Source organism: Rhamphochromis sp. 'chilingali' (genome assembly GCF_963969265.1).
Source record: "Rhamphochromis sp. 'chilingali' genome assembly, chromosome: 12".
NCBI lineage: Eukaryota > Metazoa > Chordata > Actinopteri > Cichliformes > Cichlidae > Rhamphochromis > Rhamphochromis sp. 'chilingali'.
Genome location: NC_137939.1, coordinates 10,291,710 through 10,363,798, shown reverse-complemented (window position 1 = coordinate 10,363,798; position 72,089 = coordinate 10,291,710). Strand labels below are relative to the sequence as shown.

At 38.9% G+C, this 72,089-nt stretch overlaps 3 protein-coding genes and 1 long non-coding RNA gene across 6 annotated transcripts; 2 read left to right on the top strand and 2 right to left on the bottom strand.

Annotated features, from left to right (window-relative positions):
* The first annotated feature begins 2,437 nt into the window (after positions 1–2,437).
* LOC308407292 lies at positions 2,438–4,037 on the top strand. The gene is made up of 2 exons (XR_013973653.1): positions 2,438–2,936; positions 3,773–4,037. It is a non-coding gene; the product is annotated as an uncharacterized lncRNA (long non-coding RNA).
* A 144-nt stretch (positions 4,038–4,181) lies between these two features.
* Positions 4,182–5,872, bottom strand: LOC308407291 (uncharacterized protein). The gene is made up of 2 exons (XM_080898864.1): positions 5,533–5,872; positions 4,182–4,644 (listed from the first exon to the last, which is right to left on the bottom strand). The coding sequence occupies exons 1-2, from the start codon at positions 5,790–5,792 to the stop codon at positions 4,374–4,376; spliced, it is 531 nt and encodes a 176-aa protein (XP_080754990.1). The 5' UTR covers positions 5,793–5,872; the 3' UTR covers positions 4,182–4,373.
* A 14,072-nt stretch (positions 5,873–19,944) lies between these two features.
* Positions 19,945–32,552, top strand: LOC308406997 (uncharacterized protein). 2 transcript variants are annotated; one of them, XM_080898355.1, is made up of 5 exons: positions 19,945–19,997; positions 29,153–30,195; positions 31,084–31,239; positions 31,478–31,573; positions 31,707–32,552. In XM_080898355.1, exons 2-5 carry the CDS (start codon positions 29,161–29,163, stop codon positions 32,022–32,024), a joined length of 1,605 nt encoding a protein of 534 aa, XP_080754481.1. In that variant the 5' UTR covers positions 19,945–19,997; positions 29,153–29,160; the 3' UTR covers positions 32,025–32,552. The 2 variants fall into 2 exon arrangements, with proteins under 2 accessions (XP_080754481.1, XP_080754482.1); XM_080898356.1 differs by lacking the exons at positions 19,945–19,997; positions 29,153–30,195 and having other exon boundaries at positions 30,692–31,239.
* LOC308407611 (uncharacterized protein) lies at positions 22,789–27,777 on the bottom strand. 2 transcript variants are annotated; one of them, XM_080899401.1, is made up of 4 exons: positions 27,447–27,777; positions 25,872–25,926; positions 25,520–25,616; positions 22,789–23,769 (listed from the first exon to the last, which is right to left on the bottom strand). In XM_080899401.1, exons 2-4 carry the CDS (start codon positions 25,922–25,924, stop codon positions 23,452–23,454), a joined length of 468 nt encoding a protein of 155 aa, XP_080755527.1. In that variant the 5' UTR covers positions 25,925–25,926; positions 27,447–27,777; the 3' UTR covers positions 22,789–23,451. The 2 variants fall into 2 exon arrangements, with proteins under 2 accessions (XP_080755527.1, XP_080755526.1); XM_080899400.1 differs by having other exon boundaries at positions 22,790–23,769; positions 27,082–27,777.
* Positions 32,553–72,089: the final 39,537 nt, after the last annotated feature.

Sequence of the window (72,089 nt, the reverse complement as noted above, 5' to 3'; positions counted from 1 at the left end):
CTTATTTTTTACATGGTCATAGATTGTTTGAACAATCACATCAGCACATTCCCTGGCAGGAAAGTTGTATATTCCTGAACTTACTGCTGGAATTGCAATAGAACACATTTTGTGCTCCTCGGCCTTTTGCAAAACACTGATTATGGCCTGTCGCAACATTGGTTTTGCTTGTGTGACATCTTTGGCTGATGGTTTGCTTTGCAGACATGGTCCCACTACGTGAATAATTTTTTGGCAAGACAGGTTCCCAGCACTTGTTACAATAGCTTCTCCAGTCCGCAGAGGTCCGTTTTCTGCTATGTAATTATTGCTCTCTTTCTGTATTTTTGTCCCACCACATTCTGAGATCGCCAATGCCAGCCCACCACAATGTTGTAACATGGTATTTGCTGCATTGACAACAGCGTCCACTTGAAACTTGCAGAGATCAGCAATCCACACTGAAATGTTTACATCTTGCGTGAGATGTGCTGACATTATCCTTTTTTGTGTTGCTGCTTGTTCTTCTTCATCCTTGTGAGAAAATTTTCAAAATGAAAAACAAAAAAATTTAAATAACAAAGTAAATATAGAATTCATAACATTATAAAAAATTTAAGTAAGATGAATACAGAGATTGTAATAAACATATTATTCAAGGCCAAGTATAGCTCAACAACAATGTATTTCAAAATTAGATTAGGCAAAACTACTATAGATGCCAGCCATCCTTTCTTTGTATTACCTGCTGTATTAGAAAGCATGAACTAGTGCTATTAGATCCAAATTTTCATTGTTCTCACATAATAACATTAAAATTTAAAAACACACACTCACATATTTATCTCTCTCTCTCTCTCTCTCTCTCTCTCTCTCATTCTCTATGTATATCTATCTATCGATCGATAGATAGATATTAAAATGTCTTGCTTTTTTTTTTTTAAACAGTATTGAGCAATCAATCCAACAGTTTAAATGCCTTTCATGACCGGACTTTTTCAATCATTTTTACGCGAATACTACTGACTGACATTATTCTTAGAAAAAGAAGTGACTTCTTGACGACCCAATTAACTCGATCTTTTAAGTTGCTCGAAGAACAAAGGAACCAACGAACATAAGTCATGATATGAATCAGTATTATGGCTGGCCTTCAAGATTATCGGATCAAAAATATGAACGATTGTCAACAAGTAATAATCAATGAAGCAAAATATGGATCACTGACTGTGATATGAAAAATTAAAAACATCAGCGGCCACATTTTTTAATGGGTGATGAATTGTAAAATTAAATTTTTTTCATTCATATCGTCATCTGTAGGTTATGAGAATATGAGTACAGAGATACAATATTTATATCTATAGCCAATGATTAAAAACAAAAATATATTGTCACTGTTCAGGGATGTAATTTGGCCATTGGTGTTGTTGTTTTCAAGGCTTCTTCGAGGAGCATCCGGGAGAACTACTTTCAAAGTATTTAAATGAAAAGCAAGCTTGCTTTTCTTTTAGAAGGTTCCCTTAATAAATATTTACTAGCAACATCTTTAAAATGATAATTAAGTGTTAGTGTTTACAAAAAAAATAAAATAAAGTAAAGTAAAATCAGTAATTATAATAATAGTTTCTTTGATACAATTAAATAATTTATATAAATACATATATATATGGTAACGAATGGTAACAAAGAGAGGGAAGGTAGTCAGAACTGAGGGGATTGAACTACCAGAAGGCAACATTGCAGACATAGGGGACAGTTACAAGTACCTGGGGATCCCGCAGGCAAATGGGAACCATGAAGAGGCCGCTAGAAAAGCTGCAACCACCAAGTACCTGCAGAGGGTCAGGCAAGTCCTGAGGAGTCAGCTGAATGGTAAGAACAAGATCCGGGCCATCAACACGTACGCCCTGCCCGTGATCAGGTACCCTGCTGGGGTAATAGGCTGGCCAAAGGAGGAGATAGAAGCCACTGACATAAAGACAAGAAAGCTCCTTACCATGCATGGAGGGTTTCACCCCAAGTCCAGTACCCTGAGGCTGTACGCTAAGCGGAAGGAAGGGGGCCGGGGACTGGTGAGTGTCAGCACCACAGTCCAGGATGAGACAACGAACATCCAAGAATACATTGGGAAGATGGCCCCAACTGACCGAGTGCTCAGTGAATACCTCAGGCAGCAGAAACCCAAGAAAGAGGAGGGAGACGAGGAACCATCATGGAAGCACAGGCCCCTGCACGGTATGTACCACCGGCAGATAGAGGAGGTGGCTGATATCCAGAAATCCTACCAGTGGCTGGACAAAGCTGGACTGAAAGACAGCACAGAGGCACTAATCATGGCAGCACAAGAACAAGCTCTGAGTACAAGATCCATAGAGGCTGGGGTCTATTACACCAGGCAAGACCCCAGGTGCAGGCTGTGTAAAGATGCCCCAGAGACAATCCAGCACATAACGGTGTGTTCACACCGAACGCGATGGACGCGAATAGAGCGTCAGGTTTACATGTAAAGTCAATGGAAAGGCGCGATGACGCGCGATTGCGGGTCCCGCGAAAATTCGGAAGCAGATTTGCGTCGCGAAAACGCCAAAACGCGTGAAACGCGCGTCAGTGTAGCGCGTCTGGCGCGTTTGACTCGCGAATAAAACCACGCGCGTGAGTTTTTGTGTTGCATTTTGTGCATACGCGCGTTTCGCGTCTACCGCTCGAGTTGGAAAAATCTGAACTCCAGCGTCAAATCGCGCCGCGACAACCAATCAGGAGCCTGGTGACGTGGCTGTTACCTAGGTCAAAGGGGCAGATCCAGCCAAAGCCTTTCATACTTCAATGGAGGGGAAGGCTAATCAATGCGGTAGCAAACAACTCGGAGCTGTACAACACCAGCTGCTTTCAGTACCGAGACAGGAATAAAAAGGACCGAGCTTGGAGGAAGATATGTGAAGAGATCGGGCAACCTGGTAAGTTCATTCATTTCTCTTTTGAAAGTTTTCACTGACCCGGGGAAGCTGCACAAAAGCTAGCAAGCCACCGCTATTTTCCCACTGACGTACAAATACCGTTCTGCTTTTATGCATGTTGTCATTTAGGAATATATTTTATTGTTTATTAATAAACAGCACACAGTGGTCCCGCTGATCATCCGTCACTGCTTTGCTTTTTCGCTGATTTTTTATTGCACAGTACAGCATTGCATTCTGCAGCCTGATTGACAAATCTCCTGCGCTTGCCAAATTTATCACGTTTGGTTTTGATAACCATCGCGTCCAATAGAAAAAACAGCACAAAAACACCCATAACTATGAGCCTCATTCGGAAATAGACACCTGCACCGTGAGGGAAAAAGGCGCACGAAAGTGGCGGGCAGATGAAGACAAACCGCGGCATAATAATACTTTTACGTTTTGCAATCTACAAAGGTTTGCACTTTGAGAATCAATTGTGAGAACTGTGACCAGGGGCTAGTTATTCTGAGAACCCCTGCAATAAATGAGGGACCACTGTCTACTCTACGATTATTATATCCAACCTGTTAACATTTAATACTGTATTGATAGAACCAACTGATTCTGCAGCAGAGCATCCCCAGTCCCTGAGCTCCTGCTGCTGCACCCACAGATATGTACAGCAAGCACTGATACCTTTTTAGTCGGTGGGATTCCCTTGTGATCACCTTTACTAAATATCTACAACCAATCTGATTATATCCTGTTATTGTTTTTTTTTTTTTTTCAATGTTGAAATTAAAATCTAGTAGCAGCCTTCTCATTTCTTTGTGTTTTGTGCTGTTTTACAGGCCCACAGAGGAGGACGGCTCCGAGGCAGATGAGGGACGGGTCCCAGGACGGTCCATCGGCGGTGGAGCTGGCCACCCTGGAGTCCCTGAAGAGGCCACACCAGTCTCCAATGGAGCATTTCCTCCTCAGCCTTGTTCCTGCTCTGGAGAGCAGCTGGTCCTTTTTATTCCTGTCTCTCTGTAAATTCTTATATTTTATATATTTATGTTTAATGTTTTTCTGTTTGAGACTTTTAATATTATTTCAAATAAATGTTTATAATGACTAATGTCTCAGTTCTACTACACAGCAAATGTTGGCACACAACTTGACACATGTAGAATTTATTTCATATTATACTAATGACAAAATATACTGATACAGTGGGATGCAGAAGTTTGGGCAACCTTGTTAATAGACATTTTCCTGTATAAATTGTTGGTTGTTACAATAAAAAATGTCAGTTAAATATCATACAGGAGACACACACAGTGATATTTGAGAAGTGAAAAGAAGTTTACTGGATTTACAGAAAGTGTGCAATAATTGTTTAAACAAAATCAAGCAGGTGCATCAATTTGGGCACCACAAAAAAGAAATGAAATGAATATTTAGTGTATATCAATGTGTGTGTCTCCTATATGATATATGGGGTGCCTTTGTCTGGATGTGCTTCCCATCCAGAGCTGCACAGCACAGAGGAAAGTTCCAGCGCTCCTGGAATCCCTCTGTGATGGAGCGCCAGTCTCCAGGTGAAGGCACAGCCATGAAGTCGTCCACTAGACAGTCCCAGATGGACGTCGCTGCCTGGGGGGTGATCTGGCTCACCGTGGACACACCGACTCTGAAACTGAACGCGATGGTCCTGAAGGAGTCCCCGGTGACAAGGAACCTGGACAAAATTGTTCAAAATCAGTATTATGTGTACTGCAGTTACAAAATACATTATTCAAATTCCAAAATACTTTTGTGATGTCAGATATAAATCACAAAACTTAAATCTTACATAAAACATTTTGTAATTATAAGGATAATTACAAAATGTATATTAGATAATATCTAAAACAGTTGTGTTTTGTTTTAACTTTAACATATCATAATTTGATTGGTAGCAACTTTCACAACTACAGTGAGCCAATCACTCATAATTCCTAAACATGTCAATCAGGTAGGAATGAAGTAAGACATTAATAGAAATAAAGAGTTGTGTGTTGACATGTAGCCCTTTCCTTGCTTAAATCATTAATATTTTTGAAAAATTAATCTGTGATAAGACAGCTTATCAAGATAGAACCATGTAACTAGAGATGAACCAAACTGTTCACAGTTTTATCTAACTCTGTTTTAATAAAGGCTGTGACCCCTGCTATAGAGTCTGACAGCTGCAGGGATTATATACAAATATTCAACTATCCCAGAATCAAACCAGGTCTAAATAAAAAGGAGTGAGTATCACTACAAAGGTTAACTCAGTGGTCCTAATGCTACAGTTTGATATCAGCAAACACCGAGCGCATACATTGATGTGACACCACAGCCATGCTATCATGCAAACACTGATAACAGCATAAATCGAATTAAATCGGGACTTGATGAGAGCTTCTGAGTATCACTAGAAATATTATAAAGAGTCGTCTCTGTACCACAGTTTGCTTTCAGTAAACACCGACAGCATTCACTGTTAGCATAGCACATCCATGTTAGCAGTGTATAACTGGATGGATTAGCATATTAGCACAGATATCAATAAAGGACTACCGTATTAAATAGTTTTACTAACCTCAGGCAGACGGACAGGCGCTCTGCAGGTGGGATTGAGCGTCTGTAGTTGGTGTCTAGGCGGGCGATGCTGGGACCGACGAGGGAAAGCAGGTCCTCAAACTGGCCGACGGTGATAGCGCTGGAATCGGCCGTCATCCAGGCGCAGCTCCTGGAGCAAGTGGTGAAACTCACCAAACTGCTCATGCCTCTGGAGGACCTGATGGACCCAGGTACGGCGAGGACGTCTTTTACGCTGCTGCTCTGCTCTCCACAGTACATAGAGAAGGGAGACTCTCTCTTCAAGCGCTAGCTCGATAGCTGCCATCTTGCAAAGATACCGGTCTGGCACAACTCCCTCCCACATTCCTCCCACATTTCCGGTTCACGCGCGTCAAAAAATTTTGACGCGCGATGGATCTTTCTTGGACACGCGTTGAGACGCGAATGTACACGCGTCAAATTAGGGGCGTTTGGGGCGTTTTATTCGCGTCCATCGCGTTCGGTGTGAACACACCGTAACTGCAGGGTGCAAGATGCTAGCAGGTAAGACATACATGGAACGCCATAACCAAGTGGCCGGCATAGTGTACAGGAACATCTGTGCCGAGTATAACCTGGAAGTCCCGAGGTCAAAATGGGAGATGCCCCCAAGGGTGGTGGAGAATGACCGAGCTAAGATCCTGTGGGACTTCCAGATACAGACGGACAAAATGGTGGTGGCTAACCAACCGGACATAGTGGTGGTAGACAAACAGAAGAAGATGGCCGTAGTGATTGATGTAGCGGTTCCGAATGACAGCAATATCAGGAAGAAGGACCACGAGAAGCTGGAGAAATACCAAGGGCTCAGAGAAGAGCTCGAGAGGATGTGGAGGGTGAAGGTAACGGTGGTCCCCGTGGTAATCGGAGCACTAGGTGCGGTGACTCCCAAGCTAGGCGAGTGGCTCCAGCAGATCCCGGGAACAACATCGGAGATCTCTGTCCAGAAGAGCGCAGTCCTGGGAACAGCTAAGATACTGCGCAGGACCCTCAAGCTCCCAGGCCTCTGGTAGAGGACCCGAGCTTGAAGGATACAAAAAATAAATAAATAAATAACCGCCCGCAGGGGCGTGCTGGGTGTTGTGTATGTATATATCAAACCTGTTTAGTGACAGCTTCAGTCTGCTCTGTGGGCACATCTGAGTGTGGTGGTTCTTCTTGATGATCCTTATAAAAATAATATAATTACTACTTTACATGGAAGAACACAGATTAATTACAGAACACACATGACAATGTATGTCTTTAGCAGAACTTAAATTATTCTTGATCTCTAATACATACATAGGTTTAGACAATATACAGTCTTTGTCTGTGTTTATATGTTACTGCATTTTCCAAACAAAATTTTAAGTGATATAAATGGTCTTCTACAACAGCAATAACTAACAATAATGATAATTATTTCACTAACATCAAGTATTTTATGGGTAGCTGTTGCCATGTGTGGAGTGTACAATATCAAGATTTTCATTAACAAAGTTTTCCTAAAAGCTGTGAAAGACTAATGATGTTTTTAATTAGAAAATGTATTATGGGACTTAACATGGTTATTTGATGTATACAAAACATTTTTAACACATAGATGAGTTATAATTACTGTACATTTATGTATAGTTAACATCGTTATTTACTTTCATAAATATGCATAAAATGAATTAAATCACAGGAGCATAAAGAGAATTACAGTAAGATTACAGTATTTTTTACATAACTAATTGAACAATTGTAAAAAAAAGAAAAGCAAAGTACACATTTAAATTTGATTAGAACACACAACCTTTCTAATAGAAAATGTTTTAGTGACATGCATAGATGATAGAAAAAATGATGATACCTTACCTGTTTGACTCGTTTTCCCATCAGAGGAGTTACATAGAAGCCTTTTCGTTTTCGACTTTTTTTCTTCCACTTCTCGGTCTCCACTCGGTAAGACTGAAAAGTATAATTTTTAAATAATTAACAATACTTTTTAGATCTGATCTTCATGTTTAAAAGATTACAAACATGCAAACCGTCAAGGACATTTACTGTAATCCCAAATTTAGTTACCGTAAAATGCTTAATGCTTCCTGTCTTTTGTTTAATTACAGTTGTTAGTCTAATAAGCTCCTATATTTATCACGTCTGAAATGTCATTCTAACCACATGTAATGCATTTGAGAAAATGTTTGTTAATAACACAAAGTCACAATGACAGTACCAAAGACATTTTAGACTAAAGAATGCACAAAAAGAAAAAAACATTTCTAATGTGAATGTGAATATACATTACAGATTTGATAAATTCAAAAACAGCAGTGCGAATGACTGTTGTTGTGTAAAAACTGCACAAAATCTGTCCCAAAATTTAAATTATCCTATTTAAACCTCACCTTCATCCTTTTTTTGCCTACATCGCCATATTCTCGGAGAAGAGCATCATGTTTCCTTTGATATATTTGCACAAAGTCATTTAGTCTAGTGAGACGCCTTCGTTCAAAGCGAATCCTTTTCAGGTCCCATTGACTTTTTTCCATTATCCCTTGCGTTCGATTGTCTTCAGTGTAGTTCTGAAAATGTTAATTACATCATTTACACTTTGGCCGAATTCAGCATAATGTTTCTTTTACTGTATTAACTTATTCTACCTGCTTCTTAAACTTCGACACATGATTGTACCGTTTACTGAGAAAGCGATACGCTGAGCCTTTCCCATGCCGTCCAAGGTCTCCTAAAGAAAAGACAGAATTTTTAATCAATAAAGCACATAAATAACAACATATAAGTGTTGATTGACCAAAACAAGACATACCAAGCAGCATTCCTGACCACAAGGTAGCATGTGGTAGAAAGTACTTTGAAATACTTGAAATGAATGCTGGTGCATAGTACACATTCAGTGGTCCAGTCACATCAAGGTGGGCACTGGCAATTACTTCGACAAAGTGCTTTTTAAGTGATGAATGAACAATATCTGTCTGAAATAAAAATTGAAATATCATATGATTACAATGTCTTTTGAGTTTTAAAGAAAGTCTTAATCGTTTTTAAAAACACATAAATATACTACAAAACGATGTTATTGGTGTCACACTACATCATGAACACAATTAATATCTGAAACATTGAAATCCAAGATGAATTTTAAAATTACCTTATAATCCTCTGGAATGATGTCTGTTTCTTCAGCATCCCCATTCCCCGTCTGATCGATCAGCATTTTGAGGTTCTGCAGGTGTTTTTTCACTTCTGGTCCACTGCATGGACTTTTGAAAACAACTGTTGCACTTATAATGATGCCATCCATGTCTTTCAAGTTTGAAGAACAGGCCAGTAATCCAAAAACGTGCATGCCAAATTTGTAGTGTTTCTGTAGTCTATAGTGAAAAAAAGCATATAAACAATATGCATACTAAACACAAAGTCTAATCATTAGCAGAAAAAACAATTGCAAAATATAATTATAATAGACATGAATTAGAAAGTCAACAATAACTACAAGGGCAAGTACACTAACACCGGAGAAATACTTAAAACAGAAAAATAACAATCGTACTCACAGACTCGAGCACAAATACCTCTTTTTGCAAAGATCCTTTGCGTTCTTCATGATGTGACTCAAACACCGGTGGAGAATGGGTATGTTGAAGTTATCCGTGTCTAACTGTCCTGTGATAACCTGGAAGTATTGCTCCAAAAGGTCTTCCAAACTTGCTCTGCAGAATGTTACAGCAATGGACTGGAGAAGCACCAGTGAGCCATCACATATGATCATTACTGGCCTTTTGTTTGCCCTGCTTCCATACATTCGTGTAAGCTCTGTTTGAAATGCTTGTAGAAAATATGTAACAGAGGCAGTGGTATGGTCACATGTTACAAAAGTTGCTGTTGGTAGAGGTGATGATCCCTTGAAGGGATTTCTAACTATCACTTCATACACATAGTACGGATTAGCAGAAGCATTGTCTTTAGAGATAATGCTTCCTGTTGCATCAAAATATACTATGTCGTCTTTGCACCGCTGGTAAAACACTGAAAGTGTTTTTGTGGACCACAGCATTATACCTTTTGGATGCAGGAGCACTCTCTGAAGGACTTCGTTTGGAAGTCCTTGCTGTCTGTCTATTAACATTTGCAGACTGGTCATCTCATTTAAATGAGGTCTCTGTTTTTTTCTGTGGGACAAGGCAATATTTTTCAAGACATCTTTAGATGGAGCCTCATCCCGACACCCTGCTTGGAAAGCTTTTTCTGGTATTAGATTTAGAGAATCCAGATAAAGACTTCTTGGCAATTTGGTTTCAAGTTTTTCTGCTAAAACATCTCTGGACTGTCCACGCACAGGTCTTGTTTTTATTTCCTTTGTGTTGTGGCACACCTCACCTCCTTGGAAAAGCACATCAGCCTTCAGGGTTTTTTCATCTTTAACCTCCACTTTCACAGTCACTGGACAATCCTTAAAACGGCAGTATCCCGTACATGAGAATACAGCCGTCTTAGAATGTGACTGACTGGTCTTGATGGTATGCCTCTTAAATCCAAAACTGCAAAATGGGTGTACTGACTTAATGCCAGTGGCTACAACATTAGTCCACTGCATACTTTTGAAAAGCCTCCCTTTCTGTGTTTTTTTATGTCTTGCCAGTCTTTCTGATCAATGAAAAAAAAGCATGGCTGCTGTGGCAAAGAGCATTTGTAGAATTCCTCTTCAGCATTACTACTGTCACTTGTGTTTGATGAATTTCTACTCCAGTCCTATAATGCATCAGAAAGACTTTATTAAAAATAGGTGATGTAATTTCATGACAGAAATGTTATGTGGAAAATACTTTACCTTTTCGAGGGATGTAGACGATTGTGATGGAGACACACCGGGTTGTTTCAATTCAGGAGAAATGTTTTGGACAATGCCATTGTCATCACTCTCCTCCACAACATCCTTTGAATATCATTTTATTTGTCAAACAAAGAAATAACTTTTAAATAGAGACATTGTTTTCATAGAGTAAAAGTAGTTATAATTAATGTAATAAATAATTCCAACCTGTTTGAGCAAATGGAGAGATTCATTTCCTTCCATTGCAGATGGACACATCTCCAATGTTTCGTCGCCAGTGTTTCCTTCATCCTGAGTGTGAAATAATTATTAACTCATGAGTATAGTAAGGTAAAACAAGAACTACATGTTTTATTTTAAAAGGTTTAGCATAGAGCTTACTCTATATTACAAATTTAATAGATGTTTATATAACCTATGCAAAAAGGCATGGAAACTGTATAATAGAAATGTGAAATCAACTACTCTGTATTGCATGTTGTCACAGCAAGTTCTTTAGTAGAGTAAAGAAGCAATGTTTGTTGAACACCACAGTGTTGTGAAGCCTTATATATATTTATATGGCTTTTATATGAAAATATTGTATTCTGCAGTGTGGACATAATACAAGTAATTTACTTCCTTTATGTTAATGAGAGTGTGGGGGGTGAGTTGGAGGGCAGGGTGGGCTGCTTTTAACCATGTAAAGCACTTTGTGCTACATCTTTGTATGAAAAGTGCTTTATAAATAAAGATTGATTGATTGATACACACACACACACACACACACACACACATATAGATGATAAATGGACTGATTTATATATATTGCTTTTCTGCTCAACCAGAGTACTCAAAGCTCTCTGAGTCAGTGTCGTGTCGTCCCTCAAGCTGTGTGTTTCCTTGTGTGCCTCTCTGCAAAGTGTGAGTTTATATTTTCCAAGTTTAGTTTAGTATGCTCATTTTCTGTGACCAACAAATAAAGCTGTGATTTTGATTTGCCCTTCAAAAAACAACGGTTTATGTTTTTTGTGCCTCCATCCATTAATGCAATATGTCTCATGTTAGGTGTTATTATTAACCACTAATAATAATGGATTGGATTTATATAGCGCTTTTCAAGGCACCCAAAGCGCTTTACAATGCCACTATTCATTCACTCTCACATTCACACACTGGTGGAGGCAAGCTACGGTTGTAGCCACAGCTGCCCTGGGGCAGACTGACAGAAGTGAGGCTGCCATATCGCGCCATCGGCCCCTCTGGCCAACACCAGTAGGCGGTAGGGTAAAGTGTCTTGCCCAAGGACACAACGACCAGGACAGAGAGCCCGGGGATTGAACCGGCGACCTTCCGGTTACAGATACGCTTCCCAACCCCCTGAGCCACGGTGTCTGTAAATGCAAGTAAAAAACAATTAAATAAAATAGAGAGAACTATACAACTATAAAATTATATTTCAATTTTTTTACACAATATAACTTCTAAATATTGTTTAAGGATAAAACTTGCCTTTCCAAAGGATGAAAATGTGGAGGTTCTGTAACACAAATAAGAAATTAAAAAACAAAGGCTTCAATGTATTTGCCAAACAATAACATTTTCAGTTTTTGTCATGCACTTGTTATATTTACATATTTCCTGTATTACTCGAAATGACCTATTTAAAACCACTGGGGTGAGCGAAATGGTCTCGGATGGAAACAGACTAATCATATTATTGTTAACGCACCATTACAGTCAAAGATATGGACAAAGCAACAGTCTTATGATTTGTGTTTCGGGTTCAAGGAAATAAGCCTACATAGGAAAAGTTATTAAATTATGTATTAATATCAAATTTATTTCTAACAAAGTTGTTTAAAAGTGGTTGTTTGTTTATAGGAGCTACCGAGAGCATCACGTGGTCATACCACATCTATTACGTAATGTGTCCCTACCTAAATACATAGTACTTAAAAACACGTTAAAACCAAATTTAACTTAGAAAACAGTAATAGGAAGCAAATAACATATGAAGCAAAAAGCCATAAGGAAAACTTCATAAAATTTTTTGTCAATAAGGCAAACGTAATGACTTGTGGCTTAAGCTAATTGCATGCTTACCTTATCTGTCGTTTTGCGTAGCTCATTATTGTCTGTTGCAGAACCACGGGAACTCGTAACTTTTCCAAGTTTACAAACGTAGTGTATTTAAGACTGTCAAGTAAAATTGTAATTCCGTAGTTCCTACAGTTGTTGAAGCATGTGCACGCATCACACCGCCACCGCAAGTACTTGACTCATTGGGCTATAGGCTACTATCACCTTCACCCTTAATCAGTGTCCCGGATCAATAGTCACCGGATATCCTCGGACGCATTTCAGAAAAGTAAAATAATGCGCGATTTAGAAATGTTAATACTTGCCTGTTCAATTTTAATCATTTGGATAATTGATATTAGTTACACATAAATAGTGTTTACAGATGACCTTTGACTTTCGATGTTCAATTAAGCAACGCAAAAATGTATTACAGGCACATAAAAAACGAACCCATTGATGCATCAATTGTACTTAAACCCAAAAATACCCATGAAAGGTTTTTAAAATGGACATTTCAGTAGATAAACGGTTGAAACTTGTAAAAGTACTTAGTGTCACATTGAAAAAATATTTTTGACACTTAAAAAAATAATTAAATACATTGCATTTAAAGATATTTGAAATAAAATAATAAAAGGGTGGAGTGCCCACTCCGGGTCGGGGATGAGTTCCTGCCCCAAGTGGAGGAGTTCAAGTATCTCGGGGTCTTGTTCGCGAGTGATGGGAGAAGGGAGCCGGAGATCGACAGACGGATTGGGGCTGCGGCTGCAGTAATGCAGACGCTGCACCGGCCCGTCGTGGTGAAGAGAGAGCTGAGTGTAAAAGCGAAGCTCTCAATTTACCGGTCGATCTACGTCCCTACCCTCACCTATGGCCACGAGCTGTGGGTAGTGACCGAAAGAACGAGATCGCGGATACAAGCGGCAGAAATGAGCTTCCTCCGAAGGGTGGCTGGCCTCTCTCTTAGAGATAGGGTGAGAAGTTCGGCCATCCGGGAGGGGCTCAGAGTAGAGCCGCTGCTGCTCCACATCGAAAGGAGCCAGCTGAGGTGGTTCGGGCATCTGACAAGGCTGCCTCCTGGGCGCCTCCTGGGTGAGGTGTTCCAGGCATGTCCCACCGGGAGGAGGCCCCGGGGCAGACCCAGGACACGCTGGAGAGATTATATCTCTCGGCTGGCCTGGGAACGCCTTGGTATTCCCCCGGACAAGCTGGAGGAGGTGGCTGGGGAGAGGGAGGTCTGGGCCTCTTTGCTTAGGCTGCTGCCCCCGCGACCCGGCCTCGGATAAAGCGGATGAGGATGGATGGATGGATGGATATTTTAAATGAATTAGACAAAATAATTAATGTCTTTTTTTGGTAAAGTTCCATTATGGTATAATAACCTTCATACTTCACTGATGGGTGAATACTCTTGAGCAACTGTTTTGTGATTTTGTTAATTGGTGTTATGGAAAAATTATACAGGTTTGTTGAAGTATTTTTGGAAGATGATAACACATTGGTTGAGTATAGGAAAGTGTGTGTAGGACTTTTGAAAAACATTGACAACTGGTCCTCACTATTATTGTGAAAATAAATTTTAAAAGAAAGTCTCCTAGAAAGCTAAATGTTGAAAAATGTGAGTAAAACTAAAATATTTTGATACTCAGCAATGCTGTACATTTTAGTATTACAGTGTAAAATCAACCAACATTAAAAACAGAAAACAATGAGAAAAAAGAGATAAGATATGATAACCTTTATTATTCCAACACGTGGGAAAATTGTTTTGTCACAGCAGGAAGTGGACAGTGCAAAAGTTATATACCAAAATTGGAATACAATAAGAATAAAATACTGTACAGAAATATACAAAGTAGAATAGAATAAAATACTACATATATTAGAAAAAATAGAATAAAATATACAATAGGATAAAAAATAGAATGCAAATGAGAAGACCAAGTCAAATTTTTAATCACTTCAGAATTTTAACGATTCTGATAATTGCCACTGTGATAATCAATTCTTAAGTAATTAAGTAAAGTGTATCATTTTTGTCATAATGTACCAACTACATTGAAACATCCATCTATTCACTTGCGTTTGTCCTCTAAAGGCTTGCGTGAGGTCGCTGTCATAGGGCGAGAGGCGAGGTACACCCTGGACAGGTCAAGTCTGGCGCAGGGCAAACACACAGGGACAGAAAACCATTAGCACTCACACCTATAACTTAGATTAATCAATTCCACACATATCTTTGGACAGTGGGAGGAAGCCAGAGTACCCAGAGAGAACACATGCAAACATGTGGAGAATATGCAAACTCCAGACAGAAAGAAAACAGCATGATGGTGGAATTGAACTGACAACATTCTTGCTATGGGGCAACAGTGCTAAACACCATGCCACTGTGCAACTCAGATTAAAGGATCTGACATTAAAATGAGTAATTAAAGACTATCAAAATTAGCTTTTGGAAAGCTATTCTGCACCTCAATGTAATTTTATTTATGCCCAAAATATACATATTCTACAGAAAAATCAGAACCAGAGAAGCTTTATTAATTTGACGGTGAAATTTAATACAAGTACCCTTTAATATCTGAGGAATTCTACAGTAAATCTGGCTGAAACTTGGCACACAGGTACAGGAGGTGTCCCAGAGGAGGGATGTGTTGAAAGTTGTACATCAACTACTCAGGATGATTTTTAATGAATTTTTGAAAATTGACATAATTGTAGTTTATTGGCCGACTGCATTGGATACAAGTACCCTTTAATTTCTGAGGAATTCTACAGTAAATCTGGCTGAAACTTGGCACAAAGGTACAGTAGGTGTCCCAGAGGAGGGATGTGTTGAAAGTTGTACATCAACTACTCAGGATGATTTTTAATGAATTTTTGAAAATTGACATAATTCTATTGTATTGACTGTATTGAATTGAATAAAGTACCCTTTAATATCTGAGGAATTCTACAGTAAATCTGGCTGAAACTTGGCACACAGGTACAGTAGGTGTCCCAGAGGAGGGATGTGTTGAAAGTTGTACATCAACTACTCAGGATGATTTTTAATGAATTTTTGAAAATTGACATAATTCTATTGTATTGACTGTATTGAATTGAATAAAGTACCCTTTAATTTCTGAGGAATTCTACAGTAAATTTGGATGAAACTTGGCACACAGGTACAGTAGGTGTCCCAGAGGGGGGATGTGTTGAAAGTTGTACATCAACTACTCAGGATGATTTTTAATGAATTTTTGAAAATTGACACAATTGTAGTGTATTGGCTGTATTAGATTGAATAAATGTTTCCATTAATTTCTGAGGAATTCTACAGTAAATTTCGATGAAACTTGGCACACAGGTACAGTAGGTGTCCCAGAGGGGGGATGTGTTGAAAGTTGGACATCAACTACTCAGGATGATTTTTAATGAATTTCTGAAAATTGACATAATTCTATTGTATTGACTGTATTGAATTGAATATAAGTTTCCTTTAATTTCTGAGGAATTCTACAGTAAATTTGGATGAAACGTGGCACACAGGTACAGTAGGTGTCCCAGAGGGGAGATGTGTTGAAAGTTGGACATCAACTACCCAGGATGATTTTTAATGAATTTTTGAAAATTGACATAATTCTACTGTATTGGCCGACTGCATTGGATACAAGTACCCTTTAATTTCTGAGGAATTCTACAGTAAATTTGGATGAAACGTGGCACACAGGTACAGGAGGTGTCCCAGAGGGGGGATGTGTTGAAAGTTGTACATCAACTACTCAGGATGATTTTTAATGAATTTTTGAAAATTGACACAATTGTAGTGTATTGGCTGTATTAGATTGAATAAATGTTTCCATTAATTTCTGAGGAATTCTACAGTAAATTTGGATGAAACTTGGCACACAGGTACAGTAGGTGTCCCAGAGGGGGGATGTGTTGAAAGTTGTACATCAACTACTCAGGATGATTTTTAATGAATTTTTGAAAATTGACATAATTGTAGTTTATTGGCCGACTGCATTGGATACAAGTACCCTTTAATTTCTGAGGAATTCTACAGTAAATCGGGCTGAAACCTGGCACACAGGTACAGTAGGTGTCCCAGAGGGGGGATGTGTTGAAAGTTGTACATCAACTACTCAGGATGATTTTTAATAAATTTCTGAAAATTGACATAATTCTACTGTATTGGCCGACTGCATTGGATACAAGTACCCATTAATTTCTGAGGAATTCTACAGTAAATCTGGATGAAACTTGGCACACAGGTACAGTAGGTGTCCCAGAGGGGGGATGTGTTGAAAGTTGTACATCAACTACTCAGGATGATTTTTAATGAATTTTTGAAAATTGACATAATTCTACTGTATTGGCCGACTGCATTGGATACAAGTACCCATTAATTTCTGAGGAATTCTACAGTAAATCTGGCTGAAACCTGGCACACAGGTACAGTAGGTGTCCTAGAGGAGGGATGTGTTGAAAGTTGTACATCAACTACTCAGGATGATTTTTAATGAATTTTGGAAAATTGACATAATTCTATTGTATTGACTGTATTGAATTGAATATAAGTTTCCTTTAATTTCTGAGGAATTCTACAGTAAATCTGGCTGAAACCTGGCACACAGGTACAGTAGGTGTCCTAGAGGAGGGATGTGTTGAAAGTTGTACATCAACTACTCAGGATGATTTTTAATGAATTTTGGAAAATTGACATAATTCTATTGTATTGACTGTATTGAATTGAATATAAGTTTCCTTTAATTTCTGAGGAATTCTACAGTAAATCTGGATGAAAATTCGCACACAGGTACAGTAGGTGTCCCAGAGGAGGGATGTGTTGAAAGTTGTACATCAACTACTCAGGATGATTTTTAATGAATTTTTGAAAATTGACACAATTGTAGTGCATTGGCTGTATTAGATTGAATAAATGTTTCCATTAATTTCTGAGGAATTCTACAGTAAATCTGGATGAAACTTGGCACACAGGTACAGTAGGTGTCCCAGAGGGGGGATGTGTTGAAAGTTGGACATCAACTACTCAGGAGGATTTTTAATGAATTTCTGAAAATTGACATAATTCTATTGTATTGACTGTATTGCATTGAATACAAGTACCCTTTAATTTCTGAGGAATTCTACAGTAAATCTGGATGAAAATTGGCACACAGGTACAGTAGGTGTCCCAGAGGGGGGATGTGTTGAAAGTTGGACCTCAACTATTCAGGATGACTTTTAATGAATTTTTGAAATAAACATAATTGTAGTGCATTGACTGTATTGCACTGAATATGAGTTTACTGTGATTTCTGAGTAATATTACAGTAAATCTGGGTAAAAACTGGCCCAGAGGTAAAGTAGGTGTCCGAGAAGAGGATTGTGTTGAAAGCTTGGCATCAACTTTTAAGAATGATTTTTTAATGAATTTTTGAATATGCAACCAGACTGTCACGATGGCTGTATTGGGCTGTTCCATTGTAATTTGTGTGCGCGCGTGCGTGTGATTGTTCACGCGCGTGCATGTGTGCGTGAGTCTAGGCTTTCAATCAGGATATAAAGCGAAAAGGCGCTACCGTAAAGACTGGTGTAAAAGCGCAAGGAAATTTATGCGGCGGATAGGAGGCGGCTGGCTTGACCGCGGCTCACAAATGACGGCTCACTTTACCGCAGTTGCACAGTCAGGGGTGCAGTAGGAAATAAATAAGTAGGATTGGCGTTGCACAACGTCTTTTGTGCAGAAACAAATAATGGTTGAAAACTGTGGAGGAGAATAACTCCGTGGTTGCCGATAATGTGAGCTCAAAAGGCACTGAGAGTGAGGTTTGTCAGGACTGAAATTAACTCAGAAAAGAAGTTGCTTCACTTGATAGCGCTGTTGAGTGCAAGACCTGTCAGCGGTCTGGTTTAGCATTTGAAACATCGCTACGTGTTTCCAAACCGCTGCATTTAATCTCAGAGAAAACTAACACAGAGAAGTAAAGCAAGTGTGTAAGTTAATCTCTGTATGTTTGCATAGTATTTCCATGCTGAGCTTAACAACCGATGTATGGAGCCACAGCTGGACTGGCTGTCGGAGTTTTGTATTGAGGGGGAAAGGAAGCGATTTGTTTTGTACTTCAGCTAGAATGAAAAAAGACACAAAGCTAGAGTTATTCGGTGTCTTCATGCTGAACAGCTAAAACTTCTTCCCTCATTCTCCCCCCTCCCTCTCCTGTTGCTACTTCAATCATGAAACTGATCGATTATCAGCTGATGGCTTTTCTGTCGCTAGTCCTGCCTCTCTTGTTTGTTAATCGCCCAGTTTGCGCTAGAAAGTGGAAAACGGCAGATAAACAACAGCAGCACGTTTAAGCTTGATAAGCTGTTGCTAGAATTTTTTAATATTACTTTCTAGTATCCGCTTGTGTTTTCTGAAGGCACAGCCGTAATAGCTGCTGGTCATGATATCAGTTTGTATATGTGGTGAGAAGGAAACATGAAGGTGAAACCAGGAGATGTTTTTACTGAATCATTAGAGCTGAACAGGTAATGAAGAAACAGGTTTACCTTTTAGGTGATATGGATGAGTTGAAGTTATGAACTGTTTCTGAGAGACAAATAACACCAGGATCCTTTTCTAAGTAGCTGACAGCTGGTAACTGTGCAGGGGCGGATCTAGCAAAGTGTTGTCAGGGGGCCAGGTAGGGCATTAACAAGGAAAGGGGGGCATAAATAATTTTCTTTCTTATTCTCATTTAAAATGTCTAGCTTTTAATAAATAATTATCTAAATCTTACAAGCAAAGTGGTGATCTGGTTAAATGTATAGAAATCCATTACTGTATGTAGTAAATATTAAGTCTAATATATACCCTAGTAATAGTAGTACATATAGCACTTTTTCCTTTGGGAAGGTACCATCTGTGCTGTCTGCAACTGTATTGAAGAAAAATGTTGAATCTAATTATTGTAGGAAAATAATTGTTTCTGTGCATTAAAGTCGATTACGTCAGTTAAGCATTATGAGGCAGAGGGTGGGGGGTGGTTTCCTAATATTTTTGCTGGGAGTTGGCAGCCCTATTAGTTAGGTTGTTTAATATTTCTATGTGCTGTTTAGAATACCTGAGTAAGGAGGATGGTGTAAGTTTTTTAGGTTGATCAGTATTGCTGAAGTATAAAATATTTTGGGTGCAGTGTATTTTTTGCATACAGGTATAACAGAATAGTTTTAATGTTTTTTTTTAAACTGAGTATGAACTTATACAAAATGTAGCAAAATATTTATTTAAAAACCCAGTTTTATTATAAAATACACTATATCGGATTCACATCGGCATCGGCAGATAATCAAAGTTATGATATCGGTATCGGACATAAAAAAAAAGTGGTATCGTGCCATCTGTAGTTTTTACAGAGGCACAAGTAAGATTTGTTTTGTTACAAGGGAGTATCATGAAGTGGCTTGGAAATGGTAATTGTTTGTCTTTCTAAAGTCCTCATTTTAATTTTTTGTATTTGTGTTCCTTTTCTGGCAGATTTTCTTCCCCTTGTGTGTTATTGTTTATTCAAGGAAACTGTGTTATTTTGGTAAGTACATGCAAATTCCTTACATATTTATCACGACAGTATTGCATTGACAAGTTTATCTATCTCATCTTAAGGGTTCTTGTGATTATTAATATTGATATTAATTAATATCAATTATTACATATGATTAATATAGTTTAAGAAAAGATGCCTCTATATTTTGTACAGTTTTTTTTTTTTTTTTTTTTTTTTTAAAGACTAGGGCGTAGAACACTGATTCCATGTGTTGCCAACAGTTCCCATCCTTTAGAGAAAATTATTTAAAGTTGAACATGAAAGTTGCTGGCTGTAACATATTAGTTTTTATTTTTTCCTTTTATTTGATTGTTCAATTGGCACTGTTATGGTATTGCTTTCTAACCTGATCAGATTTTAGGTGCACTCTAGATCAGTGTTTCCCAACCCTGTTCCTCAAAGACCTCTGTTCTGCATTTTTTTAGATGCCTCCTTGCATCGCCACACTGATTTGAACTAATGTTTAGCCTAATTTCTTCAAGTTGTGCACAAGTCTGTCACTGACACAGTTAATATGCCAGGGTGCACTGAAGCAGAGAAACATCAAAAATATGCAGGATGGGCATCCTCAAGCAACAGAGTTGGGAAAAGAATGCTCTAGATAATACAGCCTACAAGCATACTTCTAAGATGCATCCATTCTTGTAGGTTAACCACAGCTAAAGTTTTCTTTGTGTAAAGTACTAAGTGTGTTTTTTGTTTTTGTTTCAAATTTTCTCTCTTTGTTGTATGTCCAGTTTATGTGGAAGTGTAAAGACTGCAGTGCAGAAGTTTCTAGACGATCAGAACTTCTTAAGCACTATAGACTGAAACATAGTCATTTTGGGCGTGGCCATCACATTAAGTGCCTATATCCTCAGTGTCCATGTCTTTTAAAGACTTGGAATTCACTTCTGACACACTTGTCAAGGAATCATAGCAATACCCCAGAGCACTCTGACAAATTTACAACTTTTTCCTGTCAGTTATGTTGTTGTAGTGAATTAGGAACAGAGCGTGAATATTTTGTGCACATTAGCCGTCATTTAAAAAACAATGAGACAGTAACATGTATGTTTAAAGGTTGTGACTACAAATCAAATATTTACAGTACCTTTAAGTCACACAAAAGTCGCAAGCACAGTTTACACTCGCTGGTAGACTTCAAAGAGGATATTGTCAGAGGATCTTTTGCAACTGAAACTGCAGAGCATGTTGCTTCAAATGCTGAGGAATTGTGGGGTGACGAACAGCCTGTTGATTTAGAGACATCAAATTATCATGAAGACGTAGTTCAGCTAAAGCTTGCGGCAGTGTTATTAAAACTAGAAAATATTTTTCACGTTCCAAGTGCTGCAGTTGATGAACTTTTGGAGGAATTTCAGTATTTGTTGGGCACAGCATCTTTGTGTACGGCAGCAAAAGTTATCCAAGACACATTGAACAGTCACAGCTTGCAAATAGACCAGTCAGTCATTGAAGAACTTGCATCTGCACTGTGTACATCTAATCCTGTGTATAAATCAGTAGGTAAAGGTTGTCCCCTGGCAACATCCTTTAAGCGCAAAAATTTCTACAAGGAAAATTTTAAAGTTGTAGAGCCTGTAGAGTATGTGTTGGATGAAAAAAATAAAAGAACATTTCAGTATGTTCCAGTTTTAAAGGTTTTACAGCAGCTTTTCAGTGATTGCCACCTTCTTGCTAAGGTTTTGGATGGTAGTCGCATAACAGAACAAAGTGGGGAAGAAGTGATTTACAGGTCTTATAGGGAGGGGTTGTTTTTCAAAGAAAACAGTTTTTTATCAGCAGGTGAATTGCGAGTTTTACTGAATTTGTATATTGACGATTTTGAGATTTGCAATCCACTTGGCACTTCCCGTAAAAAGCACAAAATATGTGCCATATATTGGACTCTTAGCAATTTACCACCTGCTTGCCATTCATCACTGACTTCCATTTATCTGGCTTTACTCTGCAAGTCTGAAGATGTAAAGACATATGGATATGAAAAGATTCTAGAGCCGTTGTTGAGTGATCTTGTTACTTTGGAAAGTCAAGGGATTTTTATTGCACATCTTGGAGAATTTGTCAGGGGCACAATACAGTGTGTCATAGCAGATAATTTAGGAGCACACAGTATTTCTGGATTTATTGAGAGTTTTTCAGGTGAATACTTTTGCAGATGTTGTGAGGCCAAAAGATCTGATATTCAAGAAACAGAGGTTAGTTCAGGTGTGTTTACTCTGAGAAGCAAAGAGACACATGAAATGCATGTAAGTTCTGCACAGAGTAATGCAAAACCATGTCACGGTGTTAAAAGACGGTGTGTTTTCTCTGCACATCTCTCCCATTTCAGTGTTTGCAGTGGATATCCTCCAGATATTGCACATGACATATTTGAGGGCATATTACCAGTTGAGTTGGCATACTGCCTGAATATCTTAATTTTGAAAAAATATTTTACACTTGACAGCCTCAATGAGTCCATTCTGACATTTCCCTACAAATGGGCAGACAAGAGTAATCGCCCTCATGCTATTCCCACACTGTAAAACCTAATAAGTTCACAGAACTCAAAAATTGTTGTGTAACAGATTACACAACAATTTTTTAGTGATGTTTTTAAAAGTTTTAAGTTTAACTAAAATAAAAATTATAGTTGCAGTTGCCTTAAATTACCTCAATGTTAACTCATAAATGTTGATATTCCTCAACTTATAATTAGGGAGTAATAAACTCAAAATGTTCAATATTTTTCAACTTAATTAAGGTGGGAAATACACTTAAAATATTTTACATATTGCAACTCATACGATGTGGGAAATAAACTCAAACTTTTTCATATTTTCTAACTTATAATATGGGAAATAACACTTAATCTTCAATATTTTTAAAATACTGTGGGAAATACACTTACAAATAATTCTAAACTGTTTGCCCAGTAAATTATAATCAGCTAAAAGTGTTAGAAAACATGAAAGTAACAACACTAACAATTTAACAACTTTTTATTAAACACAATGTGCTTTTAAAAAGGCACAAACAACAGAGCTCACTCATAAAAAAGTGCTTCATAAATAAAACAAGAGAAAAAGACTCCAAGGGTCTCCATCTCAATTCTAAAATTCAATAACATTTTCAGTATTAACAGCAATTGCAGCTATTAGAACATTGAGGCATTTAACACTTACTGTACCTTGACAGCTGCAGCTCACTTTCTTTTTTAAAAATACATTAAAAAAAAAAAAAAAACAGTACTGGTTTCCACTGCTGTACTTATAGGGAACAAACATCAAGGCAGTGCATTTACGTATTAGGCAACAGAACATTAAACATGAATAGTGAACTGAACAGTCATTCATCTTAAATGTGAGGTAGAAGAGGCAAATGATTAGGAAAAACAAACAAACAAAAAAACTTCCTCAATACTCAGCTCAACAAGTAGTCCATTGTGAGTGATTCACTCATTGAACAAATCATTCTTCAGCATCAGTAGACGCCCTTTCAGTGGTTTGTTGTCCTCAAGGCACATCACAACCTTCTGGATAAATGTGAATGTAAGCTCAAGTTTCTTTGGGTATTGTAGGTCTAGTGCATAGATGTACCCAAAGAGCAGGAGAAATGACTCAGCCAGATTTGTGGGACCATTCACAAGTATTTCATCCTCAACGACGATGCAGATGCTTTCGGGACTGAAGAGGGCCGAATCAGTAGTGTCATCCGTGACAACTGTCAGCAGAGCCACAGGAGTGTCAGTGAGGTCTGGACCATCTGCTGACTGCAAAACAAAAATAATACAAGAACGAGTTCAGCCCCACAAGGACACAAATCATGCTATTGATTAGAGGTGTGAATCTTCATAAGTCACACGTTTCTTTTAGGATTATAATTAGGGCTGGGTATCGTCACTGATTTCTAGAATCGATTCAATTCCGATTCACAAGGTCCCGAATCGCTTCGATCCACGATTCGATTTAATTCTGGGAAATTTTGACAGTCAGAAATATAATTCAGATCAGTACATTTACATATTTTTGTATCAATAAAAAGGAAGCTGACACACGCAAGACTTTATCAAAGGTGTGAGCGTCACAGCAGATGCCTTTGTGTCAAAGTAGCTGAGAATAAAACACAGAAAAACATGTAGGTGATTTTCCTGGCCTGGGATTTTATAAAAATATTCTGCAGTACATCAAAAACGAAAGAAAACCATTAATCAACATATGAACATTACCTCTGACGTTACAGCGGTTTTATTAGACACACGGCTAAGCGTTTTGCATTTTGAATAATTTTAAAAAGTTTAAATTTGTTCAGTATTGAACAGCAGAAATTAGGTTTTCTTTTCGGAAGAATGTAAAGGGGAAAAAAACAGCGGCCGACAGCGCTGTAAGCAACAGTAGACTTGTGCGTAACAAGCAAGCGAATAATGAAGAAAGCGAAACTGTTCTTGAAGTACAGAGAGAGAGAGAGAGAGAGAGAGAGAGAGAGAGAGAGAGAGAGAGAGAGAGAGAGAGAGAGATGGAAGCAAAACAGTAAAAGTCAGAGTGAATTCACGATGATGTTTATGTGAAGCGTTTGGATCTTCTTTTGCTGCTGGTTCGGTCAATATTGTTGGAGAGAGATCAAACTAACAGCTTTAGAATCAGCGCATAAAGGGCGTGAACACAAAGCGCGGACCCGCCGACAGATCAGAATCAGCGAGCTGTCGGCTTTCAGCCCCGACCGTGAGAAAGGCGACATCTAACTGATTCTGATCCGCGGGTCGCGCTGTGTGTTTACGTCTATGTGCAGAATCCGTGTACCTGCTCTCATTTACTGTCTTAACTGTTTGGTGGTTCTTGAAATTTTGTGAGATGTCACCTGAGATTCTGGCATTTCGGGCAAAATAAATTTATATTAAAAAATCGATTCAGGATTTTAATGAATCGATTTTACGTTTGCTTAGGCTGCTGCCCCCGCGACCTGGCTCCGGATAAAGCGGATGAAGATGGATGGATGGATTTTACGTTATCCAAGCCAGAATCGATTTTAATCGATGAATCGATTATAAAAACCCACCCCTAATTATAATGTCAACGATTTAATTTGATATTGCATTATCATGATGCATTACAATAATCTTAATTTGGGTTTGGTTTCAAAACATATGTTTAAATAAGTGTTTTCAATAATAAATATATGCCAAGATATTTGTTTTTGTTATTTATCAAACATTTCTCTGACCACAACATGGCACCTCCAAAAAAATAGAACACTTGAATTTTAAAAAGGGAGATAGATTATTATACAAAAAAAATCTGCGGATAAAAACTTTCAACTATTTTCATGTTTTCTGGTTTATGCGTAACAATCTTCTTGCAATCTTATTCAACAATAGTTGATATATGGGAGAAAACAAGTCAGATGAGGACTGTGTTGAACCTCCTTCCTGATATACACCCTGGTTCTCCTTGAGTTCTGAGCGATGTCATATGTTCGACTGAACAGCTAGGCAAAGGGGTTGATGCTGAGGCCAGTACACTTACATCACAAGTCCTGAATAACGTGGAGGCATCTTCACGCAGGTACACAGGAAGTGCAAGAAGGACAAGGGCCCGTCTTGTATTTACATCATGCTTGTTCCTAGATGAACATACAATATCTATTAGAATAGTATTTACACAAATGCAGAGTAAAAACAAAGTGTTGGATAGCCATGTTCTGATTGTCATTGTTATAGATCAGGGGTGTCCAAACTTTTTGTGTAACGGGCTAAACCTGTCAATCTTGAAGGGTAACCCAAAAAAATCTAAAAATTTTGAATAATTCAGGGCAAAATTCTCTAGTTTCTTTGTATTTATTTTTTATTTAAATTAGGACACAAATTATAAAACTCACCCACTGACAACTGGTGAAATGTTGATTCTCTGTAGCGCTCCTTGCAGTCTCATATCTGTAAACAATATGTGCACAAAGACGACTTATTAATGTTCAAAAACATTTTTTGCACAACACACACACGTAGTCAGCTGATCTCATCTTATGCAGATCTGCTCCTTGATCAAGTGACATTTGTCCAGATTTTTGGCACGAGTGACGTCGAATCAGCACAGCAGCTGGATGGCCCGATTTACATACCCAGCGCAGCTGATACTCACCACAATAATTTACTAAGATTATATGCACTCCTGTTATTAAGTCCAGTTCAGTCTGTTAATGTTAACCGTTTCAAACTAATGTTAATAGGTGTGTTGCTAAGCTTAATAACTTAAATAACAAACTTGAAATTTACCCGTCCTATTTTCCCTTTTATTGTTTTTTCTCTGTGCTGTAAATCTTCTATCTAAGAAGAAATCTGAGGCTCCTGTTCTGAAAATAAGCTACCAAAGCTTTTTCTGAATGAATCAATAAAGATCCATTTATGGAAAGCTGTGATGAAGGCAGTTTTGTCTTTAATTATATTCAACAATATAACATATTCGACCACTTTTAAGTGATTTTGTGATCTTTAATACACTAAAGTTAAGGTTATTTACCCAATTTCTAGTAAGTGGTCCTCAGTGAAAAAAGTTTGGACACCCCAGCCTTACAGGTTAGGGAGTATTTGTGATCCGCACAGTCTGCATCAATGATTTTTTCTTAGCCTGGGAGCAGAACGCGGCTCTTTATTTTCATTTCATTTCATTTATCTATCAAAGATCGATAGGGTCTGGCTTAAAGGTGTCAAGGAGGCGCCTCAGTCTGGCTGGCTGAGCCTTGTCGAATTAGCGCGAACAATTTAGCTGAACTTCTTTCGTAGCACCGAGTTCGACCAGTGTATAATGTTAGGCTGAATCAGGCGATGCGTTTTTCCGCAAGCCTTGACTTGTAGAGCTCGCTTAGTGGAATACCCCTCTAAACTGTTAAAAGGATTTCGAGATTATCTCACAACCACACATTTGAGACTACGAAAAAATACAAACATGTGTCTAATTACCATCATGATAACACACTCATGTTGTTTATTATTGTTCGCTTCATGCTAGCGCACACACACACACACACACAGCTCAACAGCGTAAACTACTGACTGTGTAACACGGACACTTATTGAAATAAGTATACTCACAATACGCACGTGCATTACCGGCGAATACGACAACCGGTAGAAACGGACAGTGGAAAGTTTTAGTAGAAAGTTCAAATGCATGGAGGTAGAACTGCCACCGTCAACTTCCCGGGCAAGAATACAATGCATTATGGGAAATGTTGTCCCCCACGGAAAACCGCCAAAACGTTACACCATTCTAATTTGAAATAACATTACGTATTTGTCACATTCGAAAATTTCTAAAATTACAATTACTTGGATTCGAATTCATTTATAACAAACATTCACTGTGCACAAAGTACGAATATATTTCCAGTAAAAAATAAAAAAAAGAATGTTTATCGAAATTAAATTTAAACAAAACAAAAACACGTTAGACTTACCAAATTTATGGCAGTTGATGAAAAGAAATAAGGTGGTGGTCGTGGTGGGTTGAAGTTGGGGACTCTTAATCCACACGTCTGGCCAAATCTTCCCCGCATCAAGGTAAATTCAAGATGGCTGACTCAGCTTTCCTGAAGGAGCGACAAGACTCCACCCACCAGAACGTCACTAATATATGCTTCTTAAACTTTTTGAGCGTTCCAAACAAATTAGCTAAAAGATATTGAGCCCTATTCAATTAAAGCTGCATAAAAGCCAACAGAGCTCAATACTTTATAGTTTGCTTAACTACAAAACGACATTTGAGTGTTATGAGCTTATTAGTTATGAGCTAGGACAACTGTTAGGGATTACAGTGCAGGACTTTCATGCAGAACAAAAGCATTGGAGGAAATGCTCATGAAAATTGGAGTCTCTTACGATTCCTTCCATTGTTGGTAGGACACTTGGTACCTCCAGATGAAACAGCTTGGCAGGTAATTTTGGACCTAAAGGACGTTGTTGAACTAGTTGTTGCACCAGTACACACAGAACAATCAATTGCTTTCCTTGAGTCTAGAGTCTCTGACCACAGATGTAGGTTGAAAGAGCTGTTTCCAGGACTGAAGCTGTTACCAAAACATCATTTTGTGGAGCATTATCCACAGATGATTAAATTCTTTGGGCCACTTGTTGGCATGTGGACCATGAGGTTCGAGGCAAAGCACAGTTTTTTCAAACAGGTTGTTCGTCACACACGGTGCTTTAAAAATGTGCTACTGTCACTGGCAGTGAAACATCAGTTCATGATGGTATACCACTTGGAGTCTGTCACAACTGTAAGGCCGAGCCTAACTGTCTCAGCTGTTTCTACTGTCTCTGTTGACATTCTGCATCATGATGTACAGCGAGACTTGAGGATTAAATTCCCTGATATTACCCATATTCAGCTCACAAAGAATGCTTCTGTAAATGGAACAAACTACAGGCCTGGCATGATTGTAGTTTATGGCTGCTCTGCTGGATTGCCTGAATTTGCAGAAGTTGTCCAAATGGTTGTTGTGGAGGAAAACCTGAGCTTCATTGTCAAAGAGATGGGTGCCTGGTATAGGGAGCATTTTAGAGGTTTTGAACTTTTTCCCACATCACACATCTCCCTCGTTGATCTTGGTGCCTTGGTAGACCAGTACCCCTTGGCAGATTACAGGATTGGAGGCCGGCGAATGGTCATACTTAAAAGATTCATTCATATAGAAGGTAGTAAATGTTGTCTTCAATTGCATGTGTTCAGTTGCATGTGTTCAGTTGCAGTTATCTTCATGGCAACAGGAGGGGTACCACAAATGTTTAGCTTATTTTTAATAAAGATTGGATACTTCCCACAAGGGTAATATTTTTTTTTTCCATTACATTTGAGTTCTTTTGGCCAAACATGCCTCATGTTGTCATGTGTCTTAAAAAAAACATCATTGATGATGCTCAAAACATTTTGATAAAGGATGAATTGCAACACATACCACTAAAAGCAAAGTGACACTTTTTGAGGATTCTGGCTGACGTATGCAAAAAAAAACCCCCAGTATGAAGCTATAGAATAAAATTAAATAAACTGCTTTTTACCCGTAAAACCTGTGTTGCAGTTCTGCACTCTTGTGCTCCCTAATAAAATTATTCAATGCAAAGTATTTTAACTTTTTTTTTTTCTTCTAATGTCTTTAAAAATCAGATTGAAGAATGGCAGAGCAGCTGAAGCTGAGAGTCATCGTGGCAGATGATGATTTTAGGAGACTTGACGTTCCATCTGGGATGCCAAGAACTTTGACTGATCTTCAGAGCACAATTTGCCAAGCATTTGGAATTGAAAGAGACTTTCGTATTCAATTCATGGATCCTGACTTCAATAATGAGTTTATGAACATAACATCAATGCAAGACATTCAAGACCGAAGTACAATCAAACTTGTGTACATGGCAAATCTGGATACAAGTGCAACTTTGTCAAAGCAGTATCCCACATGCAGTCTTGACTCCTCTGCAAGTCCAGAAAGCATTCAAAGAAACTCCAGTCTCTCATCGTCTTCATCCAACTCAGACAGCACCATAATTCTACCACAGTCAGACAGTGAGCTGAGATCATGTGCATGGCCTCGCGAGTTTACTATTCCTCGATTTTCATTCAATGTAGAGGTGCAACTTCAGCGTGGAAATGAGACCTTCAGAGAAACTGGAACTCGGCTCAAGATTACTCCAGGTGTTAAATCTGACATCTTAGAGAAGCTAGCTGAGGCGATTTTTCAGTTTACTGCTTATCCTCAAAATTACCAAATAGATGAAGTTGCAGGGGCACTGATCAAAAAATTCCCTTGTCTGCGAGAGCCATCTGCCACAGGTTACTATGGCTGGATGATTAGCCTGAAATATAAGATGGCTAATTACAGGACAAAGATGCGCAACATTGACTGTCCTGAAGTGACTATAAATGCTTTGAAAAACAAATCCAGTGATGATTGCCTCCCAGCCAAAAATGTTAAGAAACCTAAAAAGGCTGAGGTCAATTTTTGTCCATTACACCCAGCTGGCGAAACGGATGACAGTCTAGAAAACATCAGGGTTGAGCTTTTGACCGACGTCAGACGAAGAAACAGTGCCTCAGATGTAAGACAGAAGATGTCAAGAACATTTTCCTACCGTAGACAAGAGGTGGTGCAGGGAAGTCCAACCGCTGGGGAGTTTAAAGCTAGGTGGCCTGCACTTTTCCAGATTAATGAGGTAAAGGCATGCTTTTTTTTTTTTTTGCTGAGTTTGCTTTTCAGTAATTCCTTATGTTATACATTAATTAATCTGGGCCACTTGGATTAAGACGATCCCAAATATAGGTATAAAGAGGCTGGCATTTATAGTGATTGACCTGTGTACCGTACAGAGTATTTATTTGAGCAGCACTTAAAATACAAGTTGTGTATGAAAAACATAAGTGACTTAAAGTGTAGAAACATGAATAAAATAAATTTTTGATTTTTCTTATAAATAAAAAATATTTGATTGTTTAAGTAAGTTTGCACTACATATAACCAACTACATATACCCAAACTATTTTATCGTGAGTTTGATTATTGAAATGATTGATTAATCATCTCAATAATGAATAGAGTGAAATCAGATTATCAATTGTGAATTAACCTAAAACCTTTTATTTAGCTATTAGTTTTTAGTTAGCCTCAGATTGTTAAAAGCATGTGCTAAACAAATGTAAATTAAAAATGTGATGAACAAACTTTGTTGCTCATAAGATAAAAAAAATAAATGGGTCAAGTTAAAACCCCTAAGACCTCTCACCACCAAGAGGTGCTGACCTCACAGGCGAGACACTCCCACCAGCGGACAAAGAGCACAGGAAAATGTGTTGCCAACCACCTGAAACAGACAAATATCTGCTTTTTAAAACCCTTTAAACCCGCTAAATGGACTGATGCCATTCATTTCTTCTTTGATTAACAGTAGTAACATCCTTCATGCACTGTATACTAACCCATATGCTAATTATGCTTTATGAAGTGATGGCAATTGCATTGTAGCATTTAATGAAGAAATAACAAAATAATCATACCAATGATTAAGCACCAGTCTTCTTTTTTTCTCTCTGTGTGTGTGATACAGGTAAATGCTGAATTCCAGCGTATTACAACACTTCAACTGGAGACGACCTTTGCGGCACAGTTAGACAGAATTACACCTCAGCTGATGACAGTTTTCCAGAAGAAGGGCGGTGTTTCTGGGCAGAAACTTGCCCACCACTTGCAGATCATGCAAGAGGTAAATCTGAATATTGCAAATTCTATTTGGATTTAATTTGTCTTAAGTGGCAGGTCACTGGTGAGTCAAATAAGCCATTTTAGGTGACCGGCCAAGCAATCTAAATTTTGAAATTTTCATATATAAATTTTATTTACTATGTTTGAACTGACTTATGATAAAATTTACTTATTGCGAATGTCAGACATTGTTGTTGTTTTTTTCCAAATTGGTTTAATCAGCAACTCTCTTTAAACAGGCTGAAAGTGATGTTAAAGTGAAAAGGCAAGCAGTTCTCAGGGCACTTTGCCTCTACCTTGGTGAAGAGGACGGAAGCCTTATTCGGGAGTACTTGGTAAGTCATTGTTAGCAAGTCATCTATACACACACTTCTTAGATAGATATTTACACACACACACAAACGACTAGATTGGAATTTAATTGTAGAGTTAATTGTTTTTCTTTTACCTTTTTTATTAAATGTTTAGGACATTGAAGGAGATGACATCCAGAGAGGCCTAAAGAAGCACACCATGGGCATTTATGTCATCAACAAGGAGGATGGACAAAATGGACATTATGATGACATTGGAATATTTGTTGAAGGGGAGATAGTCATGGACAACATTGGATCTCCGGCCCAAGCTTGTGCATTGATGCTTGGAGTAATCTATGCACTAAACCTAGCCTACCCCAAGGAATTGAGGCACTATTATGAATTCATTCAGAAAGTGTTGATGGGATTGGATGGGGAAAAGCTCTCCCCCAAAGTCCTTGGGCTGAAGAACAAAATTGCTACTGGATAGGAAGATTTCTAAAACCACACATCCATTTACATTTTGTTATGTAAATTACCAATGACTGGTGCTCTTGTGAATAGGAGTGAAACATTTGTATAACCATCATTCGTTCTCACGTTCTGTGTTATGTTTTGATTGAACATTTTAACTTTCAATAATGAATGTTTCGCATTTGGTACATTTGAGTAGCTTGAAGAGCAACTTTGTAATTATTCAGTTTACTGAAGCAATTTTTCTTTATTCCGGTCCTTGATAGCTGCTGACCTATAATCAGTGTTAACTCACCAGAACAGCAAGTCTGAAACTTTGGTTATTTTGTGGATGCATCAGTTTCTAATTGTGATACTTTATACCGCTGGCAGTGTTTTATTCTTTGTTAGAGGAAGAGAAACATTGGTTAACATTTCTCTTGTCTGTTGTTCCTGTTTTATTTGAATAGAGCTTTTTAAAGCTATTAGTTCATAGACAAAAGTTTTGTAATTTGCATTATACAAATTACAGCAATTTCCCTTACATGTGGATTCTTATTCTGTTTGCAACAAATTTTGCATTAATAAATGATGTGAAAGAATTTTGTTGTTTTCATTATTGGCGTTATTAAAAACTACAAATCAGGGTAAGCAATATTTTTTTTTAAAGTAAAATTTACTTAATTGAAATAGAGAGAAATTAACAATTTTATTGATTTGAATATAACTTTGGGACATAAGTTTAAAGGAAACAAATTATTCTGGTACACTTAACACAACCTTAGTTGGAATTACTAATATTATTTGACTAAGTCGTATCCACAACAGTTAAGTTAAAGTAGCTTAAAAATATATGTTGGCTTTACTCGCTTAAATTAAATTCTGTGTACTTAAAAAATATTTCTGGATTCAAACAAATTTATTTCGTGCAACCACTTGTCATAAAAAAATTTAGTAAATTGAACAAAACATTTTTTTTCAGTGTAGGTTAACTGTTTTCCTCTCAAACCTCTCTCTTTGCTGATGGCATTGTCTTTTATTGTAACGCCTTTTGAGATCCAAAAATAACTTTGACTCATTAATGAATCAGCACGATATTATTGCAATGATCATCAGCTTCACATGTGAATACAGAGTGAAGATGCATGTTTATACATATGCAGTCCTGTGAAAAACTAAGTACACCCCTATTGCCCGTAAGCTCACAGGTGCTGCTAGTCAGCTGCACTTGATCAAAGGATCATCGGCGAGTGTGAGCACTTCTATAAAAGCTGACGTTTTGGAAGTTTGCTGGACTAGAGCATTCAGGTGTACACAATATCACAATTTTCCCACTAACCCCAAGGTCAGACCGAGCAATGCTCACAGAAACTGCAAAAAAGCCAACAGCTACATCTCAGTCTCGACAGGCCTCAGTTGGCATGTTAAATGTTAAAGTTCAAGACTGAACAAAACGTATTCGGAAGTGTTGCCAGCTGAAAGTTTCTTCTTGCTAAAATCAACGTGGCAGGATGGCTTAAGTTTGCAAAGTTTTGTCTGAATAAAGCACAAGACTTCTTGAGCAGTGTCTTGTTGAAAAAATGAGACCATTATTTTTCTCCCATCTTATCCTTCTGAGTCAACCCTTTTCTTTTTGTCTCTAGTGTCTCATGTTTAGTTTATTTCCCTTCCTCTCTCATTGTCTTTGATTATTGTCACCTATGTCTCGTTACCTCTCTGTGTCCACTTCCGCTAACAACCTTGTGTGTATTTAAGTCCTGATTTTCCTTTTCCCCAGTGTCTGTTGCACTCACCTCTCAGTGTTTCGAGACAGTGGTGGCTTCCATTTGCTTTTCTGATGGACTTTTCACCCGCCAAAATCCAAAGCTTGCTTTTTGTTTAGATTGCCTGTCTCCTTGTGTCTGGATGTGGGTCCTAAACTCTAATTTATGATGATAAACATTTTTAAGCTAATAAAGGTATTATATGTATAGAGCAGCAGAAAAGCCAAAAGGAATAGTAGCATGCATACTGATACCATGTCATAACTATTGTTATTATAAATGTCCCTTTTTGCTTTCCCCATTGCCTAAACTAAAAAAATATTCTAAAAAAAATCAATTCTGTATTATTGACAGAGAAAAGTAAAGTTAGTGAATCACTACATTATTTCAATCTTCCAAAATCTCAACCTATCTTTTCAAGGTTGAAATTTAAACTATATAGCTATAACCATGTTACCACAGGTCATTCAAATACAGCTAATCCACAGCAGTCAACATCAATAGCTTTTTTCTTTAAGAGCAACAAAAAAAAAGAAGTTACTTTTAATTTAACTTTTTCTTGGTGCTTATATACACAGACACATATGCTAGCATAGAAAATGAAGGCTTTTAATAGAATAACAATAGAATTTATTTTATCATAATCTGTTCCCAGTATAAACCAATTAATTAGCTTAAACCTGTTTATTTTGAAAAACCGCTAATGCTCTGCCCAGTGTTGGGACTAACTCGTTATTAAGTAACACGTTACAGTAACTACGTTATTATTGTGGTAACGAGCATGGTAACTAGTTATTATGCCAAAACCAGGAACTCGTTATTCGTTACTTCGTGTGGTGGCTATCGCTTCTACAGATTCAATAACATTAGCAAGTGGTGGAGGCCAGCAGGTGGATGAGGGAAAGGGGAGGCAAGAGGAGAGACCCGAAGCGGCCGCCCGTCCGAGTATCAGGTGAACTGAACTTCAGGTAAGAAGACCTGTAGTCTATCTGGGTCAGATACCAAGTTTAGGTGTAGTTTATTTTCGTTATGCTGACTTTTTCCGTACTGCGTGCTAGCTAGCATAACAGAGTTTCTATACAGCTGGGTGGGTGCTATGATGTTACTGATGTTGAACTTTATTTTGTTCATAAGGTTAATTATTAGAGTTGCCAACCATCCCGTAAAAAACGGAATCGTCTCGTATTCAGAGAAAATATTGCGCGTTTTCGTATTGAGGTGAAAAGAAACACAGTTTCATTCTCCCCCCTCCCTCTCCTGTTTCTACTTCAATCATGAAACTGATCAATGATCAGCTGATCGGCTTTTCTCTCTTGTTTGTTTATCGCCCACTTTGCGCCAGAAAGAGGAAACCAGCGGAGGTCACGCTAAACAACAGCAGCACGTTTAAGCTTGATCAGCTGTTGTTAGAATTTACTTTCTAGTATCAGCTGGTGTTTGCTGGAGCCACAGCTGTGAAAGCTGCTGGTCATGATGTCGGTTTGGTTATCTGATGAGAGGGAAACATGAAGATAAAACCAGGAGATGTCCTTACTGAATCATCAGAGCTGATGGAGAAACAGGTTTACCTTTTAGGTGACATGAATGAGTTGAAGGGAAGTTATGAACTGTTTCTGAGAGATAAATAACATCAGGATGTATGCTGTATGCAGCTCATCTGCAGTCTGGTGTTACCTACATCTTCCTATTCAGAAGGCGGAATTTCCGAGTCCTGAGTACAATCGAAACCACCACGACTGCAGTTTTTGTGTTGGATGTAAAAAGCAGGCTAGAATCATGGCGGCGGTCAACGATCCAGGCGTGGGATTTCTCTTGTGGAAATATGCACATTATCTTTTCCTTTCTATTGATAGGTGGCACAGTGCACTTGTGGCAAGTAAGCAAGCTAGAAGACTGGCAATCTTGCTGGGTATCCAGTTACGGAAGCAACACATTAACAAGAGAATTCTGAGTAAAACCAAAGTTACTTTCCCTAGTAACTAGTTACTTTGAAAGTAACGAGTAACTTGAAGTAACTGAGTTACTTTTGATAGAAGTAACTAGAAATGTATCTAAGTTACTAATTTAAAGTAACTTACCCAACACTAGCTCTGACAGAAAACGTTAGAAAATGTAGTTTTTTGGTCACTGTCTGTAATAACAGTGATTGAGTAATATTCCTCTCTATGTCACCATGACTGGTTGCATTGTTTTTTTACAATTTCATTTGGAAGATTATTATGATTACCCAATTGTGGCATCTTTAACAAGCAAGTTAAGACTAAGTTAAAAATCAGCAACTCGTTAGCTGAAAGTTTTAAGCTTGTTTTAAACACACCAGAAGAGGTCATTTAAATATGAGGTCTTTGAGATGGTTGAACTACAAACCAGTGCTTGGCCAGACTCATGAAATCTTCCTGCCAATCCTTTAGCACACTGAAATCAATCAATCAATCAATCAATCAATCAATCAATCAACACCTATTGTCATGGAAATGTTAACATCCACTGAGGTAATCTGGGAAATGATTTGAGCTGGTGTTATTACCCCCATCCTTTTCCTCACCATGAAGCTTTAAATTTGATTACTGCAAATGTAATTAACAACAAACTCTGTGTTGACCTCAGAGATTAACTTTTGTGTAATATTTCATTAACTCTGTCAAAAGGCTGCGAGGGTTCTGTCACCCATGGAGCAGTGTCAATGTACAGCGTGCCACTCACTGAGGATTATGATTTTGGTCATGCAGTATTTTTGTCTGTACTCCTTTTTTTGGTCATTATCTAAAGACCACTGGCCTGATAATGTCCACATAACATTGCAAATCAGAGTGAGAGTCTGGCTGTTACAGTACTCTAAATCTAATCCTTTTTTTTCTGCCATTTTCTTGTGTATGTAAGCCTCAAAGACCATAAAATCAGAGACTTCATTGCTAGGCAACTAGTCTCTGCACAGAGATGGGGAGGGTTTTCTGTGTTTACTGCCAGAGATCTGCTGCTAGTGGGAGTTTCAGCCTCTCCAAAAGAGAATACATAAAGCAGATACCGGTGATTTATGAAGACTTTAAATAGTTCCAAGTAATTGCAGCATCCCACAGGAACATGTATAACTTGACCATATTAGAGGTGTGTTGTAGCCCATATTGTTTGACTCGGGCTCAAAAATGGCAAATGCAAGTCTTGTGGTTAGAGACGGCCTTTTGTATTACCATGCTGTAAATACTGGGCAGAGTATAGAGGGAGTGGAAGCTCTCTGGAGAATGGGAATGATGAGGTAATCATTCACCCTGATCTGAATTAATAAGGCCTCATTAGGCAGTCGGAGACACACTGCGGCGCTGAAAAGAACCACAGTGTGGATTTACCCTATCATCTCCTCCTGTTGGATTTGGCTTCTGCAGCCCGTCGGCGCACATCGTGTTCGTTGGAGAGCGCCGCGTCTCATTCGCACTTGTGCATTAGCCTGATCTAAGATACATGGGAGTTGTATGTCTGCTGCACGGACAGCCATGTGTTACATACTTGTGCTTTGTCACAAGATAAAGCACTTGCACACCGGTCTTTCAAGTGAAATAAAGATGAGAGATCATTAGACTCAATTTTGCTACCGGTGCTGATTACATTACATATTCCATTCTGTTGTCCCGGTATTAGAATAACCTGTCAGTAAGTCTTTGCTTTGAGTTTGCCAATGCAAGTGGCGGGTCAGTGTGAGAAGGCCCGGAATCTCCAAATTCCCAAAAGGCAACTTCAGCTGTCAGCAGTCTTTCAGGATATGAACCCCTTTGAAGTGAGCCTAAATGTGCAGACAAGCCCACAGACAATCACGCGGGGAGGGGGATAGATTAAATGGCCAAAGACCCCGTCGCAATCTAGATTTCATTACCCGGAATAAACACGTTGCATCAGGGCCTCAGCTTTTGTCTCTCTGCCAGTCTGTTTTGAAATTCAATAGATTGTAGTGGAAGATCTCTGAGGAGTGGCAGCGAGAATTGTTTCATGGAGTGGAAGCCTGTGGTTTTGGTTTTATTCCCAGGGAGTACTTGGTCGAGCAGACTGAAGGGCACTTTGGTTCAGAAAGCACCCCACCTCACCTCTGTCTAAGTGGATGTGACAGGTAGTCATGAAAAGAAAAAAAAACAAAAAGATCGCAACAAAGACACAACAATGAAATTACTGACATAAAAACCCCTGACTGTCCTGGCGTTTTAAAGCTGAGCTTTTCTCTCTCCCTCTCTCTGCATTACACGTACATGCCAGGCATTTATAGCACAAGCAACCAGGAGAACCACGTGAGAGTGAAAATATGCAGTCGATTCATATAAAACGTGGCCAATCCATAAAACAAAATATTGGAAAAATGTATATTTCCTAAGAGTATCACAGACACTGCTTTTTTTCAAAGAAGCAGAAAGAAACTTGGGGGTAAATTATTGACGATTTAGTCATTAGCCTACTTCTGCTGTTTAGACAAAATTAGCCACAACTAAGAATAAAGCAAGAAATTAGGGCCAGACACTTGGAGACATGACTGAAATAAGCACATTGTGTTCAAATTTTATCCGTTACTTATGACAGGTGGCTAACAATAGCATTACAGACAATATGAACTGTGTCACTGATATGACGCCACATCACTTAATACTGTTTACAACATAACACAATAATGTGGCCGTACCTGGCAGGTTCTTACTTGTACAACTGCGAAAAGACGACGAAATTCTCAGTAGAGGGGTGATTTATAGGACAGAGCCACGCTGTCTTTCAGGGCAAGATTTACATCGCTGAGCACACTGAGAAGATGAATGCAGAGTCACAGAGAGGCCAAAAATGAATCTCTTTAAGATCGAACATTGAGTCAGCTGACACAAAGATGCCAGAATGGAGGCTAAAGCGAAGGAGGACAGAATGAAGGCACAACGGTGTGTTTTGATAGAATCTGGAATCAATATAAACTACTATAATCATGTTAGGCTTCCTGTACTGAAGTCTTTTAATGACAGTAATCACACATTGATCCAGAATATAGCATGTCACAAAGTGCCTAGAGACTCCTTTCACCCGGTTTCCTGGTGCAGTATCTATTGATTGCTTTCATATTGTGTCATCCTTCAGGCCATGTTTAAAAATATCGGAAATGGGAATGTATCGCACTTGACTGAACTCACAAGATAAAAATGATTAGTGTTTCTTACACTCATGCTGACCCCATTTTTCACTTCTTTAAATGAAAACATTGTCGGCACTGTCATATTTATCTCTCTTAAAGCGAGCAGCCAATTAGCTTAGCTTAGCACAAACCTGGGGAAAAAACGGGGCACATCTATCATACCTGAGTTAAAATTTGACATATTAGGGTATTATGTGCCTAATTTCTGCTCAAGGACCTGTGACTTCCTGGAGTCTTGCCAGAATGGCTGGCCTTTAATGCATCAAAACCTGCACTTCAGTTCTTTAAATTGTGCTAGTAAAATGTGGAATAGCAAGCAACTGAAACATTTTCAAGTGCACATGGAAATACACAGAGTTTGTACAATTTTAACAAGCTTGAAAGTCGATATTAGCTACAAACACCTTTATTCTTTGATACAGCCTGAACTCTCTTCTTCTAACTTCTTTCAGTAGTCTTCAGGAATAGTTCTCCAAGCTTCTTGAAAGACATTCAAAGCTCTTCTTTGGATGTTGGCTGCCTTTTGTTCTGTTCTCTGTCGAGATGACCCCACACTGCTTCATTAATGTTGAGGTCTGGGCTCTGGGCAGGCCAATCCATGACTGATAGTGTCCCATTCAGTATGTTCTTCTATCCAGGTATGCTTTTACTGCACTGGCAGTGTCTGTGAAATCATTGTGATGCTGAAAAGTGAAACTGCTGAAATGCTTTCCAGATGGCAGATCAAAATCTGATGATGGTTATCTGCGCTCATGCTTCCATCAGTTTTGACAATATTCCCAACACCACTGGCTCAAATGCACTCTCAAATCATGGCCTCCACTGTGTTTTACAGATGGCTGTATCTCTTACTGTATTTCTGTCTTAAGGCCATTTCCAATTCTTCTTTCTGAATCTGTTTGGTTAGGCATTCATTTTTGACACTCACCAATTGATGGCAAATCTAATGAGTTAAGAAACATTTTTATATCTTCTGTATTGGCTTGTGCAGGTTTTGTGTATAGCATTTTGTAATAGGTTTGGAATGCCAAGTCAATTCCCTCCAGGTCACTTTGTAATTCCCAGTTTGGGGATCAAGGACTGAGCATAAAGAATGCGTCATTTGCTTTTTACGAAGTTTTCTAGCAAGTAATTTTGTTGCCCTTGGCCCCGTTTCATAATATGATTGTCTCAAAAATTTGTATTTTTTTCTCTTCTTCTTCCTGATATATATCAAGAATTTGTTTTTTAATTTTCTGAATTTGTTTCAAGGTCTGGTCAGATTGAGTCTTTTTGTGTCTGTTTTCTAAATCTTTTAGTGTATTTTCAAGTCCATTTAGCTGATTCTCTTTAGCTTTCTTCAGAGCTGCACTTAGTGATATAAATTCAAATCATAATTTGGTTGTAGGTAGACTGAAAGAAGAGTTACCATTTTGCCCTCTATTTTACCTTGAATTAACACATATCTGTCTTCATTATCCTTTACTTGTCTGGTAAGTTCAAAATGTAGGGAGTTGTGTAACAATACCGCAACTCCTCTTTTGTTACCTGTTTTAAAAGAGCTGTAAAATGTATTTGTGAATCCAAACTTCTTTAACTTCTCATGCTCTGTTTGAGATAAATGATAAATGAATACACAATCTGTATTTTTTCCCGCTTTATCTTAGACATGACTTCACTCCTCTTAACAGGGTTGTTAAGTCCGTTTACATTCCATGAAGCTGCTCTACAGTCACAGTTACTCATACCGGTATTTCCAACCAATTACGTCGACGCTCCAAACATAGAACTATAAGAACAAAATAACCACAAAAACTGAACATATGTTACCTTGACTTCCACTCCTGGGGCTTTATAGTGCCCTGTCATTCTATAGTGTCCATTCGTACAATATTGGAGAAAAAATCCTACCATATGTAGGAGCTCCATCGCTGCATCCAGCAGCTTTCTCTTGTCTCTGAACATTTTAAGTATCTCTCTCGGTCCTGATCAACATAGTCTGTTTTACATGACACAGGTCTAACACAAGAATCAGAATCAGAATCAGAATCAGAATACTTTATTGATCCCTGGGGGAAATTATTTTTTGTTACAGTGCTCCATTTTAAACCAACATTAAGACAAGACAGACAATATGCTAACTAAGAATAGTACAATATATACATATATATACATACATACATACATACATAAGTCACTTATAAATAAATATTTGGAAAAGAAACATGTGTAGTTGTAGCAGCAAACAGTGTGTTAAGTGGATGCGTTGTACAGGGAGATGGCCACAGGCAGGAATGATTTCCTGTGTCGTTCAGTGGTGCTTTTCGGTAATCTCAGTCTCTCACTGAACGTGCTCCTGTGACTGACCAACATGTCATGGAGTGGGTGGGAGGTGTTATCCAACATTGTCTTTATCTTGGACAGCATCCGCCTCTCCGACACCACCTTGAGGGAGTCCAGCTCCATCCCCACAACATTGCTGGCCTTACGGATCAGTTTATTAAGTCTGTTGGCATCTGCGACCCTCAGCCTGCTCCCCCAGCATGCAACAGCATAGAGGATCGCACTGGCCACCACAGACTCATAGAAAATCCTCAGCATTTTCTGGCAGATGTTGAAGGACCTCAGTCGCCTCAAAAAATAGAGACGACTCTGGCCCTTCCTGTAAAGTGCTGTGGTGTTTTTAGCCCAGTCCAGTTTATTGTCAATGTGTACTCCAAGGTATTTATAGTCCTCCACAATGTCAACACTGACCCCCTGGATTGAAACAGGGGTCAAGTGTTTCCTGGTCTTCCTGAAGTCCACGATCAGTTCCTTAGTCTTTGCCACGTTGAGCAAAAAATGGTATAAAGTAAAATCGTTACGGGAGCAATGCGTACAATGCCAGCATATGGTAGAGGCATTTCTTTATAAATCTTAAATAAGACGCAATAGAAGGGCTAAACACCTCTTCCTCTATTATAATAAACTGAGATTAGGAAACAGTACTTACAGAGCAAAAACATGTATTTTAGCCGCTTAGTCCAGTGAGGCTTAACACAAGATAGTTTATACTTGTTGTCTGAGAAATCCACGAAGCCTTCCAAGGACACGTTCGGAGTGTGAGCTATCCGTTTTCTCCCAGTGTGCGCTTCGGGTGAGAACCTGTTCCCAGTTGACGTCCCCGCAGTGTGGCAGCTCCACAGCGTAACCCTGCTTCTTCATATCCTCTGCCACTTCTGATGCACTCTTGTACAGGCGTGGACTGCTCTCCCAATAAATTCTCATTTTAGCTGGGTATGGTGTCTGGAAACGTATTTTTTGTTCTTTGAGGATCTTATATTCTTTGAGGTAAGTCGTGTGTAAATGTGATAGTTTTGCCCTCATAAGAAATTTTCTTAGCCCAAGCTGCTCTCAGGATTTTGTCTTTTATGTCACACACTTAGCATGTAGCTAAGTGTGAATGCTTACATGAAGTGAATTACAACTTCATATAACTACTAGCATGGCTGAAATCTCTGAGACATGAGCTGTAAAATGACCCCTCATAAGCTGTGCACGCTATAGATATCATTTAAGCTAACTGTTTACCAAAGGGACAACCACATAGTTTCACCTTTTTCTCAAAGATTAATCTTGATTAAGTCTGAAAGATTTATTACCAGGTGAAGTCTACTCTCAAAGGGCTAGTACAAGTTTAATAAAATGATTTATCAGTTGATTAAACTAAGAATGTGAGAAACAGTCACTTATTTAAATGAGAATATTTTTCTTTCTAGCTTTCTGTGAGAATTAGTATACCCTGAGGGGATTACTGTGGCTAAAACTGACTTTGATGAACTTCTTAAAGGAAGTACTATTTTATGGATTAATATATAAAAATTACCCCCAAGAAGTGTCATTTCTGATCATGAAGAAGAAAACAGTGAAATTGCTTTTTTTTTCATTTAGTTTCAAAAGTCATCAATAGGGAAATAAAACTTTAATTGATGTCATTTCTTGCCTGGTGTGAAAATTAGAATTCATCCCAGGGGAGATGCATTTTGGGGCAAAACAAATTTTGTCAAAGCACTGTGAAAGAGCTATTAGGCGCCAAGTGTTCAGCACATGAAGTGTTGAAAGTTTTATTAACTATGTGTGTTGTTTGGGAGGTTGGACTTTTCTTAGTATGTGCCTGAATGGTCTCAGGAGAGGAATAAGAAAGCAAAGCAGCTGAGCATTAAAGCTGCAGGCGGTGAGAATGAACAGTGCGCAGAGTAGGACGGCATCACGGCAGCCCTTTCAGGCCCACACAGTCTACACAGGAGGGATAGCACTTAAGCAAAAAGCCATTTATCTGTTAAACACACCCTCTGGATTATTTATCGCTGTCGTACAAGGCACCCATCCGCTGAAATCTCAATGTCCTCCCAGCTGCCGGCTCTGCTCAGGTAAATCAAAGTGACTTTTTCACTGAATGAGGTATGTAAAACCATTAGGACAAATTGCAGGAACCCATAGGACCTGCCGTTTTCCCCACATTCTGCTGAGAAGCGGTGGGCGTTGTGTATCACAAGAGACACATCAGCTTTGAAGGGGGAGTTCATGCTGTTGCGGTCGCTTGTCACATAGGCTGCTTTATATTTAAGTGAGAATTCTCAAGAGAGGCCTGACTAATGGCTCTATATCAATGCGCATCCACGTGCTTTGTCTCTCTGTGACCTTTCAGCATTATTGCTATATGCGTTGGCTGCTGGAGCATTATGCATACTTAACTGTTTTTTTTAAGAAGTGCCGGGGTCGTGGGTTTGACAGAAATGTTCATCATTGCCAGTGACTAAAGCTTTACCTGCCAAGTTGATGTCCTTGTTTTGAAGTGATTTTTTTTTTTGTACAGACAAAAAGATGCTGGGCAGATGCAAATCAGTAGGCTCCCTTAATTGACACAACATTACTCTAGGCTGGTACTGAGCGTGGGTCAGATGAATTAGAAAGAAGGAAGAGAGGTGTAAGAAGTCTGCACGTGTAGGAGCATATATGAATAGCAAATTGATGTTTTCTGCTGTTTCTGTAAGAAAGTGAAACAAGAGTTTAATAAGAATATCCAAAAACAGTTGTTCAGCTGGTTTACTTACTATTGAATGTAAAAGGTAGATGTCAGTTTGTGGACTGCTGTCTTGAAGACTCTAGTTGTGATATTAGCTACCAACTAATGCTAGCACTGGCTAGCTTGTTTGGTTAGCAAGGGTCATCTGTGATTTACAATGATATTAGCTGTGTCCAAATTCAGGGGCCGTATCGTTCGGAAGACCTGGCATTCACGGTCTACGTGGGAGATTAATAAACTCAGCCATCTGCTCCTTGCTATCTAAAATATAACACGACATTGGCACAAGTTCTTGACCATCTCACACTTCTGTTTAATCCGTTTTCTGTTTGACGTGTATTTAGCTGTGTGAAAACTATAACTTTAATCTCAGCCAAACAGAAAAAAGTCAAAGAATAACATTTTTAAGTTATGTAAGTGACTTATATATCATGTTTAACTTGAGTAGCAAAAGACCACGGTAGGGTTGAAAACACCAGCTCTAGAGAGCCTTGACCTCCCAGTCAGCTATTGAGCTGTTGGGTAACACGTCTCCAAAAACATCGGAGCACTATTGCAAATATGTGATTTCATGATAAATCGAGCAGATATTTGAAGTTTACAGAGCTACATTCTCGCCTGAAAATATGTTAAAACTTTATTTTGTGACCCAGAAAGAGTAATATTAAAACTACGTAGCTGCCGCCATTTTTGGAAACTGGAATTGGTTGGCCTGCGCTATAAATTCTGGGATAGGTTGGGCCACGAAGGATGCACCTGACCCATCCTTCAAATCTAGGGAAAAGGAGGACGCATTTGTCAGCCGCATTTGAAGGAGTCTACAAATTTGGACAGCCTTCGGCGCGTCGCTGTGACATAATCGGCATATAAATGCAGCCTCCAAAGGATGCGGCCCGTGGATTTGGACACAGCTACTAACTGCGACACTGACTGACCAATTACTTTATAGTAGTGTAAAACCTAATGCTGGAAAAGACCACTAGCACCTAGCTGTCACTCAAAAGGCCCACGTCCCTGAGTATAATGTTAGGCCTTGGGTTAAATGAAAATTCACTGTACTGAGCATCTTGGCCTTGGAAATTTGATGTTTCGGACGTGACAAGCGAGGAGCAGATCTGACTGAGGAATCAAGGTAACAAGGAAGGTCTGCCCCAAAGCATCCTCTTCTTTATCATCCTTTTTTGTTTTTATGTGGACCATCGTTTAGAAAATGAACATCATGTTTTATTCTAGCTGGTTCTCATTCCCAGGGTGTCAAATCTGCTTGGCTCATTATGCGAAAGGTGTCCTTCAGCTGCTTATCTTGACTCACAGAGTTATGTTATTGGTGAGGCAACCCCCTAACAATTCCAACCTTGTTGTTTTTTCAATGAGTAGGGTTACTGTTGTGAAAGGATTTTTTTTATTTTATTTTTTTACACCACAACCATTTTCAAGAGCGAGTGAAAATGCAGTGAACCAACACCAAACAACATATTGTATGTAGCCAAACACACTTGCTTGCCATTAGAAATAAAGACATTGTCATGCATTTCTGCATTTACTTGCATTTACTTTTATTTTCAAACTCAAAAGCCATGTCCATCTTTTATATACAGTCTACTTACAGAGTGTTAAGGTTCAAAATATTGGGGATGGAGACAAGAGAAAAAACCACAATAACAACACTGGTCCGGCCGGGTTGAGTCAAACGATGATTTTAATGAACACACGCGTGGGAGATGGACACTGATGCAGACAGCCTCAAAATCTCAAAATGGTGGAGCATTGCTCAAACTTTTATAGCCTCTGGTGCCTCCACCTTATCATACAAAGCCTAAACATTCACATGCTTTCTCTCACACAGCGCCTAAGCTACGACCTTGGCTCCCTGTTTATCTGCTCCTGCTGAAATGGGGCAGAAAACTCCAGCACACTCTGTTCTCTTCTACTCAGACAAATTAGATTTCTTATAACTCAGCAGTATAATGCATCATAAAACAATATCATTCATTCACAACAAGTCAGCAGTTTAATGTAATGCAAATCAGTTTAACTAATGTAATAGTTATCAGCTTCTTCTACTTCAGGAGGAAAATGCAAACTAATCTACATAATAATTCACAATCTTTAATTCGGGGTATAACATGGCATAAAATAACACTACAATCCAACAATTCCCCCTGATGAGGTCATTAAAATAATGACCTCACAAACACCCTTCAATTCAGTGTGGCCGGGTTCATCTCTTCTCACTCCTGAGGTCCTTTGTCCCCCTGAGGGGCGAACCATATGTGGGATAACCTCTGTGTTTGCGCAATTCAGATGCAAGAAAAACTATGATTCCAACAGTAGCAGGTCCAGATGACACTCCCCAGGTCTCCCACAGCTTTATTTGGTGCTGCCTTATACCCTTCAGACGTACTCAGACTAGAACCTCTGTCCAAAGAGCTTTTAGCCTTTCTTTTATTGCTGCAGCTACCAGTGTCGTCCAGTTGGGTGATCCTCTGCTCTTCATTCTTCAACCTTAGGGGTTAGACAACCCTTCAGTCGTGACACAGATCAGGGGATTATTCTGCCCCGATTTCAAACAACGATCTGTGTATTCTCCAGAAAAGGAACAGGAAGGTGTCCCCTTTTTGCCCAAAAGCCTCTCGAACTTCGTTGGTCTGGTGTTCCCGGATTTCCGCCAACCCCTTCATGGTTATTGCTGTGTTTATGGGATCCATCCTTTTGTGGTGACTAGCTGGAGCCCAAACGCCATGACCCTTGGACCCAGTTGATGTCTCGGCAGTCACTGTGTCTGACTCTGCTACGGAGGATCCTCGCATCTCTGTGACCTCGTCTGGTGTCTGTTCCTTTCTCTGTAAGAGACAGAAAACCAAAACACCTCTCTTCCTACCCCTAATAATCTAATGTTGTTATCTACTGACCTTCTAGTGATTCAGAATTGGTCTAAACATTCAGAATGTCCCAGGGACTTATTCTAATCATATCTTATGTGTGTGTAAGCGTGTTTGCATTTAGCCCTCAGCACTCAAAGTCAATACCTACAATATATCAGTCCGGACAGTCACGCCGAACGAAGCTTCTGACCTTCAAAAGACCAAGTGCCAACTCATTATAAGCACATTTGCAAGGTGTGTCTGAAAATTATTGAAACCCCTCTTTTTAACAAAAGACAAAGAAATTAACAAATCTTCTAAGCGCTATTCAGTTCATTTCAATGAGTAATGATTAAACATGAAAGTGATAGTTTATGCTTTTTCACTGATTCTCTAAAAGGTCCGTCTTCTCGGACCGCTATTAGCTTAAGCTTTACCATTCCTAAGGTATTAAAGACACAAATGAAGTTATAAAATGTTCAAATAATCCTGGTTTGATGTTAAAGCTCAACTTTCCCCCCTTTTTTGACACATTCCAATGTGTCAAATCAACGGAGCTAGAACATTCAAAAAAAGTTAGGCAGCTACAAAGTTTCCCAGACTCTTAAGGTGATCCGCGTGTAACGTTCTGACTCAGGTATTTAATATTTTAATAAATGTCGTTTAATTAACTGCCGCTATTTAAACTAACCTTAAAGACATAATTGAAGAAAAGATCACAAAGAATAACATGATATCAGTGTTTTGTAAGCGCGTGCGGCCTTCTATGCTCGAAGCCTTTCCCCTCAATAGATCAGTCAGACATTCGCGCTGACTGTAGCTTTTAACCCTTATTAACTTGAGCACAACTCCACAATGAGCAACAAGTTGCAATATGTATAAAATGATCATGGTTACACCTGCAATGAAAAATTATATCATTATTCTAACACCTGTAAATAGAAGATTCATCAGAAGTTATAACAATCACAGGAACACAGATGTTAGTATAAGGTCAAAAGCTTCAATAAATGATCATCGATGCAATGTTTGTTGCATGATTCTCATACAATAATAATGCTGACATTGAAAATAACAGTATAACACCCCCTTTTGTCCCGTTTCACTTGACACCTAAACGTTTATAAATGCCTCTTTTATTCTTGATTTTATTTCCCCCTTTTCTCCCCTTACTGACCACAGCAGGGGGATCTTAGTTTTGAATCAGCCATAAATCCAGCTCACCTGGTTCATCAGTGAGCTCCACCATCACTGGCGTCTGACAGGGTGGCGCTGCATACTCTTCCTTTAATGTCACTATTTTCAACCTGTTAATTAGAGTGTTTAAACCTGAAGTCGACTACGTCCACAACAAGTCAATACAGCTGTAAATGTGGCCAATTATCAATCTATTACCAATCAATAACAACAGATAACTTCTATTTTATGCATGCTTTTAATCAACCACTCACCCAGAGGATCTCCAATCCCAGGAAGTTCCTTCTCCTCCTTTAATGAGTCTGTCCTCCTTCCATGCCCTGGTAACTGGTCCATCCAGAGCCATATGATCTCAAACATACATACAACAAGCCAAACCACACCTTGGTCACACCAACCCCTTTCCGCCCCGAAGATGTCCAATGCCATCCTAATATGGACTGAATGTGGCTTTAACGCTGACTGTTCTGACAATCCATTTTATAACGTTTCCTGGTCAGATTTGCCAATCTCTGCACCAGGGTTTTAAACGTTTCGCCATTTTCATTAGGTTTTATTTTTTATTTAGTTTCGACTCCAGATTTTCAATTTTTTGCCAGTTGTAATTAGTTTTTACCAATTCTTTGCTAGTTTAGTCTAGTTTTTATTTTCTGAAAATCCTTAGTTTCAGTTTAATTTTATTTGTGTTTTACAAAAATTAAGTGTAACAAAATCCCAGTTCCATCATATCAATCATGCTCTTCTGGTTATCCTTGGGTATTGAGACTATTAACTCTTGCCGCACCGAGTGGTCCTAATTTTGGTTGAAGTGAATTGATAATCTTTTGAAGGCGATTGTTTCACACCTTTATTTAGATGTCCCAGTCCTGTTGTCTCGGGATACATCATGCTGCCTTATCTGGGGTTAGCTGTTTTCTGGGGATGTGGGTTGAGTGGGTGAGCTCTTCAAGGAGGGGGAGTGTGCTCCCCCTGATGAGGTCTTCTAGGTAAGCTAGGTTAACCTTCTTGTGTGAGCTTTTCAAGTGCACTTTAAGGTTTGTGGGATTTTTAGTTTTATAAATGTCCCTCATGACCCCCTGATGACCCAGTATTTCATTTTTGCACACTGTAGTACACATTTAGTTTTTGCTTGTAGCTCCCATACTCTACTTGCCACTCCTCTAAGTCCTGATGTTTCTTAGAGAGGGCAACAGTACCTTTAAAATTATATCACATGTGTGGGGGTGTGGCCTTGCCAATAGTTTTTCCCCCCTTTTCAAAATGGCTAGCGTGCCCACAAGCACATTTTATGGAAGAAAGAAAGGTAAGCTTGATATTTACAATTAAAATGTTTTGTTAAACTCAGATTTTCATTTTTATTCAAAAAATAAACATCTAGTAAATAATTTGAGGGGTCTTTAAAAATTAGGCTCATTTACTTTCACAGGGAACATGACTAATTTATTAATGTGTGCTCTACACCTTGGGACTTTATACTTATATTATTTCACTTTTTCCTAATAGACAACTTTTGACAAAGGCGGAGAGAATTCTTAACACAATTATTGAGGGAGATTCAAACATAGATTTTTCAAAATATGAGAGGGTCAGGACCCACTAGAAGCCACACAAAGATTATCGACATGCAGTGGCAGATGTAATAAAGAAAGACCCGGGGCCACCTGAAATCTGTCATCCTATCTGGTGCAAAACCAACATGTAGTAGAATCTGGAATTTTGATTTTGAGTTAAAAAATAAAATATGGGTAAAATGCAGAAATCTTTTCCAGTAAAGTAAAAAATAAGAGTCGCAATTATAGTCGAATCCATAACACCTAATTGTTTCTACAAGTTATCAGTGATCTCAATGTGTGAAAAGAACTCACAGTACCTGGAGTTTAATCTCCTCTTAGCTGAGAACCCTGGGACAAACATGTGAACAAGACCTGAATAGTACCAGTAATGTAGAGTTCTCTCCAAAGATCAATAAAAGGAAGCCCCCATCTGATGAGAGTCTAGCAAAATATGGTTCACTCCGCTTGCCTGAAATGGTTAACAGTCCAAGGCATTTCAGTTATAGAATGGTTGGGTGCAACAATGAAACAGATGTGAGATGAGGGAAGTGCCAAATGTTCCTTTGTGTCTCCAAATAAAATCAGTACTTCCTCAGATATCCTAAATAAATTGACTTTTGTGAAATAGAAAGTTCAGTGCCATCACTTATTCCTAAACCAATAGTTTACAGCTAGTGAAGTGTCAGTGACTTCTGGGTTGGTCCCTGATCTTCATCTTATGAGATTGTTATTTTAATAACACTTGATTTATTCAAAAGAAAAAAAAGAAAAAAGAAAAAAACGAAAATATTTTCTCCCTGTTTTTTCTTATTCTCTGGGTCTCAGGAGGACATTATGTGCCTCTCCACTACAAGACTCTTGTTATGTCTACAAAACAGTCATATTAAAATCATCCTCAATTCTATTCTGGCGCTGTCTCCCGACTTTTCCTGACCTGATTCTGCGCGTGGACGGAGCAGCAACACAGACGACTCGACTAACGTACTGCCTTAATTTTACTATTGCAGGGCACGCACACATCAATGCAACCAAACACATTTTGCTATAAATCTAGTTAATTTTAGTTAGTTTTGTGAACAGTCAGTACAGTATTAGTTAGTATTCCTGCTTGTTTTGATTTTATTACCATTAACGCAAATTTTTCCCACTTCTAGTTTTCGTTATATCATTTGTTGTCTTTAATAATAATAATCTTCTCTGCACCCTGGAATAAACATAATCAACATGATCAACATTTTGCTGCTTGTTATTTCACCGTCTTATTGAATCAAATACTTCATCCTTATGTGGTTTACGACATTATATTTATCTAAATCTCCACTTTGTCTCTAAATGTTTTAAGAATTTTTCGAGTTCGGGGTCAAATTTTGAGAATTTGACCATAAGTGAAAGTTATGGCGTTATCACCCCCTTTGGGGATTACCTTTTTCCAGTTTTGATGATATTCCTCCCCATTCTTTATTTTTTGCAAGTACCCCTCCTCGGTGGCGAGAAACTGTTGGTGTGATCAAGCGGGTGCTGTAAAAACAAAAGCTCAGGACAGAACAGTCACCAGTCATGTACTTCATTCAAAATTAACAAATATCAAGCTTCATATTGATCCTCTGAGTGTAATGGTACATTTTAATTTGCACTTCTAAAAACAATATTTTCTTTATTTTACTCTTGTTCTTGTGCAGCACCACCCCTCAGCACATGCCCCTGTTATTTTATCTTACTTTTAAATTGTTGACTACTTCAAGAGAGCGCCCAAAAGACGGGGACCAGTGTTTATCATTACATATCTCCATTTCGAGTGTGGCTGTCTATCATTCCCCTATTATTCATAGACCTCGGTGGAGGGTTTTTTGTTTGTTTGTTTTTTTCTAAAATTAATTGACTCTCTATAGTGACCCACTATGGTTAATAATAACATGCTCAGTCATGAGTGGGATCAAACCTTTTCTTCACTTTAGCATTTAACATTCCCAACAATATAATGTGATACATTAATTAAAACACAGCTACTAAAACACAATTTTCTTAATGCAAACATCAGTAACTCAAAATTAGCAACCAAGGGGTTCAGCCTGCAGTTCACACTCCTGTGAAACTACAGCTCTTTAGTCTCTGTCATTCTTCTGTTCTTGCAGACAAAACAAAGCAAAACAAAACATCCACCCTTCTTTTACAGGTTGGGTGAATTGTTGTGGACATTTAATAATCCTAAAGTCGGCACCGTTTTTGTCTCAGTACCAAGTCAGTTAAAACTTTTAGTCGTCAGTCCGTCACAGTCCAGTCACATGCATACATTCACACACATTCGTACCAGAAGTTGCTGATAATGGAGTCTCACGCGCAGCCTATTCGAGGCTCCATCACCAGCAAGATGACGTCATCATTTTAAAGGAAACAGCTCCTTGTTTGTTTTTCCTTCTTTGGACTGGATTGACTCGCTGCAATCCTTTTAGGATCTGGAATTCTCATTCGATTAGTGTCACATATAAGTGAATTTTCTCCCAAGCTCATTGTAATCATGGAGAAAAAATACTTTGCGACTGTTTTCAGTAAGAATATTTTATAGCGCTTTAAAGTTCAATCTCTCAGGCCTGGATTAAAGAGCTGATTTGTTAAATCAGGAACTCACAAAATACCAAAATATCACCACCGGTGGATCACACCTCTCTGATGTTCTTATCTCAGTGCACTGTAACAAAAGCAAAAACAAACGTAAACAATAAAACACTCATATAATAACACATACTGGGGCCCATTGCAAACATGTCCAACGTTCAAACCATCTTTCTCTCTCTTAGAGAAAGAGAACAATCCAAACCTCACTGATAGAATCAACCTAGTGTCAAGCAAAACCCAAAGATCAACCAAAACTTCACACACTGTATTGTGTAGGCCTACAGGCACCGTAACTCCTTTTTTTTTTTTTTTTTTTTTTTTCACTGACAAAGACATATTGGATTGACTTGATTCAATAGTGGACACTGGTTACACACAAATGTTTTGCTTTGGCAGAAACTTAAACAACTGAGTCAAATCAACACAACCTTTTCATATTCTCTCCGAAAGAAAACTCACATCATTCACTCATCATTTTCGCTCTGTACCACTGCTCCTTATCAGGCTGTGTGAAGCACAGTACACAATTCAGTGGAGGCCTTAAGCCATAAATAGACATCATGCACAGATATTATTTTCCCAACCACACTGCTTTAGACCTTGTCCCCTAAATCTACACAGATGCCCTCTGTGTGGCATGAAATGCATTTAACCAATAAACAATCAATGGCTTCTTATTGTTGTAACCGACTCCATATTCGGATGTTTGTGTGCAGCATTTGTTAGTAAAGCATTCTTCGTTGCATCAGCGTGTGTGTGTGTCACTCTTTATTGCACAAGCTTGTAGATGTGTGTGTGTGGATCACTTCTCAGTGAATTGAATCAGCATTTTGATTTTTTGCGGGTGTGTGTGTCATTTTTCACTCAATCAACGAGTGCACATGTTCATATGTGTGTTTCTCTTCATTCTGAGTCAATGCATGTAGATGTGTGTGTTTGTGTGGGTGTCTGTGTTCATCACTTTCCTGTTCTGGTGTTCTGGGTAAACCACGGCCTGAAGCGTGCCCTGGGGTCCTGCCCTCCTCCTTTTCAGTCCGTTTGCATCTGTTGGTGCTGCTGCTCAAAGTTCTGTCCATACTGGTTCTGGCCCCAATTGAGGCAGTGCTTTTCTCCAGTATCCTGCATCTTCTCCTTATTCCACTCCTCCTTAGCTTGACCCTTTTGCTTCTGTAGCTCCTTCAGGGTTTTAATACGCAGCTCAATCGTCTGGATGTCAGTGTCAAGCTCCAGTCTACGCTGCTGCTCCAGCTCTTCCTCTGTTTCTCCCAGCCAAGTCAAGATTTTGTTCAGGTCAAAGTTCAGCTGCTGTCACTGCTGCTCGTTCTACTTTGTTCTCATCTCCTTGCTGAGGCCCTGAGCCTGATGTCAAGTCGTGTGTCTGGGACTCCAAGTCTGATGGGTTCGATAATCAGCCAGCTCCTCCTGAGCCATGCTCAGTTATCTGCTCTGATGCCTTGAGCTCTTACTGAGGGGCAGAAACCTCACAATCTTTTCCGTCCACTTCAGATTGAAGTCCATCGATGTTTTCCTTGCTTTGCTCCACGGCCTTTTGCGGCTCTGCTGTTCGGCTCTTCTCAGAGGTCAGCTCCTGGCCGAGCCCCGACACCTGTGCCTTCAGCTTATTTTCTCCTGGTGTTTTGTCCATTCTGAGGTGCCTCCTGACCTCAGTTACTCCTCCTGTCTCTGGCACGCCCTTCTTGCTGCCCGATGGTCATTGTTGGTCCGTCACTGTCCTGCACAGTTTTAATGCAGAGTGGTTAAGGTCAGCATGGTTTTGCTCGGCCTCTCTTTTCATCTGGGCTTAATGGGCGTCTCATCACAGCTCTGTCAGCTGAAGCTGTCTTTTTCCATATGGCAAGAATGTAAAGAGTGTGCGTGAGGGGTGTGTCCAATCAGGCACAATGCTGGTGGCTTTGCGAGTGCCTCGTTTTCCAAATCCAGATGTTTATTTGTCACGTACACAGCAACAGAGAGAACAGTCTGTTGTTGGGATGGCTGAGGTCTTTCACGATCTTCCTGGTCTTGGTCCAGCACCGCCTGCTGTAGATTGCCTAGCCTAGCCTTCTCTGGCCATTCCAGGAACTTATGTTTTTTGCATTTTTGCATATTATTGTGCTTTTCCAATGCCTTTTTTTCTTTGTTTCTTTTCTTTTCTTTATTGCTCTTCTATTTGGGAAAAAAAAGGAGCTGTCCCAGTAGATACATACACTACATGCCCTGCTGGTTCAGCCAAGCTACAATGCAAAATTATGCACCTTATTAAAATTAAATTTATGAAAGAAAGAATTCATGGCTTTATTCTGGAGCTGCATGTCACCTCCATGGTTTTCAAGTCCTCAGAGCATAGAGTGTAGCTATTCCAAGGTCTGCTTGCTGAAAAACTACAGATGGATGGCAAATTAGAATAAAACATGAATTAATTAGTGGAGAAACACAGGCCCAATAAGTGCTACCATAGAGGAAACAAGGGTTCCCTGTAGAGTTTGATGAGTATGCAAGTGACGTGAATCATATCTGATGGCCTTCACAGTCACCAGATCTCAGCTAAACAGTCATGAACAAGTGGTTTAGAAGCATTTGTTAAAATAACCAAAGGATCTAATGTCAGTCTGGCTGTGCCGCTTCTTTTTACCCCATATTTTTATTTCACCCTCCCCTTGATTTCTCTTTGTTTTCTTTGTATGTCTTGCTGCCTTTGTGTGTTCGTGGTCGATGTGGCACTTCTTCTTCTCCTGCTCTATCAACGCTATTCCAACAAATGTGAGCATCTGTGGCTCATCAGCTCATCATCCTGCAGTGCATGTGGACTGGCCCTCCAGTTATCTCCACCAGGTCATTCTGCTATCTATTGTCGTAGTTGAGCCAAGGCCTTGTGCTCGGCTTAGTTTTAATTTGCTCCTCGTGTCTATTGCTCTGAACTAATTTTTCTCTTTTCTGTTTAAACCGGCCAACTCATCACCTGCTGCAGCCAAGCTTCTACTCTCCAGCACCTCTTCAGTAACATTTACCTGCCTGCCCCGCCACACTCTCTCTCTGCCTCCACCATCAGCTGCATGCCAGCTCTGATCATCCTGCTCTGGTTTTCCCTGCCTTCTTATCCTGCATGCTCCATCTCAAAAGACTCGTCACATCCAAACCCGACTACTTGAGTGTTCACAATAACGGCCTTTCTGAATTGCCAGCCTGATTGTGCGTGCTCTGGCTTTGCCAGAAATTTTATTTATTTTCAACAGCCAACCCCAAATTGAGTGATTTTGTTTGTATCTTCTCAGTGAAATTACAGTTTGTTTTTTCTGGGAGCTGCTGTTATGTATTAATAACTTTCACTGGAAAGCCAATCAAAAACCACCATGCTGTCAGCGTCACAATGTTAGCAAGAAGCCAGAGCCAATCATTCACCTCACGGTTCATTAACAGACTGATGAGACTGGGAGCTATGACCTAGCGGGAAGTAAAGACTGAAAGTACAAAACAATGAGTGTAGCTGGGGCTGAGAGCAAGAAAGTGGGATCAGCCAATGGCCCAGTAGGAGCCTGCATGCTGTGACGTCATGGTGAGCAAACTGCTGGCAGTTAGTATTAAAGTGACATAAAAAAAAGAAAAGAATGTTTAAACTGAACCGAAATGCAGCGCTCCCTCTGTCAAGTGAACGATTACTACAAACAGAAAACCTGTATGAGATTTGTATACAAGTACTAGACTCTAAAAGCACCAGGGGGTTAGATTTTTTAGAAAATCATTTTTCCATGTAGTATAAAAAAGTACAGATGACTAATGGCCAAGCCCTTACTACATGTTAACATTTTCCCCCAAAATGATATCTACAAAACAGCAACAACAGGAAATTGAGAAGGGAAAGATAAAGGAAGAAATGGCAGGCCTTAAAGAAGAAGAAATATCTACAATAGATCAACAGTATGTGAAGAGATTTCCTTAAGAAATGGAAAAACAACTAGCGCAGATGTGACACAGGACCCGATTTGTACATGTGACCCATCCACTGTTCAAAGAAATCTCATCAGAAAAAGTCTCAGCATAAGGATGGCTGTCAAGAAGCCATTCTTAATAAAGGAATACAGGGAGGAAGGCTGAGATATTTACACAAGAACTGCACTTACATCAGTGGCAACGGGTCTCATGGAGCGATTAATCCAAATTTTACATTTTTGTATCAAATCATCTTCAGTATATACAGAGGGCATTAAAGAAACTAAAAAATAACAAAACTCCAGGTACAGATGGCCTGCCGGCTGAGTGGTATAAGGCATTTGAGGTGGAGGTGCTTCCAGTTTTGCTAAGGTCATTTAACTGGACATTAGAGAATATGTCCATCCCCCCATCATGGTCTGAGACAATCATAACAATTATACCTAAAGACGGTAAGAACAAAATGCTGTGCAGCTCATATAGGCCGATATCAGTCCTAAACCAAGATTATAAGCTTTACGCCTCAATTATATCTAATAGGCTAAACTCGTTCATCCCAGATTTGATTGATGAAGATCAAACTGGATTTGTTGGGGGCCGGCAAACCCAAGACAACATAAGACCCTCTCTCCACATAATAATATAAGAGAAAAAAATTATAAAGCGGTACTAATTAGTCTGGATGCCGAAAAGGGCTTTGATTGCGTCAGCTGGACGTATTTGTTTTTGGTCCTAGAAAGATTTGGTTTTGCTGAAAACTCCATTAACAGTATTAAGACATTATATTCAATGCCTACCGCGAGAGTCTAGATAAATGGATGAGTCACGGACCGTATAAAGTTGGAAAGATCGTCCCTTGTCTCCAACTCTTTTCGCTCTTTACATTGAACCTTTAGCACAGGCAATAAGAGAAAATATTAGTATTCATAAAATGATGCTGATGATGTCCTTTTGTACTTGTCGAATCCAGACCAGTCCATCCGGACCCTTTTAGATTTGCTGGGAAGGTTTGGGATGTATTCTGGTTACAAACTCAACATGGGAAAAACACAAATTTTAAGTTTTAACTATAGCCCGTTGAGTGAGGTTAAAAAAATAATTCTGTTGATTGGTCTCTGAAAGCAATTAGATATTTATGAGTATGGCTGACTAAATCGTTAGATGACTTGTATAAAAAAACCTTTGAGCCCGTGAACCAAAAGATTAAAGAGGACCTCACTCAATGGTCAACACTTGTTTTTGATTTTAGTGCGAGAATGGAGGTCATTAAAATGTCAGTCCTACCCAGACTACTGTATCTGTTTATGTCTCTGCCTATCAAAATCCCCAAATCTCAGTTTCATGACTGGGACAAACAAATATCTCGATTTATTTGGAGGGGGCCGAAATCTAGAATTAATAGCACATTATTAATCCATAAAGATAAAGGCGGCTTCTCCCTCCCAAGTCTCTGAGATTACTACCTTGCTGCTCAACTCAAAATAATTATACAATGGTGTGATGACACTTATGGGGCCCGATGGAAAGACATTGAGAATATGTGTGGGGTCATTCCAATTCAGGCCTTGATAGGAGATCAGAAGCTGGCCTACCAGAAAGAACTGAACCCTTTCGCATCTTTTACATTGCTTATCTGGTTTGAGTTAGTGAAAGAACTAAATCTAAGGAACCACATTCAAGTACTTAAATGGGTGGCTTATGACTCTGAGTTTAAACCAAACCAATTGGATTTACAATTTAAGAACTGGTCACATAAAGGCATTAATGTGTACTGTAAAATACTGGATAAGAATGGCCTGCAAAGTTTTCAAACATTACAAGAAAAATATGAGCTAGGAAAAAGTGATTTTTTCAGATACCTACAATTACGGCAATATTCGTCCTCAAAAGTGACTAAAGAAATTAATACACAACCCAATGAAATAATTAATCTGATTTCACAAACATACTTTAAGGGATGTAAGTCAGTTATCTCTAAACTCTACCAGGGCATATTGAAAAGTAGGGGAACCTCAACAGCTTATATAAAGGAAAGATGGGGGAGAGAGTTGTCCTCAGTTATAACTTCTGAGCAATGGGACAATATGTGTGAGACTGCTATTTCAACCTCATCCTCTGCATACTGGCGAGAATTTCGTTGGAAAAACTTGGTACGATTTTTCATAACACCAAAACAACAAACACTGGGAAATTCTGTGAGCTGTGGGCAAACTGTTGCAAACCATATCCACATATTCTGGTCTTGTCGAAAACTTTCTAAATTTTGGGAAGATGTTATATCCAAGATAGAACAGACTATAGGCTTTAAATCAAAACAACGGCCTGTCATAACATTTTGTTTAGGAGACTTACCCGAAGAATTAACAAGCAATGACAAATATCTCCTGAAGATTCTTACTGCTGCAGCAAAAAAAGCAATTACTCATAAGTGGCTCTGTACTGACCCCCCTGTTCTGGACGACTGGTTGAGCGTTGTTTTTTTTTTTTTTTTGTTTGTTTGTTTTTTAAATGACATCAGAAACAGCAGTATGCGACATTACGTGATGGCAGAGCTTCAGTTCATCCTTTGTCATTTTTTTTTTTTTTTTTTTTTTTTTTTTAATAAATAGGACAGGGGGAATGAATGAGAGAAAGAGGGGGAGAGAAAGAAAGAAAACCAAAGGGGAGAAGAGACGGTGAGAAGGGGGGGGAAGAGAGAGAGAGAAAAAAAAAAAAAAGAACTCCTGGGTCACCTGTATGGAGAAAAAAAAACAAACAAACAAACAAACAAAAACAAACAGAGGAGACAGCAAACAACAAAGAGCAACATAATAATAGAGAAAACAAAGCACCATCACAATAAACTAGCTAGTCATAGATATCAATATTTACTAAATAATAAACGATATTGTGCAGCACGCAAGATAGACAGCGCACAGTGTGCTTTGAGGCAGCAGCCAAGAAAGCTTTAGTCCGCGTCTGTGAATACCCATGTGTGCATACCTGTGTGGATCAGCATGCTTGCATTCCAAAGGTTTCTCCATGTAATGATCTGCTAGGGAGTGTGGGGGGGCCACAGCCCCGTCCTCCAGGGTGTGAAGCGGGTATGGAGGAGATCAAAACTCCAGACATCCAGAGGCCCCCAGAACACAAGAGACCATGGAAGACCAACAGAGGGGCAGCCGCGCCACTGTTCCAGTAAGAGCTGAGCGTTGAGCGTTGTTGAGGAGATTCATAAAATGGAAAAACTTACCTTTTTGTTAAGGCCGCAAGCTAATATTTATACCACAAGATGGGACAAGTGGTTGAAATATATTCGAAATTAGAATGTTTTTATTTATTTATTTTTCCTTTCTCTTGTTTGTGCCTACCCACATCTATATAAACTTCTGCATGCCTCTCCTAGGCTGCTCTTAATCTGCTGTCAATTAATGAATATAAAGTCATGTTCTCACTGCCAGAATTGCTTTGTGGGAAAAAGCTGTGCTTTTCAGTCGACTGCTCGTTTTGTTATTGTTGTTTTTGGTTGTTTGTTGTTTTCCTTTTCTGTTGTAAAAAATATGTAAAACCTTTATTAAAAACTAAGCAATAATAAAATAAAAAATGTAGTAACATGCTGCATCAAAAACTTAAAATAACACAATGAAAAGCTTAGAGACGTGTTTTGATACAATATTAGAGAGAATTTTAAATTTTGTAACATGACATTAACTAATAAACTACTGCTTTGGAAATATGAAAACAAATTTAATTTTAATTCAGTTTCTCCAGCTGTCCTTTTTTGTGATAGTAACTGTATAGTATACTCTTTGCAAAAGACTAGATTCGTCATCTGAAAACGTCTGCTTAGCTTCTGCGTCCAAGCTGTAGAGACAGTTGTCATTTCTACTAATGATCCTCATCATCAGACAGGTCAGTTTGACACTGAGGTTGGTGTTTACTGTGTGTCCATGGAGAAATCACAGAGTCACATTTTGATGATTTGAATCCAAAGTAACAACTGTACTAGAAATGGTCCAGAGGTGCAGAATAAGATGATCTTGAAGCAGAAATTGGTCATATATAAGTCACATATATTACAGGCCCAGAACTAAATATCCCATTGAGGACACTTATGGCACATGTTTTTTAAACAAACTTTCGAATACAATTTTAACAGCTTCAGATAACTATAGCGGCGTCTGACTTGACCTGCTTTCACCAGTATGACATATGACTTTAGTTGACTCCCATACCTCTGCTTTCCTTTATACTGTACAGTATGCACACTGTTATTTTAAGTATAGGCTAAGATCCAAAATTTAGCTTTCCAAACAAGTAGAGAAAGAAGGCCAAATTGTGTTGCTGCTCTCCTCTGTTTTGGGATGCAATATGTGGTTTGTTGGACAGCTCCTGGAGCACAGATTAGGCTTGTGCTCCAAAATCCTGTCAGTAATATGGTCTGCCTTCACAGCACAGTGCTGAGGTACAGACTGCAGATAGGATTTGTGGGGTTATGAGGAATCACATCAATAGTCTTTTTTCACTCTGAATATGAATCAGACTTTTTTTTAAAAAACTCTGAAGGTGTTTGGCAGCATGTGCATTTTGCTGTGGCTGGACAAATACTGTTGTCACGGACGAGAATACGGTGGACTCAAGAGCAGACTCAATTTGCTTAGAACTGTGTATAATTTATTGAAAAGAACAAAACGTGAACGGAACTGGGTTTAACAAAAACCATACGCAGAAAACTAAAGGAAATCCGTGGGCGGAGAAACCGGCGTAGAGCACGGGGAGACTTCTAACGGGAACTTCTGTAAACACAGGGGAGAAATGTTACTGAATGGGAAACAAACGAGTAAGGGACAAAGGTACGGAGTGCCAGTGAATAGTCTTGGGCTTACTTGGCGACCCTAGTCATTTAACGGGGAAAAGGCTGCCAGGGGTGTATTCCAAAGAGGGTCAAGAGTGGAGAGTCCGGTCCAGATTTCGAAGCGATGGAGAATACAGACTGAAGGGCAGGCTGAGGAGAAGTGGAGTATATAATCCTCGGGTTCCGAGCAGATGGGAGGACAGGATGGAGACCAAAAACAGCACTACTGGTGAGTGCGATGGGTGGAGAATCACAGATGGTAGCAGGACGAACTGGCGAGGAGTGGCAGGCCGTGCTGGCTTAAAAACCCTCTAGGTGGAGCCCCGGAGATTGACAACAGGTGATGAGCTGGCCAACTCCACTCCCAGGGACAAATGACAGGAACCTGGACCACGCCCAACCAGACACTCCCACAGCATATGACAACTGTACCACAGGAACAGTAATTGTAATGTGACTAATAAAGTAGTTGACCTACAGCATTTTATTTTAAGCTTCATTTGTGCCTTCATTCTTTACTTTATGAAATTTCAACAACTGCTATAATGGCTGCAAGGAAGAAACAGGGGGAGAAAGCACAAACAGGAACTAATCAGTGCACTGTGTCAAAGTAAACATAGTAAAGCTACAGCTTTCGTTTTTAAAAAAAAAAAAAACTACAGTATTTCCCAGCAAACATCAATGTGTGCATTTACTTTTGAATTGCAAAGTCTGTTCCATAAGGAGCTCTTTTAACCCGATTAATGTGTTTTATGAGTTTCATTGACAGAAATATCATGCAAAAAAGTGAAAGGATCCATGTGTTGCTAGCATAATGGTACCTAGCCAAAACCATCCAATCAACAAATATTAACAAAAGACAAGAAATGAACACCAAGTGATGATATAGTGAACAACACAGTATTTTAATTTATTCCTGTAGAACTGGAACATTCATAAATTTCCTTTGAAGGTCAGTGAATAGGAGACGTTATCATTAATCACTCTTACTTCCTAGTTTTAAATGATTCTGCTAAAGAACATTGGGCCCATTTTTTCTTTTTTCTTTCTTCTTTTTTTTTTTGAACAAAAATGTAAAATTGGGCACATAAAGACACTTAAATATTTGGAGTTGTTCAAAGGTCAAAGCTGCTCTGGCTGCATGCTATCTTTGGACGACAACATGCCCCGAGCCTCGAACGAAACTGATCTTATGCGACTCATACAAAACACGCAATGGTTCCAATATGTTGGGCTGTGAAATTATTAATGGAGTTGATCTTCTTGATCAAAAAATTCACGGTCAAATATAATCAGTGGGCCTTCTAAGCTATTAGCTTATCCTGCCTGCCATCCACTTTCTCATTCAAGTTTCTATTAATGGTGAAATGATGTTCAGCGAACCTGCATATTAAAAGTCTCCTTGTGGTTAATTACTATGCAGGGGGAGATCAATCCAAACTACAGTCAGTTTAATGAGGGATTGCTGTTTGGACTGTAGTAAAACAAATTTACTTTGGAATAGCTTCAACAGCCACTTATTGATGAGGGCTTGTTGTTTTCATAGAGGAGTGACTGCCTTGTTAAGCGCTATGGGAGATGTCGGGCTGGAGAAGCAGATTGTGTTTCAGTCACTCAAATCAAGGCTTAATTTGTACAATGATCATGTGGCCATCAGCTTGTTAAAGCGGACCTCTCTCAGACCCCTGAACAAAAGGGGTGTCGCCGATAACAGTGAAAGGCGCAGGGTCTCTGAATCATCGGATTACTTTGACATCACGGCTGCTGTCTTTTCGTTTCTTCCAACAGATGCGACTAATGCATTTTCTCACCTATGCTTGATACATTTTCTAATGGCCTCAGACTGCCCCATTTCTTTTGGTGTGCTTTTACTTTCTTCCTGTTCAGGCAGTAATGAGAAAAAATAGCTCTTGCAGCACTGCCCCAATGACTGTGAATAGGAAAAGATGGAAAGGTGACTGTAAGAGAGCACCGCAAGAAAATTCAGTTGGGGATAATGAGTCCATTTTTCTCCGTGGGATTATCCGTCTTTATAAAATAAAGTTTATTTCTCGTGAAAATAACAGCCAAGAATCACGCAAACAAAAGGTTCAATAGATTAGCGCAGCCCTGTCAGTGTTGGTGATACAGCTCCAGGTTGCACATTGTATACTTTGCAAGATTAAGTCTTTGTGTGATGCCTAGCTGTGGGCAAGTTTTAACTGCAGTCCCAATTCATTCTCACAGCACTGAACAGCTCATAGTATGAACACAGTTCCTCAAACTTCCGCCCTAAATTTTCAGAGCAATAACTAAGTTGGAACTAGCGCACGTCCGACGCAATGGAAGGAAAACAATCACTTGACGGAGGCCAAGCGCATCGATGGGTTTCTCTATAGAGCAGCTTTTTTAATATGTAAAGCTCATGTAAATGTAGGATTTGTCACTTGTCATTTGAGGGCGAGCAAGAGTATCGACAGAGTGGCTTTCTGGATCTGCTGGAGCTCCTCTCATTCTGTTAGAGCTTTAGTTTGGTGGAAGTCAGACAGACAGACTTTTTTTCTGTTATCAGCTGGCACTGATATTATTTATTCCCCTCATTTAATTCCCACCCACCCACACACTGTGAATAGGATAAAGCCCACACGCATCAAGCACAAATGGATACATGGAAACCTTCAACCAAAATCCAACAATTTGCAGTGAAACTGCGAGGATTCATAATTAATTTTACACCAAATTGTTTTCTAATGTGCACTAAGGTATTTTCCTTCTGGTAATGCAACAGATGAATGCTCTCAATCTTCCATCCAAAGCCTCCAGCTGCAGATTAGGATTTAGCAAAGCACTGCCGGTGAAACCCAAGTGCCTTCTGGTGGGGGGAGGGGGACAGGGACACTCATAACATCAATTTTCATTTCCACCTTTTTTATCCAAACAACACCTGTCATTGCATAATGCTCAGCTGGAGAGATATTACACAAACACTGGTGTTATAGAGTTTCTTTTTCCAATTATGAGAGGAGGACTTGGTTTAACTGTCCTCTATTTCTATCTGAGGTGGAGAAACATCATTTAGAGAACGGATCCAAATAATTATCCTACAGCTAAACAACTCCAGAGAGTGCGTGCTGGATGAGCAGAAGCATGAAATAATTTTTAAAGACTTAAAATATCGGCACAGGATGGATCCACAAAATTCAATTTATTACTAAAAAGTGAACACCATAGTAATTACCCATAACAAGTAGGCTCATTTTTACAATTACTCAAGCAAACATGCAAAAGCAGGCGACTGAAAAATTCATACAAGAACAACAAAGATAAAGTCTGCGTGCCTAAACCATTTAAAAATACAGTTCTCTATTCATGTACAATAACTTTAACAATATTATATATAATATAAGCTAGAAATGGCAAGTTCATGTCCCGTGGTGTTCTGTGGAGCATTGTAGTGCAGAACTATGACTGTCCAGCACATCGTGGAGTGGGTGTGAAGGATTGTTTAATATTACCCATAACTTGCACAGCATCTTTCTTTCTGCCACCGCTGTCTGATTGATATACTAAACAATAGTAGGTAATCAGGCAAACTGGTAAAAATATGTGCCAGTTTTAGTCTGATACTGGTTCTCTAACGTTCTCTAACTACTCTTTAAGTAGTTTAAATCAGCAAAAAACCACATTCCTGTCAAGCATTTGTCCATGACACTTTAGTCTCAAATAGGTTGTTTTAGGTTTTTTTTTAATCTTCTAAGCATGTTGAGGCTGAAGCTGTTGGTTGGTTTTGTGGATCATTGGTATTCTCATTAGCCATTAGGACAAAATGCTGGCACCTGGGCCATGTGGCAGCAGCGTTGTAGTAGGACTGTCCTCAGTAACTGCAATTATTTCTTGGAATTTAGGAGTTTATCATATAATAATTATAAATCAAAATGAATACATTAAAAAATAAGAACAGGTTTTTTGATTTTTAAGCCAAGTTTTCACTGCAACTTAACAAGCTACGTGTAGCTAGCTTGGCTATTAAGAACATGCAGTAATTTTGGGCTTATGAAAAAGAGAGTTTTGGAGTCACTGTGCGGGTCTACACAGTGTAAAAAAAAAAAGCATATTGAAGTATTTTGTTAATTACATAATGACATAAGAATAAAATATCGAGGGTGTCATGGTGGCACTGTCGTCCTGGGTTCAAATCCACCATCTGACTGTGAGGAGTTTACTTGTTCTCCACATGTTTGTGTTGGTTCTCTCTGGTACTCTAGTTTCCTCCAACAGGAAATGCCTCCAATTCTAAACTGGCCATAGGTTTAATGAACCCCCCTCAATAAATGTGAATTTATGTATATTTATGTGACCTAATTTATATAAGAATTTACCCTTAGTTGTGAAACTAACAATGGGACTCTGGTGCATCTTAATTCTAGCCCCTACTCGTTTTGAAGCTTAACTGGAGTCCACCTGTGCATAATTAAATCCACATTATCAGATATTGGGACAAGCAGTTCTCTTTAGCGCCGGAACAATTTAAGATTCGAAATAACAGTAAAGTTCACAACATGATGTTTCCCAGTGTGACATGAACTACGCTTTCTTGGCACCAGTGCCAAATAACACCTTGTGTGGATCTTTGCATCATTAGTGGTAATGACAGAATTACAATGTTTGAAGATCTAGAATGAGGTGTTGATCACTCAGCCATTTGGGATGAAGGGCCTTAGCCCAAGAGATACCTATTAATCCAAAGGTCACTATGAATGAGTTTTTTTGTTACATGAATCCACCAATCTGGGCTATTTGATCGAGTGGATAAATGTCACTAAAAAGCACACTGTATTTGTCAAGAGGAATCTAAGTATATTTCAGATCATGAGATGTACAGTAAAGTCTCAGGTTGATGGAAGTAACTCTGAACAATTTGGCCACAGTTCCCAAAACAGTGTGTGTAGGAAACGAGGTGTGGATAATCGCCTCATTAATACCCAGACACAGTGGTGGAAGCATCATGCTGCGGGAATGTGTTTCTGCAGCAGAGCTGCAAAGACTAGTCCGGAGAGGGAAAGATTGATGCAGAAAATAAAGAGCAATGCTGAATCGCTTCCAAAGTGTTTGTGTCCTCGGGAGAGGGGTGAAGATTTAAATCTAAACAAAAAGGTGACCAAAAGAACACAGCTAAAGAAGACGAGTGGCTTTAGGAAACATCTGTTGAGGACTTGTGGTGGGCCAGAGGTACAAAATACTTAATTTAGTTTAATTCAGTTCAATGTAATTTAATTAATTTTTTGCAAATTCTCATCAGACGCACTGGCAAATAGTTAAACTGAAAGGCTCATAGTGAAAGTTGTCGAATGCATCATTTTTATTATAGTTTCAAACGCTAATTATGTTCCCCTGGGTATTATTTGACGATAGACTTAAAAGTTGACTATGAATCACTTTAAGATTTGAAAGACTTTAAAGGTAAAATGAAAATTGGTCTCTGGAGAAGTCTTGATACCATTAGAGGTTGCACAGAATCATGGATGACTGGCTCTCCCTTTTTCTTAATGTCAAAGTTTCACTCTTGTGAAGGGGTTTGCAGAGTCATTCTCTGATCCTAATGCCATTATGGTCAAGATGAAAAATAGATTCTTAAATACAGATTACAGAGGCACTGTGATAAATCCCAGGCCAGAATTCAGCTGGGAAACTTTCACCTCTATGTAACCTGCACCTAAGTGGGGAACATTGATTTGCTATAAAAAGCTTCACATACTCTCTCCAACTCTTTTTCCCACTGAGCAGGCTGCAACATGTGCAAGAGATTGGTTTTTTTCAGGTTCACTAGACAAATCCATGGATGTTTGACAAGTCAGTATTCTTTGGCGGTCCTGCTGGAGACAAGGTGGCTTTTATCCTTTCTGCTATTGGCAGGTTGGTTGAATGGGGATGTCAGTATCTTCATTTCACCAGCACTTCTGTTCACAACTTGACATCTCATGCTCAGGCTCAAAGATGTTTTTGATATCTGAAGTGTGTGGCAGTCTTAAAGCTCTGTATTTGTGACCATCACAGAATAATCTTCGTAGTGTTAATGACCTTTGTAAGTTAATACTTTAATTCATGGAGACAGATAATAAAAGCTAGGAATATGTGATATGGATTTCATTTATTGGGGATAATCATCATCCTCAGATGATGAATCCTAATGATGTGTTAGCCCTGTTCTGGTCAAACGATGGACAGTCAGTCGGTCAGTTTTGAGGAATCATAGCATTTCTACAGTTACACTAAAAGAATAATTGATAAGAAATAATGTGAAAATAATCTAAAATAACTTTTAAATGAGTGATATTTTAATACTATTACCTACTATAAATTCTGCTTGGGACAGTGCCATGAAAAAGCATTTGCCCTCTAGTAGTTTTTACCCATTTTTTGGGGGGGTGGAATCAATTTCACTAGCCACACTCAAGCCTGATTACTGCAAGATCTGTTGAATCAAGAAATCACTTAAACAGAACCCGTGTGACAAAGTAAAGTAGATTAATAGATCTCAAAAAACAACAGCACACACCATGAAAAATGGCATCCGTGGAAGATTTCCAAGGAGAAAAGCACTGCTAACCAAAAAAACACAACGGCTTGTGTTGGACTTATATTTGTCAGAAACATCTTGAGGATCTTAAAGACTTTTGTGAAAATAATGTATGGACTGATGAGACAAAAAGTTAAACTTTCTGGAAGGTTTGACTCGGTTACATCTAGCATAAAACTAGTACAGAATTTCATAAAAAGAACAGCGTACCAACAGCCAAACAGTGTGATGGTTTGGGGCTGCTTTGCTGCTTCAGGATGATTTGGTGGAACCATGAATTTTCCTCTCTATCAGAAAATCCTGAAGGAGACTGTCTGGCCATCACCTTGAGCCCTGAAGCTCAAACAAACTCAGGTTATGCAGGATGAGAATGTTCTGAAAAACAGCAGCAAGTTCATGTTTGAATGCCTAAAAAAATTAAACAATAAATGAAGGTTCCGGAGTGGTTTTGTCAAATCAAGTCAGATCCTATTGAAGCTTGCCGTGACCTAAACAGACTCTCCAAAGTGGATGAATTAAAACTATTCAGTAAACAAAAATGGACCAAAATTCCTCCCTAGTGATAAGAAAAAGAAAGAAAAAGGTCTTGTTCTCATAGCTGGCAAAACCTGTTAAATCATCATTTATTTCTATTAAGAATTAAAAAACATTTTATTTTCCTATATATTTTTGCCTAACCCTTAAACAACTGTACTGACAACAAGTTTCTATAATAATTTTACATTAAATTTTGGTTTAGTGAGGGACACAAACCCCAGTCTTTGGGTGAGTATTTGACCCTTTCATTCTCTACTCTATGTGGGCTTTACGCTTCTTTAACTCTAAGTTGCAAGGCTGTGACATCTCAATATTTTGATATCATAATTTCACACCAAAATTCATCATAAATAAATAACTTGATGTCACGACTGCTAGCCCTAGCTGTACATCATTTTGAATGAAGTCTGCTTCTGTGGGCTGTTTTATGGAAGAGGTAATAATCTAAATTCTCGATTTGGAAAACTTCTGAAGTCTCGTTTTAGTTTTTTAGGTTTAGTTTCAATTTGTGGAATCCTGAGAGCCAAGAAAAATCCCCTCTAGTTACCATATGATACCAACATAATCATAATGAGAAAACATCTAAATTGCCAGATTGGGATTCTCTCACTTTCACTTTACTTCTGCTTCAGCCTTGGGGTCTTCTGCGATATTAGTTGGAAGAAAAGAATTTCCAACAAAAACGGTTTTGTTACAATATGCTGAATGAAAATATAAAAAGTTTAACAATCCCCCCCAAAAGAGCATTTTGAATATTTAATGGCTCAAAAGCAATTTGAGATGCACAGTGGAAGTATTAGCTGAAAGTTGTAGAGGATGCATTTGTGCAGATATTAGGGTCATAAAAATACCAGACTCCGGGACATAAAGGGCAGCATCTAAAACAGCTCACTATTGTGCACAATCAAATTTAAGCATTTAATTGTGTCTTAAATAATGCAGTTAAGCTGCATAACCCTCCACTGTGGATAAAATGATTTGTTCAATTCTTTATGAGCAATGGGAGAGTGAAAGTAGACTGCTGGAGACTATAGGCGTATGATAAATGAAATAAGCTGACTGCATTTCCATTTAGAGCAGACAGAGATTCAAAAAGACAATTCAATAAAACTGACCCTTAGAGACTGGCTTCAGTGAATAAGAGAGGTTAACGTTCTCCAAGCAATTATAAGGAAACACAATTGCCGTGGTCGTACCTAAACATCGTAAAGCGATAAGGAGATGTGGGATATGCTGATGGAAAGTACATTTTCAAGGTTACAAGAGAATGTCAGGCAAAAGCCTGAAGGGAGGATATAGGGGAAAAAACATAACCAAATGGACTTCAAAGGAGTCAAAGATTATCAAGGTGAAATCCCCGTGCAGGGAGCGAAATATAATTGCTTATCATTAAAATACAAATTACCACCAAGAAAGAAGCAAGAATTTTGATAAGTGAACTTTATCTGTGTGGCCTTGTTTAATGGATCCTGTGGCACTGATAAAAATGTATGTTGCTCATGAAGAATTAATTTCCACCAAAAACTGAAAAGGCCATGTTGGAGGGAGTGTGGGAAGGGGGGGCAATTGTGCCTTTCCTTGGTTGGAGAGTGTTTACAGTGTTTAAAAAGAATCACACTTTTAACAGCAGCTTTCCTTATGTGGAGTTTGTCACTTCATTAGCCACTGCCCTGCACCACAAAAGAGAGACTCCTCAAGGGCACTGGTCTCCAGTGTGTAGCAATAAATTAAAGAATCCTGACAATTGGTATGAAGTACTATTTTTCTTATACGCCTTTTTAAAACCTCACACATGGTCTAAAATACATCCTTTTAGCAGAGGAAGGCAGCTACCGTCACAGATCAGAATCATGGCAGAAAAATATGTCAGCATGTCCAAACACACTGCCTGAATCTTAATAAGCTGCCACTGCTGATCTGGATGTTTTGGTCGGTGGCAGGTTGATGTGGCGCTTCACGCTGTTGCCTCATGGTAAGAAGGCCCTGGGTTCAAATCCAGTCTGGGGAGTTTGCATATTCTCTGCATGGTGTCTGTGTAGATTTTCTTTGGGTACTCCTGCTTTCTCCCAAATAAATGCATGGGGATTAATTGGTGATTCTAAACTGGCCATTGGTGTCAATGTGAATGGTTGTGTGTGTTTGTGAGTTGGTCTTGTGACAGATTGGTAATCACCAGTGCTGCACCAACATTGATCAAATCATTTATTTCCCCCCCCCAACCCTGGATTGGATAAGTGGAAGAAAATGGATGGGTGGATGATAGCATCCCTATAATCAATGGAACAGACTCTCTTCTCTTGGAGGACTCTTGGTAACATATATTCCAACATATATAATAATGACGTTCAGGTACAAACCTTTACTTCCTGCTGGCGTTAACTCTGTTTATCTCCAACCACGTTTTTTTGCCTGCCGCACCACATACTTTGTTCTGTGTTAAGAATCATTTAAATCCAAACCATCTTAAGTTTAGACAATTAAACCCCAACCACTTGTCCAAATAATGCAAAAGGTGCATATTGGGCAGTAATGCATTACTAGTAAAATGATAGGATAACCGCAACTCCAAGCAGTCATTTTAAAAGTCTTGCTAACTTTAGCCACGGGTACTTGTGCATTCTGGAGTCATCTAGATTCATTTAGAGATAAATGGTGTTTAAACTCCACAGTTGGGGTCAAAACATCTGGAGGGTAACATCCTATCACTGAAGTAAAGCTGCTGCTAAATGGTCAGTAAATCCCTCCAAAGTGTGGTTGTGATTGCTTGTTGGACCACCGCGTTTTACTTTTTATTTCTTGACATTTCAAATTCAAGATAGTGGAGACGTTAATGTAATGTAATAAATGATTGATTACTGTGTTATTGATTCTAGTGATTTGTCCAACACTGGTAGGTCAGACCAGTTTACTTTTTCTCTACCAGACCTGTGTGGAGGGAAGGGAGCCAACTGCAGAATTTGAAATTGAAAATAAATAAATAATGATATAAAAATCATTGTTTGCTGTAATATTGCTGTAACAGTATCTGCAGTTAAATGGAAAGTAGGTCCAACCAAACTAATTCTGATAAGAGTTTCTAACTATACTGTTTAAATTGGGCCAGATAATACAGTCTCTAATCTCCTACATGCATACTGTGAGAGGAGAAGAAACCTTTTTCTTTTACTTATTAGAAATGAAATACCCCACAAATACCTATACAGAATTTATTTAGAGTCAAACCAGCCATGCTGGATCATGATGTTGTGTCTAGGTTGGATGTCAGTTTATGCCAGTTTCATTAAACTTCTGAAGTCAGATGCACCGACATGTCCAAATCACATGACCGATTTAAGACGATGTAAAAGTGCTTACTTCAAACTATATGCCAGTTTTTATTCCTAACAGTGCAGCTCATGTGGATTTTATTGGCAGTTTGATGCACATAAGTCCTACATCACAAAAATAGATTGAAGCCAACAAAATAACCATGCTTACATTGTCTATGTTGTGGACACGATGTTGTTGTAAATAACATAATACAGTGCATATTAATAACACTGAAGGTTTTTTTTTTTTTTTTTTACATATTTTATGATGTGATAGCAATGCTTTTAAACTATGTAAAATAAAACATACAAAGTCAGATTACAGTTAGTGTTACATTTTAGATCTCAGATATTTGAGATACAGGTATTTGTTTTACTTTGTTATTGCAATGCACCATTTGCCAGCAATGGTTGATGCAGTTCTCCCAAAGTGCAACGTAAGATTAGGCTTAGGGTTAGCAGATATGATGCTTAGACTAGCGGTCCCCAACCCCCAGTCCGTGAGCCGTTTGGTACCGGGCTGCGATAGTTGAGGCTCGGATGTGAAATTTATGGCTTTTAGGGTTTATATTGTTAACTCGGTTTCCCTGGGTCTTTTCCCGTGTTGTAGTTGTGTGTCTTATTTTGAAAGAAATAGTTACATGTTACCATAGCAACCAGAGAGCATTAAGGGGCAGATAGGAGGACGGTACTCTTAATGTTGTTAGCGCATTTCAAGAGGACGCTGCTAATAAAGTTACACAATTACACAATGAAT

Excerpts from the sequence above, each read along its gene's own strand:
- LOC308407291 (XM_080898864.1), bottom strand. The coding sequence starts at position 5,792 with ATGTACTGTGGAGAGCAGAGCAGCAGCGTAAAAGACGTCCTCGCCGTA. Across the intron at positions 4,645-5,532 it reads CGCCTGTCCGTCTGCCTGAG|GTTCCTTGTCACCGGGGACT; the intron begins GTTAGTAAAACT and ends AATTTTGTCCAG.
- LOC308407611 (XM_080899401.1), bottom strand. The coding sequence starts at position 25,924 with ATGAGACTGCAAGGAGCGCTACAGAGAATCAACATTTCACCAGTTGTC. Across the intron at positions 25,617-25,871 it reads ATTTCACCAGTTGTCAGTGG|GAACAAGCATGATGTAAATA; the intron begins GTGAGTTTTATA and ends ATGTTCATCTAG. Across the intron at positions 23,770-25,519 it reads CGTTATTCAGGACTTGTGAT|TCAGCAGATGGTCCAGACCT; the intron begins GTAAGTGTACTG and ends TTTGTTTTGCAG.
- LOC308406997 (XM_080898355.1), top strand. The coding sequence starts at position 29,161 with ATGGCAGAGCAGCTGAAGCTGAGAGTCATCGTGGCAGATGATGATTTT. Across the intron at positions 31,240-31,477 it reads ACTTGCAGATCATGCAAGAG|GCTGAAAGTGATGTTAAAGT; the intron begins GTAAATCTGAAT and ends CTCTTTAAACAG. Across the intron at positions 31,574-31,706 it reads GCCTTATTCGGGAGTACTTG|GACATTGAAGGAGATGACAT; the intron begins GTAAGTCATTGT and ends TTAAATGTTTAG.